General features: G+C 39.1%; 2 protein-coding genes across 2 annotated transcripts; both read right to left on the reverse strand.

Moving 5' to 3' along the window:
- Positions 1-16,890: 16,890 nt before the first annotated feature.
- On the reverse strand, positions 16,891-19,317 carry LOC142302306 (protocadherin gamma-B4-like). Its single transcript, XM_075343370.1, has one exon. It carries the CDS (start codon positions 19,315-19,317, stop codon positions 16,891-16,893), a length of 2,427 nt encoding a protein of 808 aa, XP_075199485.1.
- Positions 19,318-30,364: 11,047 nt separating this feature from the next.
- On the reverse strand, positions 30,365-32,791 carry LOC142302307 (protocadherin gamma-B4-like). Its single transcript, XM_075343371.1, has one exon. The coding sequence runs from the start codon at positions 32,789-32,791 to the stop codon at positions 30,365-30,367; it is 2,427 nt and encodes an 808-aa protein (XP_075199486.1).
- Between the last annotated feature and the right edge of the window lie 39,298 nt (positions 32,792-72,089).

Here is a 72,089-nt window from a genome sequence, read left to right on the forward strand (position 1 = left end):
GAAAGGGGAAAAAGTAAACCAAGAAACTTCCACACCACACAATAAACACTCCACAGGTCCCCAAAATATGATCATCACTATAAGACTGGAATCACTGCACAACCTGGAGCTATTATTGAATCCTGAATCAGCCAGCACCTAACAGTGGCTAAACAACTCTGAAGCATCAGGTTACTTACCAGACTCTGTAGTGTGAAGAGTCTAATGCCACCGTGCACCAAGTGTGTGCAGAGCCGAACATTGCATGACACGAGCAATCTGTTTTTATCTGAATTTATTGGCCGTTTTGCTCATTCTTAGGTTTCTAGCTGAATGGTAAAGGTGTTATCAATCAAAGAAAGTACATTTTAATTAAAAGATCTAGTAATAATCCCATAATGGGATGTATAAAAAAAATGTTCCTGTGCCGAGATAACCTTATAAATGGGTCTCTGCTATGTGCTATGCAATGATTGCATCTTACGATCCAGTGTTGCTTCAGTTCATGACCTACACATACCACAGCTCCTTGCCAAGGAGAAAAACCTAAGTCAATTATAATAATTGAGTATACAGATATGACACAGAAGGGGCTCACAGCTGCTGCTTTCTAAATTAATATATTTCCTTACCTGAGGAAACATATTTCCCTGTCTGTTTTATCACAGGAGTGAGTGCTTCTAACATGTCATCAGTCCTGCTATCTCAAAAAAGAATTCGGTGACATACAAACTCAAAGGCTGCTGGTGCTCCAACAATACTAACGTTATTTATGATGAGTTCAGGAAACTGTATATATTGCAGAAACAGTAAACCTGTGATAAGATAGATAGGGGAGTATGTTTTCTCAGAAACCAACAACTGTGAATCCCTGCAGTATTGTCTGTACACTCACATATCATAAGTGACTTATGCTTCCCATCTGGCCAGGGTCTGTGGTATTTGCAGACCATGACCTGTAGTATCTCTATTTATTAGACACAGTAGATACTAGTACACACTAAAGACATATTTATAAGATTATCTCAGTACAGGAATAATTTGTTAGCGCATCCAACTATGGAACTTATTATTTCATAATCTATTGATTAAAATGTCTTTTGTTCGTGGAGCAATTTATTTTAATATTAATACATAACTCTGACAGAACTCACAAGCCTCAAAAAGCCTAATTGCGAATTAACACAAATATTAATTTACGTACTGATTTAAAATTGCCTTTGACACTAAACTTCTAGACGACAACACGATTAATCTGCTACCAAGACACAGAAAACAAATCAAATTAGATTGCACTATTCACTTATAGAAGGCCTGTATGGTAGAGAAAAAGTAAATTTGTGATCCATAGCAATGATGAGCTCTCTGATTTAAGGCAAAACAAAGGAGCCAAGAAGTTGCAAAAAACAGAGTGACCTAAGCAAAATATCACAGAAGAACTAATCATAGAATGGTAGAGTTGGAAGGGACCTGAAGGGCCATTGGGTCCTTTCCTAAATCATCCCAGCTATATGTTTAACCAGATTCCACTTGAAGATTTCCATTGAGGAAGAGCTCACCACCTCCCGTGGTAGCCTGTTCCACTCCCTGACTGCCCAAACTGTGAGAAAGTTTTTCCTAATGTCTAATCTGAATATCCTTCCTTTAAGATTCATCCCATTGCTTCTTGTAATAATTAACAAGATCACTGAAGATAGAAGGTAACCATCCTGCTAGGCTACAGATGAATTAGCAATAAAGATTTGTGAGTCAATTTAGGTCAAAATGTGTGGAAAGGGTTTATCTGCTACAGCAAAATGTAAGGTGGAAAAACGGAGACCACTTGGAAAGGCCATTGGGGTGAAAAAAAATTTATTGTTGGCCTAGTGCTGTAGGATCCTAGGTGACAGTCACTACTCTGTCTTTGTTTTAGGAAAATGAGCATAGTTACTTTAAATATTATATGTATAGTTAAATATGTGAATAGTGATGCCTTAACTATAGATAAGCCCAAAAAAATTAGTGGAATTGAATTCTGTTTGAATTTTATAAACAATTGCATTTGTTAAAATGCAGATTTTATGTAATTAGATTCAAAATCAGATTCAACAAACTGGTACGACTAGCCACCAGTTTTCTAAGTTGCACATGAGCATTAAAAGGTTATAAAAAAACACTCCTAATCTTTAGAGATAAGTAAACCTGATGTTTGATGTTCATGGTTCGGAAATCGGCTTCCAAAAAAAACAAAGTTCAGATTTGAAGTTCAAGTGAGTTAAGAGTGCAAACCACTCAAGTGAGCAGCGCTCTGTGCCTGGGTATGAGTGGTGCTCAGCTCTGTGCAACCTGCTTGCTGTGTTGAATAGCTCGCATTTGGGGTAAAATCAGCGTGATAAGATGCAGTGTGCACACACAAAAAAATGGAAAAACCTCACCCACTTTCCCCCGGAAGTGTTCTGCTTATGACTGGCAGCATGTGGGTGGAGCCACGAACTGCCCAATTACAGACTCCCATTGAGGTTCGGATCAAGTCGGGGTCACAAACCAAACATTTTTAAGGTTCGAATGTACCTGGCGAACCAAACTTCCAAAGGGTCACTCATCTCTACTCATCTTAAAGGACAACTCTATGTCTGCATTACACCATCACTCATCTGTGCACAGTTGTATTTTGATTACTGCCTCAAGCATTGAATATTGTACCTCTCATGCTGTTCCCAGAACGGTTCTACGCATGCACAAGCACTGCGCATGTCATGACATTCTGACCTTGCACTGAACCCTCCAGGGCCCCTTAAGTGAATGAATTTTTGACCTAGCTCAATAAATCCAAGTGAAACAACTTGAGTGGCAGTGAAAAAAGCATACAGCGAGATACGGAGATTTGAGGGTGAGGAGCGGAGGGGCTGGAGAGGTGTGTGGTAAGGTTAGTAGAAAGATTTTTTAATTTTTTTTCCTTATTAAATTTACTATTTGGTGTCTTGAGCAAACCTAGGGCATAAAAAGGGAAATCAAATTTGCGGAGATTATATTCTCAGTTAATTTAATAGACTGAGAAAATCCACGCAAACAGACAAATTTAAATTTTGCCTCATCCGCTTAACTCTACTAGTAATGACTAGAGTTGAGCACGGTTCGTGGTTCGTGGTTCTCCAGTTCGCGGCTCGAGTGATTTTTGGGCTGTTCGAGATCGAACTAGAACTCGAGCTTTTTGCTAAAAGCTCGATAGTTCTAGATACGTTCGAGAACGGTTCTAGCAGCAAAAAGCACGGCTTTTTACAGCTACAGTGAGCAGGAGCCATCGCTGGCAGCCTGCCACAAGCTGGTAACCAAGATAAACATCGGGTATCCAAGCAAAGCGCTTTGGTTAGTAACCCGATGTTTATCTTAGTTACGTGCAGGAAGCCCACACTTTCCCGCTCAGCTCGCTCCACCCCCTCCTGCCCGCGGCATGTACACATACATACATACACATACACAAACACACACACACACACACATCCACTCCCCGTCCCCCCCCCCCCCCCCCCGCCAGCCCGCCCGCCCGCCCGCTCGCTCGCTCGGCTTACCTGCGGTGATGAAGTCCCGCCATCCCGACCTCAGCGCTGTCACTGTCCTCCATGGCCGCCGCTTGTCACATCACCTATCGCTTCCGACCCGAGACTGACTAGCGGTGACGTCACGGACCTCTCGCGATACTTGATGTGAAGGCGCCGGTCATTGACCTCAGTGACAGGGGCTGTCAGTGTGCTGGAGATCAGCGCAGGTAATGTACCTCACTGACAGCAGCACTTGTCACCCCCCTGCAGTGACCTGGGCTGACCCATTGATGTTAGCTCAGGTCACTGCATTGCTCTCCCAGCCAATGGGGAACATCCTGCTCTTCATTGACTGGGACAGTGTGCATCGTCATGGCAACCCCTTGGATTACACCAGACCTGGATTTGTTTTTCAATCTAATAAATTGGTTAAAGAGGGAATGTTTTGGGGAGTGTTTTTTCAAATAAAAATGTGTTTGTCGTGTATTTTTTTTTTATTACTGACTGGGTTGGTGATGTCGGGTATCTGATAGACGCCTGACCTCACCAACCCCAGGGCTTGATGCCAGGTGACATTACACATCTGGTATTAACCCCAAATATTACCCCGTTTGCCACCGCACCAGGGCGCGGGATGAGCTGGGGCGAAGCACCAGGATTGGCGCAACTAATGGATGCGCCACTTCTGGGGCGGTTGCGGCCTGCTATTTTTAGGCTGGGGAGATTCCAATAACCATGGACCTCCCTAGTCTGAGAATATCAGGCCCCAGCTGTCTGCTTTACCTTGGCTGGTGATCCAATTTTGGGGGACCCCTACGTGTTTTTTTTTTTAATTATTTATTTAATTTAAAATAACAGCGTGGGGTGCCCTCAGTTTTGGATTACCAGCCAAGGTGAGGTTGCCAGCTGTGGTCTGCAGGCTGCAGCCGTCTGCTTTACCCTAGCTGGCTACAAAACTAGGGGGAACCCTATGTCATTTTTTTTTCATTTTTTTGGCTAAATACAAAGCTAAGCACCCCTTAGTGCCACATGAAAGGTACCAAAGGGTGTTCCACTTTTTCTCCATTTTTTTCTCCACTTTCTCTCCACTTTTTCTCCACTTTTTCTCAATTTTTTTCTCCACTTATTCTCCACTTTTTCTCCTCTTATTCTCCACTTTTTCTCCACTTTTTCTCCACTTTTTCTCCTCTTATTCTCCACTTTTTCTCCACTTTTTCTCCACTTTTTCTCCATTTTTTTCTCCATTTTCTCCACTTTTTCTCCACTTTTTTCTCCACTTTTTCTCCTCTTATGCTCCACTTTTTCTCCTCTTAATCTCCACTTTTTCTCCACTTTTTCTCCACTTTTTCTCCACTTTTTTCTCCACTTTTTCTCCTCTTATGCTCCACTTTTTCTCCACTTTTTCTCCACTTTTTCTCCACTTTTTCTCCACTTTTTCTCCTCTTAATCTCCACTTTTTCTCCTCTTATGCTCCACTTTTTCTCCACTTTTTCTCCACTTTTTCTCCACGTTTTCTCCACTTTTTTCTCCACTTTTTCTCCACTTTTTCTCCACTTTTTCTCCACTTTTTCTCCACGTTTTCTCCACGTTTTCTCCACTTTTTTCTCCACTTTTTCTCCTCTTATGCTCCACTTTTTCTCCACTTTTTCTCCTCTTAATCTCCACTTTTTCTCCACTTTTTCTCCACTTTTTCTCCACTTTTTCTCCACTTTTTTCTCCACTTTTTCTCCACTTTTTCTCCTCTTATGCTCCACTTTTTCTCCACTTTTTCTCCACTTTTTCTCCACTTTTTCTCCTCTTATGCTCCACTTTTTCTCCACTTTTTCTCCACTTTTTCTCCTCTTATGCTCCACTTTTTCTCCACTTTTTCTCCACTTTTTTCTCCACTTTTTCTCCTCTTATGCTCCACTTTTTCTCCACTTTTTCTCCACTTTTTCTCCACTTTTTCTCCTCTTATGCTCCACTTTTTCTCCACTTTTTCTCCACTTTTTCTCCATTTTTTTCTCCACTTATTCTCCACCTTTTCTCCTCTTATTCTCCACTTTTTCTCCACTTTTTCTCCACTTTTTCTCCTCTTATTCTCCACTTTTTCTCCACTTTTTCTCCACTTTTTCTCCATTTTTTTCTCCACTTTCTCCACTTTTTCTCCACTTTTTTCTCCACTTTTTCTCCTCTTATGCTCCACTTTTTCTCCTCTTAATCTCCACTTTTTCTCCACTTTTTCTCCACTTTTTCTCCACTTTTTTCTCCACTTTTTCTCCTCTTATGCTCCACTTTTTCTCCACTTTTTCTCCACTTTTTCTCCACTTTTTCTCCACTTTTTCTCCTCTTAATCTCCACTTTTTCTCCTCTTATGCTCCACTTTTTCTCCACTTTTTCTCCACTTTTTCTCCACGTTTTCTCCACTTTTTTCTCCACTTTTTCTCCTCTTATGCTCCACTTTTTCTCCACTTTTTCTCCACTTTTTCTCCACTTTTTCTCCACGTTTTCTCCACGTTTTCTCCACTTTTTTCTCCACTTTTTCTCCTCTTATGCTCCACTTTTTCTCCACTTTTTCTCCACTTTTTCTCCTCTTAATCTCCACTTTTTCTCCACTTTTTCTCCACTTTTTCTCCACTTTTTCTCCACTTTTTCTCCACTTTTTTCTCCACTTTTTCTCCTCTTATGCTCCACTTTTTCTCCACTTTTTCTCCACTTTTTCTCCACTTTTTCTCCTCTTATGCTCCACTTTTTCTCCACTTTTTCTCCACTTTTTCTCCTCTTATGCTCCACTTTTTCTCCACTTTTTCTCCACTTTTTTCTCCACTTTTTCTCCTCTTATGCTCCACTTTTTCTCCACTTTTTCTCCAATTTTTCTCCACTTTTTCTCCTCTTATGCTCCACTTTTTCTCCACTTTTTCTCCACTTTTTCTCCATTTTTTTCTCCACTTATTCTCCACTTTTTCTCCTCTTATTCTCCACTTTTTCTCCACTTTTTCTCCTCTTATTCTCCACTTTTTCTCCACTTTTTCTCCACTTTTTCTCCATTTTTTTCTCCACTTTCTCCACTTTTTCTCCACTTTTTTCTCTACTTTTTCTCCTCTTATGCTCCACTTTTTCTCCTCCTAATCTCCACTTTTTCTCCACTTTTTCTCCACTTTTTCTCCACTTTTTCTCCTCTTATGCTCCACTTTTTCTCCACTTTTTCTCCACGTTTTCTCCACGTTTTCTCCACTTTTTTCTCCACTTTTTCTCCTCTTATGCTCCACTTTTTCTCCACTTTTTCTCCACTTTTTCTCCTCTTAATCTCCACTTTTTCTCCACTTTTTCTCCACTTTTTCTCCACTTTTTCTCTACTTTTTTCTCCACTTTTTCTCCACTTTTTCTCCTCTTATGCTCCACTTTTTCTCCACTTTTTCTCCACTTTTTCTCCACTTTTTCTCCTCTTATGCTCCACTTTTTCTCCACTTTTTCTCCACTTTTTCTCCTCTTATGCTCCACTTTTTCTCCACTTTTTCTCCACTTTTTTCTCCACTTTTTCTCCTCTTATGCTCCACTTTTTCTCCTCTTAATCTCCACTTTTTCTCCACTTTTTCTCCACTTTTTCTCCACTTTTTTCTCCACTTTTTCTCCTCTTATGCTCCACTTTTTCGCCACTTTTTCTCCACTTTTTCTCCACTTTTTCTCCTCTTAATCTCCACTTTTTCTCCTCTTATGCTCCACTTTTTCTCCACTTTTTCTCCACTTTTTCTCCACGTTTTCTCCACTTTTTTCTCCACTTTTTCTCCTCTTATGCTCCACTTTTTCTCCACTTTTTCTCCACTTTTTCTCCACTTTTTCTCCACGTTTTCTCCACTTTTTTCTCCACTTTTTCTCCTCTTATGCTCCACTTTTTCTCCACTTTTTCTCCACTTTTTCTCCTCTTAATCTCCACTTTTTCTCCACTTTTTCTCCACTTTTTCTCCACTTTTTCTCCACTTTTTCTCCACTTTTTCTCCTCTTATGCTCCACTTTTTCTCCACTTTTTCTCCACGTTTTCTCCACGTTTTCTCCACTTTTTTCTCCACTTTTTCTCCTCTTATGCTCCACTTTTTCTCCACTTTTTCTCCACTTTTTCTCCTCTTAATCTCCACTTTTTCTCCACTTTTTCTCCACTTTTTCTCCACTTTTTTCTCCACTTTTTCTCCACTTTTTCTCCTCTTATGCTCCACTTTTTCTCCACTTTTTCTCCACTTTTTCTCCACTTTTTCTCCTCTTATGCTCCACTTTTTCTCCACTTTTTCTCCACTTTTTCTCCTCTTATGCTCCACTTTTTCTCCACTTTTTCTCCACGTTTTCTCCACGTTTTCTCCACTTTTTTCTCCACTTTTTCTCCTCTTATGCTCCACTTTTTCTCCACTTTTTCTCCACTTTTTCTCCTCTTAATCTCCACTTTTTCTCCACTTTTTCTCCACTTTTTCTCCACTTTTTCTCCACTTTTTCTCCACTTTTTTCTCCACTTTTTCTCCACTTTTTCTCCTCTTATGCTCCACTTTTTCTCCACTTTTTCTCCACTTTTTCTCCACTTTTTTCTCCACTTTTTCTCCACTTTTTCTCCTCTTATGTTCCACTTATTCTCCACTTTTTCTCCACTTTTTCTCTACTTTTTCTATGGTCGGTCTACCCATTAGCTCTGCCATGCATAGTGTAGCTCTACAGCTACTGCACATGTTACTTTATGATTGACATCTCTTTCGTACCAGAGCTGTCTAAGTCTACTCTGACCCCATATTTGTCATTACTATATTGTCCTTGTACTGTATTATGACATTTGTATCATGTGTTTCATTTCTTGCTGTGTTGCAATTTTTTTGCTGCATCCCAATTGTACCTCTACATTGTTCGAGTTTATGTTATTGTTCTCTCACTCTTATGTGATACTGATTATTGTCATTTTTCATGATTACATGCAGATAAGTCCAATCTGACGAAGGCTCAGGCCGAAACGTCATTTGTAACTTGTTTTGGACAAAAACATATATGCTTATGAAAAAAAAAATTTCTTAATACGGACCAATAAAGAGTGATTTTGCATTACTATCCGTTGTGACTTACTGACTTAGTCTGGGAGATTTAGAGTGCCGAGGTTACTCACTAATTTTATCTATTATTACCTCTGAGCACCTATATACCAGTGAGCAGAGCTTCCTCTACAGTAGTTCTCCTGATTAGGCATGCCCTTACCTCATGAGCAGGGCATTGCAGCTTTGGTAGCAACCATTACGACATGGACTCTGCTGCTGTGGACCCGCGGAGAGTGAGTGCAGATTCATTGCACCCACACTCCTCACATGAAGGGTCCGCACTCCTAGAAAATGGGGGATACGTTCCCTGAGTGTCTCCCCCCCATATTCTAGACGGTCCAGAGTCGTCGTGGGACCCCTTTATTTTTTTTCTTACAATAAATTGGTGAAAGAGGAAATGTTTTGGGGACTGTTTTTTCAAATAAATTTCTTTTGTCGATTTTTTGTTTTTGTTAGTACTGACAGTTTATGATGTTGGGTATCTAATAGACGCCATGACATCACAAACTGCTGGGCTTGATCTCAGGTGACTTTACAGCTAGTATCAACCCGATTTATTACCCCGTTTGCCACTGCACCAGGGCACGGGATGAGCTGGGGTGAAGCGCCAGGATTGGCGCATCTAGTGGATGCGCCACGTCTGGGGTGCCTGCGGCCTGCTATTTTTAGGCTGTGAAGGCCCAATAACTATGGACCTTCCCACCCTGAGAATACCAGACCACAGCTGTCCGCTTTACCTTGGCTGGTGATCCAATTTGGGGGGTCCCCTACTTTTATTGTGTAATTATTAATATTTATAAAATAATTATAAAAAAGAGCCTGAGGGGACCTCCACATTGGATCCCCAACCACGGTAAAGCTGCCAGCTGTGGTTTTCAGGCTACAGCCGTCTGCTTTACCCTAGCTGGCTATCAAAAATGGGGGGACCCAACGTAATTTTTTTTTTTAACTATTTTTTAAATAGAAAAAATTAATGGGCTTCCCTGTATTTTGATTGCCAACCAAGGTAACGGCAGGCAGATGGGGGTGGCAACCCATAGCTGTCTGCTTTATCTGCGCTGAGAATCAAAAATACCGCGGAGCGCTACGTCATTTTTTTAAAGATTTATTTTTACAGCACTGTGATGTCCAGCAATCAAAATACAGGGAAGCCCATTTTATTTTTAGCTATTTAAATAAATAATTAAAAAAAATATATGTTAGCTCCCACTGCATTTTTTGTATTGCTAGCTAAAGCTGGTGTCACACTAAACGACAGCGACAACGACGTCGCTGTTACGTCACCATTTTCGGTGACGTAACAGCGACCTTGTAAGTCGCTGTTATGATCGCTGCTTAGCTGTCAAACACAGCAGAAGCAGCGATCATAAGGTCGCTGTGCTACATGTTCAGAGAGCAGGGAGCCGCGCTTAGCGCTGGCTCCTTGCTCTCCTGCAGCACACATCGGGTTAATTAACCCGATGTGTGCTGCAGCTACATGTCACAGTTCAGAGAGCAGGGAGCCGCGCTTAGCGCTGGCTCCTTGCTCTCCTGCAGCACACATCGGGTTAATTAACCCGATGTGTGCTGCAGCTACATGTCACAGTTCAGAGAGCAGGGAGCCGCGCTTAGCGCTGGCTCCTTGCTCTCCTGCAGCACACATCGGGTTAATTAACCCAATGTGTGCTGCAGCTACATGTCAGTGCAGAGAGCAGGGAGCCGCGCGCACTGCTTAGCGCTGGCTCCTTGTTCTCCTTGCTACAGTATACATCGGGTTAATTACCCGATGCATACTGCAGCCACATGTCACAGTGCAGGAGCCGGCACTGGCAGCAAGAGCGGAGGCTGGTAACCAGCGTAAACATCGGGTAACCAGGGAAAGGTCTTCCCTTGGTTACCCGATGTTTACGCTGGTTACAGCTTACCGCAGCTGCCAGTGCCGGCTCCTGATCGCTTCATTTCGTCGCTCTCTCGCTGTCACACACAGCGATGTGTTTGTCACAGCGGGAGAGTGACGACCAAAAAATGAAGCTGGACATTCAGCAACGACCGGCGACCTCACAGCAGGGGCCAGGTCGTTGCTGGATGTCACACACAGCGACAGCGACGGGACGTCGCTGCAACGTCACAGAAAATGGTGACGTAGCAGCGACGTCGTTGTCGTCGTCGTTATGTGTGACACCAGCTTAAGGGTAATCCAAGCAGCTACTGGCTGCTAACCCCCACTGCTTGGTGTTACCTTCACTGGCAATGGAAAATCCAGGGAAGCATTTTTTTTTTTTTTTGCCAAAAAGCTACAAAAAAAGGACGTGAGCTTCGCCATATTTTTGTATGCTAGCCAGGTATAGCAGGCAGGTGCTGGAAGAGTTGGATACAGCGTCAGAAGATGGCGCTTCTATGAAAATGCCATTTTCTGAGGTGGCTGCAGACTGCAATTCGCAGCAGTGGGGCCCAGAAAGCTCAGGCCAACCGGTGGTGCGGATTCCAATCCCAGCTGCCTAGTTGTACCTGGCTGGACACAAAAATGGGGCAAAGCCTACGTCATTTGTTTTCTAATTATTTCATGAAATTCATGAAATAATAAAAAAAGGGCTTCCCTTTAATTTTGGTTCCCAGCCGGGTACAAATAGGCAACTGGGGGTTGGGGGCAGCCGTACCTGCCTGCTGTACCTGGCTAGCATACAAAAATATGGCGAAGCCACATAATTTTTTCAGGGGGCAAAAAACTTCTGCATACAGTCCTGGATGGAGTATGCTGAGCCTTGTAGTTCTGCAGCTGCTGTCTGTCTGTATGGAGAAGAGCAGACAGCAGCTGCAGAACTACAAGGCTCAGCATACTCCATCCAGGACTGTATGCAGAAGTTTTTTGCCCACCAAAAAAATGACGTGGGCTTCGCCATATTTTTGTATGCTAGCCAGGTACAGCTGGCAGCCACGGGCTGCCTCCAACCCCCAGTTGCCTATTTGTACCCGGCTGGGAACCAAAAATATAGGGAAGCCCGTTTTTTTTAATTATTTCACTTATTTCATGAAATAATTAAAAAACAAATGACGTGGGCTTCGCCCTATTTTTGTGTCCAGCCGGGTACAACTAGGCAGCTGGGGATTGGAATCCGCAGCACAGGTTAGCCCGAGGTTTGTGGGCGCCTCTGCTGCGGATTTCAGTCCGCAGCCGTCCCAGAAAATGGCGCTCTCATAGAAGCGCCATCATCTGGCGCTGTATCCAACTCTTCCAACAGCCCTGGAGCCGGGTGGCTTGTTGGGTAATCATGAGTTAATACTGGCTTTGTTTTACCAGCCAGTATTAAGCCAGAGATTCTTAATGTCAGGCACGTTTGACCCGGCCATTAAGAATCTCCAATAAAGGGTTAAAAAAAGACACCACACAGAGAAAAAATACTTTAATAGAAATAAATACACAGACACATTAGAGACTCCATCTTTATTACCCCTGTCAGCCCTCCACGATCCTGCTCTTCTGTCTTCTTTCTTTCTAGTGTAGTAGTAGTGACGATTGTAGTGAGGGGCATCACTTGGGGCTGGGGAACCTCCATCCTAACTACAATGCTCACTACAATCGGGAAGCAGCGTGCAGCCTTCACTCTGTGAGTGATCAGTGCTGGCTGCTAGCGGTAACGCTGACAGACGCGTTACCATAGCAACGGTGCTCCCGGAGCCGCGGTTAGCGGTGACGTCACCGCTAACTGCGTTGCTATGGCAACGGTGATCTCCGTTAATGACCGGCTGTGTCAGCCGGTCCCTAACGGAACGGGGAGTCGACCGTGTGCTAGAGCATGTCGCCGGTACACGGCGATACACATATGTGCACCGTGTACCGGAGAGATGCACTCGCAGGTCCTACATGACGTGTCCTAGTCATGTGACCAGTCTGTAGCCAATGAGATAATAGCCACGTGACTGGTCACATGGCTATTTTGACGTCACGATAGGTCCTGCTTCTCTGCTGGCAGTGCAGGTCACCGGGAGGATTCAGCGATCATCGGATGGAATAGCGGCAGGAGACAGAGTGCAGAAGGGATCGCGAGGACCGGTAAGTGTTATGGCAATGTTTATTAACTGTTTGTGTACATTTATAATGCATTTTTATGTGTTTGTGATTGCCTCCCATTATAGCCTATACGTTCGAGTTCGGTTCGTCGAACGTTCGACGAACCGAACTCGAACGGGACCCCCGTTCGGCGAACCGGCCTCGAGCCGAACCGGGACCGGTTCGCTCATCTCTAGTAATGACACAATTTGCTCACAAATGACACTGGGTTGACAGACCCCTTGTATATATATTAGGTTCATGAAATAAACTTCTAATAAAAAAAACAAAAAAAAAATCAAGTAAACAAATCCAAACCACCATTCACTTTTCTTGTTATAAAAAAAAATCATTACGATAATGGGCTAATTGAAGTTAATGATATTATATTCTTAAATCCTGAGTATTTTTGGAGCTCTTGTATAAAAATGTTAACACAGTTTTTTTTAAATCTTAAAGCGTATTCATGGTTTTCATTTTTATTCCATAAATCAATAGTATATATGAAATGAGCAGCTTTGTAATATATCTTATCAGATAAATTTGCATCTTTCTCTTCCAAAATTGATCAGTCATTATCAAAATTCTCAATTCTGAAGTAAAGTCTGTATTCAGTGAAGACTTTCCCACTACTGAGAGAGGAGATGAGAGCTGCGAATGATAAGATTCTATGTACATAGAACTGATGAGATTCTATGTACATAGAAGAGGGGTGGAGTGCTGCCTCTACCTCCTCCCTCTGCATCTAGTTCCTCCCTTTGCCTTTAGCTCCTCCTCTGCCTCTAGCTCCTCCGTTTTCATCTCGCTCCTCCCTCCTCCTGTCATCATAGCATCTCCTCAGTAACAGCCACCATCTCCTATCTGAGTAGTGGAAAAGTCTTCACTGAACACAGATTTTACCTCCAAATTGAGACTTGATAATGACTGATCAGTTCTGGCAGAGAAAGAAGCAGATTTGTCTGATAAGATATATTACAAAGTTGCTTCTTTTGATGTGTGCTATTGATTTATTAAATAAAACTTAAAATGATAGTTATGCTTTAAGTATATGTCAGGTTTAGAAACTTAGAGTTAATTAGTTAATTAGCTTAAAAATAAGACAAACGGTGTAGCCCAGGTTTTTACTGATAAACCTTTCTGTCAATGTTGTTGTACAAGGGCTTATTTTGTTTCGTTCTGTTTGCAAGACTCGTATTTTTCAATAACATCAGCTTGGTTCACAAATAACATAAAGTCTAATAATGGTAAAAGCTTTTAAGGGTACATTATTTACAATTATCATTTGGTTTATTAACTCATTTTTCTACAGACATTGTCCACTTGTCTTTGAATCACATGATTTTTTATATGTTTAGTGCCCTAGAAAAAAGTCTCCTTAGTCTGGAATGCCGGATTCTCATTCTCCTTCCTGTATTACTCAAATGATTAGCTGGGGTGTGATCTTTATGCCAAGGTGAAACTTTAAAAAGAGGGGAGCTGATTTATCTGCATACATTTTTTATAAGATCATAAAATAAATAAATAAATTATGTATAAGATGGCATGACTTAAGCTTTTCCTAAACTAATATGAAAAATTATAGAATCAAATGCTATTCTTAGCTCCATAATAGTAGCAATACTTTGTTTGGCAACTCAAAGAACTTAAGCTGATTTTACATATTTTCATCATAAAAAACTTAAAGGGGTGGTTCACCCATATTCATTATTCGCCACAACGATATTATGTTTAGAAACAAGGCTTCTCTCAAATACCGTGTGTTGCTAATAGTGCCTGTGAGCAGCGCTATTGTAGTCTGCTCTTCCCCATCGCCTGACCCCGGCACTCGGTGACCTCGGGAATCTGGTGACGTCACGTCAACTTCCTGCTCACCTCACATCATCATTGCCGGCCCCAGTCTCCGTGACTGATTGGCTGTGGGTGGAGTTTCACTGCTCGTCACACCCCAGCGTGTCTCCTGCTTGAGCACTCTGCAGTGAAGGAGGCGGGAGCAGGGAGATGATGGGCTGTCATGCTGGGCTGTGCTGAGCGGTGAAACTCTGCCCACAGCCCTGGCATTCACATGATCATTCTCCCAGACGAAGCGGTTTACTTTAACATCGCGAAACGCGCGTCGGAGGCTCTCAGGCAGTAAGAGACACGTCGGTGGGGCTACTATCTTATGGGTGAGACTATATTACTAACTTTGCCTTACTCGGCAATAGTATTTTCACATGCTGCTTAATGTATGGCTGGGACTTAGGGCAATATAATGGATTTAATAAGCCAACCTGTGCAATAGCCCTGTTCCCTTTTATTGATTGCCCTCTATTTATATCTAATAATTGGATTGCTATATATGGTACTCCCCATATACCCCCTAAATTCACACTGATGTGTCTGCCGCTTGTGGGATTAAGATAGGGTTGGTTTTCCATTCCCTATCCCCCCTTTTTTTTCCCCTCATTGTCTTTGAACATCCACAGCACCTTGTTTTTTAATTGTGTGTTTTTTCTATATACATTTACTTATATTTAATATAATAACTAATAAAACAATCATTTTTACTCTAGCCATTTAATCTCCAGTTCTTTCTTGTTGTTTCTGATTTTCCTCTAAGGAGAGGCTTTATGACTAATGAGTTAATTTTCTGAGATGTTGTGCATTTTGGTAATTTTGCTGTATTATTGTCCACTTGTCTTTGAATCACATGATTTTTTACATGTTTAGTGCCCTAGAAAAAAGTCTCCTTAGTCTGGAATGCCGGATTCTCATTCTCCTTCCTGTATTACTCAAATGATTAGCTGGGGTGTGATCTTTATGCCAAGGTGAAACTTTAAAAAGAGGGGAGCTGATTTATCTGCATACATTTTTTATAAGATCATAAAATAAATAAATAAATTATGTATAAGATTGCATGACTTAAGCTTTTCCTAAACTAATATGAAAAATTATAGAATCAAATGCTATTCTTAGCTCCATAATAGTAGCAATACTTTGTTTGGCAACTCAAAGAACTTAAGCTGATTTTACATATTTTCATCATAAAAAACTTAAAGGGGTGGTTCACCCATATTCATTATTCGCCACAATGATATTATGTTTAGAAACAAGGCTTCTCTCAAATACCGTGTGTTGCTAATAGTGCCTGTGAGCAGTGCTATTGTAGTCTGCTCTTCCCCATCGCCTGACCCCGGCACTCGGTGACCTCGGGAATCTGGTGACGTCACGTCAACTTCCTGCTCACCTCACATCATCATTGCCGGCCCCAGTCTCCGTGACTGATTGGCTGTGGGTGGAGTTTCACTGCTCGTCACACCCCAGCGTGTCTCCTGCTTGAGCACTCTGCAGTGAAGGAGGCGGGAGCAGGGAGATGATGGGCTGTCATGCTGGGCTGTGCTGAGCGGTGAAACTCTGCCCACAGCCCTGGCATTCACAGAGACTGGGGCCAACCGTGGTGATGTTAGGTGAACAGGAAGTTGACATGACATCATCAGATCCTCATGGTCACAAAGCCCAGGGGTCAGGTGATGGGAAAGAGCAGACCACAATAGCGCCACTCACAGGCACTATTAGCAACACAAGGTATTTGAGAGAAACCTTGTTTCTCAACATAATATGGTTGTGGTCAATAATAAATGTGGGTGAACCACTTCTTTAACAAAATAACAATCAAAGGTTAAATTTCATAGAGATGGACAATAAAGCTAAAACACAAAGGTAGATAAAGAAAAGACAACAGAGATTGGGGGTGCTACAATCATTGGCATAACCGCTGAGACCAGTGATTGGATGCAGCAATCATGTGCCTTGTAATTGTGAAAAAACTACTGCAACAAGTGAATAAAGACCGGAGCAGAGAGGCAACCCAAACCTGTGGAAGGTGTTTAATGTTATTTTTATTATATACTGCTCAAAAAATAAAAGGAACTTAAACAGCAAAATGGTATTTTAGTGTTCCTTTTATTTTTTTGAGCAGTATATTTTCCTAGCAAATATCACTAAGAAGAATAAAGTTTATAATAAAAAAAAATCTTAATAATGAGACAGTGGATGAACCCTTTTGTTCACAGGCCTAAACCTGAGAGTACTGCCTAATTTTTTCCCAAATATAAAAGTATCAAGGACAGATGGACCATAATATAGAAGTGGTTACCTAAACTTTACTTCTAAAATATCAATCAAAATAAGTTCTGTAGATAAATTTAAAATAATAGAATCATTTGCCAACTATGTATCTATCATGACTTAGAAGTCCTTAAAAGTTAAAAGTAATTTAAAAAAAAGTGTATTTTCTACATTATGAACAGATAAAACTAGGGAATACATATGAAATATTTACGCTTCATACCTGTACAATGATTCCAGGATTCAGATCATTACTGGAAGGATCATTCACAGCAGTAGTCTCCTCAGTGTCTATGAGATTGTCTGTGGGGACGTTCTGCGCTGGTTTCAGATAAGCGATTTCATTCTGCTTGGAGTCCAGAGTCACACACACATCATATGAGAATGGGAAAGGTAAACTAGTATCACTGATCTCAGAAGGACATCCCAGGGTGAACTGAGGATACACATTTCTACTGTATGATCCATAGCTTGTAGGAACACTTGATTTTCTGCATTTTAAGACTACAGTGATCAATACAGTCACAATGAATATGATTGATATAAAAGCGATGGAAACTACCAAGTAGAAAGTTACATTAGAAGAAGTATTAGAAATATTTGGTTGTTTCTTAATCTCTGGAACAATTTGTTGAAAGTTTTCAGCCACAACTAATTGAATTGAAACTGTACAAGACAAAGATGGGACCCCATTATCCTTCACCAGAACCACAATTTTTTGTCTTAAAGTATCTGAATCCGAAATATCACGTCCAATTTTAATTTCTCCAGTATATTGGCCAATGGTGAATAATGAAGGATCAGGAACTTGTAGTAAGTGATAGGAGAGCCATGCATTGTGTCCAGAGTCAGCGTCCACCGCAATCACTTTGGTGACTAGATAACCTTTCTCAGAAGAGTGAGGAATAAACTCAAATAATGCCGATCCCTCAGTGTCTGGTGATGGGTAGAGGATCTTCGGAGCATTATCATTCTTATCAACAATACATATCCTCACTGTGACATTACTGCTTAGAGGAGGAGATCCACTGTCTTTAGCCATCACTTGGAACTGAAATTCCCGCAACTGTTCATAGTCAAATGATCTCTGGGCGTAAAGAACTCCAGTCACTGAGTTTATGGAAATATAAGATGACACCGGAATATCTTCTACGTTGCTGTTTAGAATGCTATAACTAATTTTTCCATTTTCCTCACCATCAGGATCTGCAGCTCGGACATTGTGTATTGATGTACCTGGTTGATTATTTTCTCCAATATACAGAATATAGTTCATCTTCTCAAAAACTGGAGAATTGTCATTCACATCTGAGACATTAAGCTGAATGGTTTTGTTGGTGGACAGTGGAGGAGATCCGCCATCTATACATTGTATTGTAACATTGTAGGAAGGATTTCTTTCTCGGTCCATGCTCGCTGCAGTTACCAGTTTGTAGTAAGTACTAGAAGATGGTATTAGCTGAAAAGCCAAAGTATCTGAGATGTGACAAATCACTTCACTATTCATCCCAGAATCCAAGTCACGAACATTCAGTAATGCTACGACAGTTCCTGGTGGGGAGTCCTCTGGAATTGATGACGAGTAAGATTTCATCATTATTTCTGGGGCATTATCATTGACATCTATCACTTGTACTGACACCTTAGAATGAGTTACATGACCTCCGCCATCTTTTGCCACTACAGTCATTTCATAGGTATCTGATGTTTCATAGTCCAAATGTTCTATTACTTTGATGGCCCCATTTGTTGAATCTATAGTAAATAATTGACGAGCATTATCAGAAATGTGACTAAAGGAATAAGTTATCTCAGCATTGGATCCTTCATCTTCATCAGTTGCATTTAGTTGAATTACAAGGGATCCAATATCTGCATCTTCATGTAATCTTACCCAATATGTGTCCTGATTAAACATCGGCAGGTTGTCATTGACATCTTGGACAATAATCCTAACTATAGCAGTGCTTGATTTCTGTGGGTTTCCTCCATCCAGAGCTGTTAATATTAACTCATAGTAACTTTGTTTCTCTCTGTCCAGTGATTCTTCTAGTATAATTTCTGGATATTTAATTCCATCTGTTGTAGTTTTTTCACCAAGGCCAAAGTTTTCATTCCCACTCAATGTATAACTCTGTATGGAGTTGGTGCCTATGTCTGGATCTTGTGCATTTCCTAATGGAAAGCGTGCGCCTGGTGAGGTGAGTTCACTGATTTCCACTTCAAAATATTTTTCTGCAAATATCGGAGAATTATCATTCACATCTTGGACTTCTATGGTGATTGTGTAAAAAGTCAGAGGATTTTCAATTACGGCCTCCAGGTTTATAAAGCAGTTTGGTTTATTCCCACATAATGTTTCTCTATCAATTCTGTCGGACACAACCAAGTCTCCTTTTTCCAAATTAACAGTAAAATATTGTTTTTTTGTTTTTGAAATAAGTTGAAATTTTCTATTTGCAAATTCATCCACATTTAATCCCAGATCTTTTGCCACATTCCCAATTACAGATCCTTTCTTCATTTCTTCAAGTACTGAATATTGTAGCTGGCCATAGGTATCAGTGATAAAGAAGAAAATAAAGGACAATACCTGATATATCAGATCCCAGTGTTTTCTTCTGTTCCTTGCTGTAAAATTCATTGTCAGAAAGCTGTGATGTAAAAGTCTCCTGTGCCAAAATCCACACTAAGGGAATATTATTCCTTAAAAAGGGAAATCATCAATGAGGATATTTCTTATATTCCAGACTGCAGTGTGTCCTCTGGAAAAATAGCTGTTTTTATATATCCTGTACTGAGACTGTAGTAAAATTAGATAATGTTCTTTCTAGTATTGGTGGAAAGATTTTATACACAGTCTAATGGCGCCACTTTGTGTTCAAAAATACTAACTGCGACTGTTCTGCAATAAGATTTTGCAAGTAGTTTTTTAAGTTTCAGCTTTCAATTTATAATTTGCTTAACATGCTTCAGTGATCAAATATATCAATCTTATAAATAGGATATAAATATATAATATTTGAAAAAGTGGATCATGAGTAATAGATAAAATAATTATAATTTTAATTTAAAATAACAATATTATAATACATAATGGCAGAATGTAATAACCAGTTCTTTACTTCATTATTTACCTTTTGTAACAAAACATTTGAATTTGTATTTTGAATATATTAGATTTAAAAAAGTTAAAAACTGTCATTTCTAACTATAATGTTCTCTTCTTGAACAGTAAACTGATATTTTTAAGCTTGCATTTTTGCAGTTTTATAATACCCAATTTGCATGACTTTGCTAAATGAAGCCAATAACTTTTAAGTAAGTAAAATTTGTTTGTTATTTTTATATGAATATACTTAATTAGAGAGGAAAAAACTATTACAAATATTTGTAAATTATTGTCTGTAATAAGCATAGAATTATTGGATATAATAGTTGTTGGTGATTAAATAGGTAACAAAGTTAAAAACATTTAAAATTACCATAGTGTAGGGTTTGTGCAAGTAGCCCAATATGTTTTAACTACAATCCACAGGAACTAAATTATTAGTGCTAAACCAGAATTACTGGATGTAAGGTCCTGCATCTACATGGACAATAAAACAGCTTTGTGTTTTTTATCCTTCTTTACTCTTGGTAGCTGTCATGCTGTAGAGCAATAGAGTGGGGACACCTAGGCTTACCTTCAGACTGGGCACCCTGCGCTGTCCCTTAGCTCAGAGGTATGCTTGATCGTAGTGAGGTCTGAGTCACCAGCGTGACCCTAACTCCTGTCCAAGCTCTGGTATAACTCCCACCTTCTCCACCAAAGGGGTGAGATGGGACCATAGTCACAAACCCCACAATAAAACATGGACAGGGGAAAAACCAAAACTCCTACACACAACAATCAAACACAAAGGAGCGACAATGTACAGTGAAAAATAACAAAAAGGGGAGTAAGTAAACTGGCAACTGGGAAACTTCCACACCACAATTAACACACCACAGATCCCCAAAATATGATCACCATTATAAGACCGGAATCACTGCACAACCTGGAGCAATTATTGGCCCAGACTGAAAGAAACTGATATCTTAAATAGAAAGGAGACAGCTGCATGTGTCAATTGGCAACCTGAGCTCCTAGTTCCTGCTCGCCAGTCTGCAGGAAATAATTCCTCCAAGGCTGAAGACCAGGGAACCTGAATCAGCCACCACCCAACTCTGACTAAACAACTCTGAAGCATCATGTTACTTGCCAGACTCTGTAGTGTGAAGAGTCTAACGCCACTGTGCACCAAGTGTGTGCAGAGCCGAACATTGCACGACAGGAGCATTCTGTTTTCATCTGAATTTATGGCCCATTTTGCCCATTCTTAGGTTTGTAGCTGAATGTAAAGATTTTATCAATCAAAGAAAGTACATTTTAATTAAAATAAATAGTATAATTAATAAGTTCCATAATGGGATGTATAAAAAAAATGTTCCTGTGCAGAGATAATCTTATAAATGGGTCCCTGCTCTGTACTATGCAATGAATACCTGGAGCTATTATTGAATCCTGAATCAGCCAGCACCTAACAGTGGCTAAACAACTCTGAAGCATCAGGTTACTTACCAGACTCTGTAGTGTGAAGAGTCTAATGCCACCGTGCACCAAGTGTGTGCAGAGCCGAACGTTGCATGACACGAGCAATCTGTTTTTATCTGAATTTATTGGCCGTTTTGCCCATTCTTAGGTTTCTAGCTGAATGGTAAAGGTGTTATCAATCAAAGAAAGTACATTTTAATTAAAAGATCTAGTAAAATTAATAAATTCCATAAAGGGATGTATAAAAAAATGTTCCTGTGCCGAGATAACCTTATAAATGGGTCTCTGCTATGTGCTATGCAATGATTGCATCTTACCATCCAGTGTTGCTTCAGTTCATGACCTGGACATACCACAGCTCCTCACCAAGGAGAAAAGTTTAAGTCAATTATGATAATTGAGTATACAGATATGACACAGCAGGGGCACACAGCTGCTGACATTTCCTTACCTGAGGAAACATATTTTACTGCCTGTTTTATCACAGGAGTGAGTACTTCTAACATGTCACCAGTCCTGTTATCTCAAAAAAGAATTTGGTGACATACAAACTCAGAGGCTGCTGGAGCTCCAATATCACTGACTTTATTTATGATGAGCTCGGGAAACTGTATATATTGCAGAAACAGTGAACCTGTGATAAGATAGACAGGGGAATGTGTTTTCTCAGAAACCAACAGCTGCGAATTCATGCAGAGTCGTCTGTATACTCACTTATCATAAGTGACTTATGCTTCCCATCTGGCCAGGATCTGTGGTATTTGTAGACCATGACCTGCAAATACCACAGATCCTCTATTTATTGCACACATTAAATAATAGTACACACTAAAGACATATTTATAAGATTATCTCAATACAGTAATAATTTGTTAGCACATCCAACTATGGAACTTATTATTTCATGATCTATTGATTAAAATGTCGTAGTTCGTAGAGTAAATTCTTTTAATATTCATACATAACTCTGACTGAGCTGACAAGCCTCAAAAACCCTAATTGCGAATGAACACAAATATTGATATATTTAGTTACTGATTTAACAATTGCTTAAGACACCAAGACTTCTCGATGCTAAGACGATTAGTCTGCTTTCAAGACACAGAAAACAAATCAAATTAGATTGCACTATTCACTTAAAGAAGTCCTGTATGGTAGAGAAAAGGTTAATTTGTGGTTCATAGCAATGATGAGCTCTCTGATTTAAGGCAAAACAATGGAGCAAAAGAGTTGCAAAAAACAGAGTGACGTAACCAAAACATCACAGGAGAACTAATCATAGAATCATAGAATGGTAGATTTAGAAGGGACCTGAAGGGCCATCGGGTTCAACCCCCTGCGAGTGCAGGCTTTCCTAAATCATCCCAGCTTAACCCATCTTTAACCAGATTCTGCTTGAAGATTTCCATTGTTAGAGAGCTCGCCACCTCCCGTGGTAGCCTGTTCCACTCCCTGACTGCCCTCACTGTCAGAAAGGTTTTCCTAATGTCTAATCTGAATCTCCTTCCTTTAAGTTTCATCCCATTGCTTCTTGTAATAATTAACAAGATCACTGAACATAGAAGGTAACCATCCTGCTAGGCTACAGATGAATTAGAAATAGAGCTTTGTGAGTCAATTTAGGTCAAAATGTTTGGCAATGGTTTAGCATAGAGGTCTCAAACATGCGGCCCGCGGGCCGCGTGCGGCCCCTGAGGCTGCTTGTTGCGGCCCGCAGACCCCATGACAATTGCGGCTCTATGCATTGCTGAGGGTCGGCACCGGCAGGAACTTTACTGCATTTGAATCCATCTGCGGTGCCGCGCAAGGAGCGGTCAGTTCTATCCCAGTTGTTGCTGCTGTCTGCCAATCAGATGCAAGAAGGTGACATCATACAGCGACATCACTTCCTTGCATCTGATTGGCAGGCAGCAGCCATTGGTCCAGACACAGCTCCTCTGCGTGGCACCGCAAATGGATTCAAATGCATTGAAGTTCCTGCCGGCGCCAACCCTCAGCATTGAGCAGCAATTGTCACGGGCTGCAACAGGCAGGTAAGGTACATGCCCAACATCAGGACTGATCGGCGGGGCTGCAAGTCTCCTCCTTAGGAGACCGCAGCTGCCTGTGCCCGCGATCAGGGTTCGGGCTCCTGAGGTTTCCTCGCTGTGTTCTGCCTAGGGAGGACGCTTCTGACTCAGAAGCATAAATTCACATGTTGCAGCCTCTGGAAGCCGCACCGCAGGTCCGTTTTCACTGCGGGCCGTACACACACAGTGGCCATGGGGTTTTTAGAAATCCCATCCACTCTGCTTGTACTGTACATAGCAGGGTTGTGTACCCAGCTGAAGCATGCTGCATCCAAAACTCTGCAAGTACTGATCATGGGCACGCAGGGAACGGAGGAAAGGTGAGAACTTTTTTTTTCTTTGCGTATTACTAAAGGATGGGTAGAATACTATAGGGATGGGCAGAATACTACAGGGATGGGCAAAATACGACAGGGATGGGCAGAATGGCAGAATACTACAGGGATGGGCAGAATGCTACAGGGATGGGCAGAATACGACAGGGATGGGCAGAATGCTATAGGGATGGCCACAATACGACAGGGATGGCCACAATGCTACAGGGAGGGGCAGAATACGACAGGGATGGGCAGAATACGACAGGGATGGGCAGAATGCTACAGGGATGGCCAGAATGCTACAGGGATGGGCAGAATACTACAGGGATGGGTAACAATACTACAGGGATGGGCAGAATATTACAAGGATGGGCAGAATACTACAGGGATGGGCAGAATACTACAGGGATGGGCAACAATACTACAGTAATGGGCTGAATACTACAGGGATGGGCTGAATACTACAGGGATGGCCACAATACTACAGGGATGGGCTGAATGCTACAGGGATGGCCACAATACTACAGGGATGGGCTGAATACTACAGGGATGGCCACAATACTACAGGGATGGCCACAATACTACAGAGCACAATACTACAAGGATGGGCAGAATACTACAGGGATGGCCATAATACTACAGGGAAGGGCAGAATACTATGGGGATGGCCACAATACTACAGGGATGGCCACAATACTACGGGGATGGCCACAATACTACGGGGATGGCCACAATACTACAGGGATGGGCAGAATACTACAGAGCACAATACTACAAGAATGAGCACAATACTACAAGGATGGGCACAATATTATTGGGCACAATACTACAAGGATGTACATTAAAAATGCTTTTCTGTATATAAACGTAACAAAAAAAGTGCACGTTTGCTGCTGTCTGCCAATCAGATGCAAGAAGGTGACATCATACAGCGACATCACTTCCTTGCATCTGATTGGCAGGCAGCAGCCATTTGTCCAGACACAGCTCCTCTGCGCAGCACCGCAAATGGATTCAAACGCAGTGAAGTTCTTGCCGGCGCCGACCCTCAGCATAGAGCAGCAATTGTCACGGGCCGCAACAGGCAGGTAAGGTACATGCTCAACATCAGGACTGATCGGCGGGGCCGCAAGTCTCCTCCTTAGGAGACTGCAGCTGCCTGTGCCCACGATCAGGGTTCAGGCCGCTGCGGTCTCCTCGCTGTGTTCTGCCTAGGAAGGACGCTTCTGGCTCCGCAGCATAAATTCACATGCTGCGGCCTCTGGAAGCCGCACCGCAGGTCCGTTTTCACTGCGGGCCGTACACACACAGTGGCCATGGGGTTTTTAGAAATCCCATCCACTCTGCTTTTACTGTACATAGCAGGGTTGTGTACCCAGCTGAAGCATGCTGCATCCAAAACTCTGCAAGTACTGATCGTGGGCACGCAGGGAATGGAGGAAATGTGAGAACTTTATTTTCTTTGCATATTACTAAAGGATGGGTAGAATACTACAGGGATGGGCAGAATACTACAGGGATGGGCAGAATACTAGAGGGATGGGCACAATGCTACAGGGATGGGCAAAAAGCTACAGGGATGGCCAGAATACTAGAGGGATGGGCAGAATGCTACAGGGATGGCCACAATATGACAGGGATGGGCAGAATACGACAGGGATGGGCAGAATACGACAGGGATGGGCAGAATACAACAGGGATGGGCAGAATACGACAGGGATGGGCAGAATGCAACGGGATGGGCAGAATGCTACAGGGATGGGCAGAATACGACAGGGATGGGCAGAATATGACAGGGATGGGCAGAATGCTACAGAAATGGCCAGAATGCTACAGAAATGGCCAGAATGCTACAGGGATGGGCAGAATGCTACAGGGATGGGCAGAATGCTACAGGGATGGCCACAATGCTACAGGGAGGGGCAGAATACGACAGGGATGGCCAGAATATGACAGGGATGGGCAGAATGCTACAGAAATGGCCAGAATGCTACAGGGATGGGCAGAATACTACAGGGATGGGTAACAATACTACAGGGATGGGCAGAATATTACAAGGATGGGCAGAATACTACAGGGATGGGCAGAATACTACAGGGATGGGCAACAATACTACAGTAATGGGCTGAATACTACAGGGATGGCCTGAATACTACAGGGATGGCCACAATACTACAGGGATGGGCTCAATGCTACAGGGATGGCCACAATACTACAGGGATGGCCTGAATACTACAGGGATGGCCACAATACTACAAGGGTGGGAAGAGTATTACAGGGATTGGCAGAATACTACAGAGCACAATACTACAAGGATGGCCACAATACTACAAGGATGGCCACAATACTACAGGGATGGCCACAATACTACAGGGATGGCCACAATACTACAGAGTACAATACTACAAGGATGGGCAGAATACTACAGGGATGGCCACAATACTACAGGGATGGGCAGAATACTACAGGGATGGCCACAATACTACGGGGATGGCCACAATACTACAGGGATGGCCACAATACTACGGGGATGGACACAATACTACGGGGATGGCCACAATACTACGGCGATGGGCAGAATACTACAGAGCACAATACTACAAGGATGAGCACAATACTACAAGGATGGGCACAATACTACAAGGATGGGCACAATATTATTGGGCACAATACTTCAAGGATGTACATTAAAAATGCTTTTCTGTATATAAACGTAACAAAAAAAGTGCACGTTTGTTATAATAAACAAGCGAAAAATGTTTAAAAAAGTGATCCAAGATGTATAGAAAAAAAAAAAGGATTCAATAAAAACGTTCACTTTGTCCTGCAAATAATGCGGCCCCCCTCAATTTTTTTTTTCTATATGCGGCCCATGCACCCAGCTGAGTTTGAGACCCCTGGTTTAGCAGCTACAGCAAAATGTAAGTTGGAAAAAAGGAGACCACTTGGAAGGGGAATTGGGGTCAAAGGTTTTTAATTGTTGGCCTGGCGCTATAGGATTGTGGGTGACAGTCACTACTCTTTCTTTGTTTTAGGAAAATAAGCATTGTAACTTTAAATACTATATATATATATAGTTAAAGATGTGAATAGTGATGCTTTTAACTATACTGTAGATAAGCAAAAACAAAGTTAGTTTTCTGAATTGTACATGAGCATCAAAAGGTTAAAAAAAACTTCTACTCATTTTTAGAGATGAGCAAACCTGGGGTTTGATGTTTGAGGATCGGAAACCAGCTTCCAAAAAAATCAAAGTTCGGGTTTGAAGTTTGAGTGAGTTACGAGTGCAAACCACTCAAGTGAGCAGAGCTGTGCTTGGGTATGAGTGGTGCTCAGTCTTGTGTGAGCCGCTTGCAGTGTTTGAACGGCTCACATTTGGGGTAAAATCAGCGTGATCAGATGCAGTGTGCACACGCACAAAAAAAAACGGAAGTGTTCTATTTATGACTGGCAGCATGTGGGTGGAGCCACGAACTGCCCAATTACAGACTTCCATTGAGGTACGGATCATGTCGGGGTCAAAATCCAAGCTTTTGTAAGGTTTGAATGTACCTAATGCACTAAACTTCCAAAGGTTCACTCATCTCTACTCGTTTTAAAGGTCACCTCTATGGCCGCTTCACACCATCATCCATCTGTGCACAGTTGTATATTGATTACTGCCTCAAGCATTGAATATTGCACCTCTAATGCTATTACATTAACGGCTCTGTGCATGCACAAGCACTGCGCACGTCATGACATTCTGACCTTGTACTAAACCCTCCAGGACCCCTTCAGTGAACACATTTTTGACCTACCTTAATGAATCCCAGGGAAACAACTTGAGCAGCAGTAATAAAACCATGCAGCGAGATCCGGAGAATTGAGGGTGAGGAGCGGAGGGGCTGGAGAGGTGCATGGTAAAGTTAGTAGAAAGATTTTTCTTTTTTTTTTATTAAATTTATTATTTGGTGTCTTGAGCAAAGCTAAGGCATAAAAAGGGAAATTAAATTTGTGGAGATTACTGTGTATTCTCAGCTAATTGAATAGACTGAGAAAATCCACATAAACAGACAAATTTAAATTTTGCCTCATCCGCTTATCTCTACTAGTAATGACACAATTTGCTTGCAAACAACACTGGGTTGACAATCCCCTTGTACATATATTTAGGTTCATGAATTAAACGTCTACTAAAAAAAAAATCAAACAAGTAAACAATTAAATCCAAACCGCCATTCACTTGTCGTCTTATAATTACAATAATGGGCTAATTGAATTTAATGAAATTATATTCTTAAATCCAGAGTATTTTTCTAATTTAAACTATTAAATAGACATAATGAAGCTCTCGTATAAAAAAGTTAACACAGTATTTTGAAATCTTAAAGCGTAACCGTGGCTTTCATTTTTATTCCATAACTCAATAGTATACATGAAAATGAGCAACAATGTAATATATCTTATCAGAAAAATTTGTATCTTTTTTAGAAGTGCTGCCTCTAGCTCCTCTCTTTGCCTTTAGCTCATCCCTCTGCCTCTAGCTCCTCCTTTTGCCTTTTGCTCATCCCTCTGCCTCTAGCTCCTCCCTTTGCCTTTAGCTCCTCCCTCCTCCTGTCACCATAGAATCTCCTCAGTAACAGCCACCATCTTTTATCACAGTAATGGGAAAGTCTTTACTGAATAAAGAATTGAGAATTTTGATAACGACTGATGAATTCTGGCAGAGAAAGAAGCAGATTTGTCTGATAAGATATATTACAAAGTTGCTTTTTTTGATGTTTGCTATTGATTTATGAAATAAACCTTAAAACGATAGTTATGCTTTAAGTATATGTCAGGTTTAGAAACTTAGAAAGTTAATTAGCTTAAAAATAAGACAAAGGGTGTAGCCCAGGTTTTTACTTATAAATCTTTCCGTCAATGTTGTTGTACGAGGGCTTATATTGTTTCATTCTGTTTGCATGACTGGTTCTATTTTTCAATTACATCAGCTTGGTTCACATATAACATAAAGTTTAATAATGATAAAAGCTTTTAAGGGTACATTATTTACAATTGTCATTTGTTTTCTTAACTCATTTTTCTACATACATTGTCCACTTGTCTTTGAATCAAGATTCAGAAAATCACATGATTTTTTACATGTTTAGTGCCCTAGAAAAAAGTCTTCCTTAGTCTGGAATGCCGGATTCTCATTCTTTTTCCTGTATTACCCAAATGCTTAGCTAGGGTGTGATCTTTATGCCAAGGTAAAGCTTTAAACAGAGGGAAGTTGATTTATCTCCATACATTTTTTACAAGATCATTGCAATAAAATATTAGGTATAAGATGGCATGGCTTAAGCTTTTCCTAAACTAATATGCAAAATTACAGAATCAAATGCTATTTTTAGCTCCATAATAGTACCACTACTTTGTTTGGCAACTTAAAGAATTGAAGCTGATTTCACATATTTTTCATCATAAACAACTTAAAGGCGTTGCTCACCCATATTCATTATTGGCCAAAACGTTATTATGTTGAGAAACAAGGTTTCTCTCAAATACCTTGCCAATAGTGCTTGTGAATGGTGCTATTGCAGTCCACTCTTTCCCATCACCTGACCCCCAGGGCTTCGTGACCTTGGGGATCCGGTGATATCACGTCAACTTCCTGCTCACCTCACATCACCGAGGCCGGCTGCAAACTCCATGAATGACTGGGCTGTGGGCAGAGTTTCACCACTCGTCACAGCCAAGCATTCCTCCTGCTTGAGCGCTCTGCAGTGAAGGAGGTGTAAGCAGGGAGATGATGGGCTGTCACGTTGGGCTGTGCTGAGCGGTGAAACTCCGCCCACAGCCCAGTCACTCACGGAGACTGGGGCCGGCCGCGGTGATGTTAGGTGAACAGGAAGTTGACCTGACATCACCGGATCCCCGAAGTTACGGAGCCCAGTTGTCAGGTGATGGGGAAGAGTGGAGCACAATAGCGCCGCTCACAGGCACTATTGACAACACAGGTATTTGAGAGAAACATTGTTTCTCAACATAATAAATATGGGTGAACCACTTCTTTAACAAAATACCAATCAAAGGTTAAATTTCATAGAGATGGACAATAAAGCTAAAACACAAAGGTAGATAAAGAAAAGACAACAGAGATTGGGGGTGCTACAATCATTAGCATAACCGCTGAGACCAGTGATTGGATGCAGCAATCATGTGCCTTGTAATTGTGAAAAAACTACTGCAACAAGTGAATAAAGACTGGAGCAGAGAGGCAACCCAAACCTGTGGAAGGTGTTTAATGTTGTTTTTATTATATACTGCTCAAAAAAATAAAAGGAACACTTAAACAGCAAAATGGTATTTTTGTGTTCCTTTTATTTTTTTGAGCAGTATATTTTCCTAGCAAATATCACTGAGTAGAATAGAGTTTCTAATAAAAAAAAATCTTAATAATGAGACAATGGGTGAACCCTTTTGTTCACAGGCCTAAACCTGAGAGTACTGCCTATTTTTTTCCCAAATATAACAGTATCAAGGACAGATGGACCATAATATAGAAGTGGTTACCTAAACTTTACTTCTAAAATATAAATCAAAATAAGTTCTGTAGATAAATTTAAAATAATAGAATCATTTCCCAACTATGTATCTATCATGACTTAGAAGTCCTTAAACGTTAAAAGTATTTTAAAAAAAAGTGTATTTTCTACATTATGAACAGATAAAACTAGGGAACACATATGAAATATTTCCGCTTCATACCTGTACAATGATTCCCGGATTAAGGTCATTACTGGAAGGAACATTCCCAGCAGTAGTCTCCTCGGTGTCTATGAGATTGTCTGTGGGGACGTTGTGCACTGGTTTCAGATAAGCGATTTCATTCTGCTTGGAGTCCAGAGTCACACACACATCATATGAGAATGGGAAAGGTAAACTGGTATCACTGATCTCAGAAGGACATCCCAGGGTGAACTGAGGATACACATTTCTACTATACGCCCCATAGCTTGTAGGAACACTTGATTTTCTGCATTTTAAGACTACGGTGATCAATACAGTCACAATGAATATGATTGATATAAAAGCGATGGAAACCACCAAGTAGAAAGTTACATTAGAAGAAGTATTAGAAATATTAGGTTGTCTCTTAATCTCTGGAACAATTTGTTGAAAGTTTTCAGCCACAACTAATTGAATTGAAACTGTACAAGACAAAGATGGTACCCCATTATCCTTCACCAGAACCACAATTTTTTGTCTTAAAGTATCTGTATCCGAAATATCACGTCCAATTTTAATTTCTCCAGTATATTGGCCAATGGTGAATAATGAAGGATCAGGAACTTGCAGTAAGTGATAGGAGAGCCAGGCATTGTGTCCAGAGTCAGCGTCCACTGCAATCACTTTGGTGACGAGATAACCTTTCTCAGAAGAGTGAGGAATAAACTCAAATAATGCCGATCCCTCAGTGTCTGGTGATGGGTAGAGGATCTTCGGAGCATTATCATTCTTATCAATGATACATATCCTCACTGTAACATTACTGCTTAGAGGAGGAGATCCACTGTCTTTGGCCATCACCTGGAACTGAAATTCCCGCAACTGTTCATAGTCAAATGATCTCTGGGCGTAGAGAACTCCAGTCACCGAGTTTATGGAAATATAAGATGACACCGGAATATCTTCTACGTTGCTGTTTAGAATGCTGTAACTAATTTTTCCATTTTCCTCACCATCAGGATCTGCAGCTCGGACATTGTGTATTGATGTACCTGGTTGGTTATTTTCTCCAATATACAGAATATAGTTCATCTTCTCAAAAACTGGAGAATTGTCATTCACATCTGAGACATTGAGCTGAATGGTTTTGTTGGTGGACAGTGGAGGAGATCCTCCATCTATACATTGTATTGTAACATCGTAGGAAGGATTACTTTCTCGGTCCATGCTTGCTGCAGTTACCAGTTTGTAGTAAGTACTAGAAGATGGAATTAGCTGAAAAGCCAAAGTATCTGAGATGTGACAAATCACTTCACTATTCATCCCAGAGTCCAAGTCACGAACATTCAGTAATGCTACAACAGTTCCTGGTGGGGAGTCCTCTGGAATTGATGACGAGTAAGATTTCATCATAATTTCTGGGGCGTTATCATTGACATCTATCACTTGTACTGACACCTTACAATGAGTTACATGACCTCCGCCATCTTTTGCCACTACAGTCATTTCATAGGTATCTGATGTTTCATAGTCCAAATGTTCTATTACTTTGATGTTCCCATTTGTTGAATCTATAGTAAATAACTGACGAGCATTATCAGAAATGTGACTAAAGGAATAAGCTATCACAGCATTAGATCCTTCATCTTCATCAGTTGCATTTAGTTGAATTACAAGGGATCCAATATCTGCATCTTCCTGTAATCTTACCCGATATGTATCCTGATTAAACATCGGCAGGTTGTCATTGAAATCTTGGACAATAATTCTAACTGTAGCAGTGCTTGATTTCTGTGGGTTTCCTCCATCCAGAGCTGTTAATATTAACTCATAGTAACTCTGTTTCTCTCTGTCCAGTGATTTTTCTAGGATAATTTCTGGATATTTAATTCCATCTGTTGTAGTTTTTTCACCAAGGCCAAAGTTTTCATTCCCACTCAGTGTATAACTCTGTATGGAGTTGGTGCCTATGTCTGGATCTTGTGCATTTCCTAAAGCAAAACGTGCGCCTGGAGAGGTGAGTTCACTGATTTCCACTTCAAAATATTTCTCTGCAAATATCGGAGAGTTATCATTCACATCCTGGACTTCTATGGTGATTGTGTAAAAAGTCAGAGGATTTTCAATTACGGCCTCCAGGTTTATAAAGCAGTTTGGTTTATTCCCACATAATGTTTCTCTATCAATTCTGTCGGACACAACCAAGTCTCCTTTTTCCAAATTAACAGTAAAATATTGTTTTTTTGTTTTTGAAATAAGTTGAAATTTTCTATTTGCAAATTCATCCACATTTAATCCCAGATCATTTGCCACATTCCCAATTACAGATCCTTTCTTCATTTCTTCAAGTACTGAATATTGTAGCTGGCCATAGGTATCAGTGATGAAGAAGAAAAGAAAGGACAATACCTGATATATCAGATCCCAGTGTTTTCTTCTGTTCCTTGCTGCATCAATCATTTTTAATAAGCTGTGATATTATCCTTTAATGTAATCCACAAGAAGGAAAATTTAGATCTTTGAAATCCAATATCATTTGCAAAGATAATTCCTTTAGAGCACGGTGACAGCACTGTGTTCTCTGGAAATAGTGCAAGGTTTTCTTATCTTCTGCTATGTTAAACTACAATGAAATTCGTGGGTTGTTATTTTCTTGTTTCAGTTGAAATAAAAATTCAAACACAGTCTTGTAGCACCACCTAGTGTTACAAAATAGGAACTGCTACCTTTATGATGTGCAGATTCTTCAGATAGAAAAGTTATATTTTACATTTATTTGTATGAATAATTTTAAACATTAGGAAAAAAATGTAATAATTGCAAATACAGCTGTGCTCAAAAGTTTACATACTCGGAAGATGTTTCGCTTTCTTGGCCTTTTTTCAGAGAATATGACTGACAGCACAAAATCCTTTTTTTCACTTAAAAGTTCACATATCCTTGTGATTTGGGCCTGATAACATGCACAGAAGTTGACACAAATGGGTTTTAATGGCTAGTAAAGGTAACATCCTCACCTGTGACCTATTTACTTGTAATCAGTGTGTGCATAAAAGCTGAGTAAGGGCCGCTTTACACGCTGCGACATCGCTAGCATTTGCTGGCAATGTCGAGCGCAATAGCACCGACCCCCGTCGTACGGCCATATGTGGTGATCGCTGCCGTAGCAAACACTATCGCTACTGCAGTGTCACACGCACATACCTGTTCAGAGACGTTGCTGTAACTGCCAAACAATCCCTCCTTCAAGGGTGCACCGCGACGTCACTAAGCAGCCGGCCAATAGAAGCGGAGGGGCGGAGATGAGCGGGACGTAACATTCCGCCCACCTCCTTCCTTCCTCATTGCCGGCGGACGCAGGTAAGGGGAGGTTCCTCATTCCTGCGGTGTCACACATAGCGATGTGTGCTGTCGCAGGAAAGACGAACAACATCGTATCTGCAGCTGCAACGATAATTGGGAATGGACCCCATGTCACCGATTAGCGATTTTTAACGTTTTTGCAATGATTCAAAATCACTCATAGGTGTCACACGCAACGACATCGCTAATGCGTCCGGATGTGCATCACAAATTCCGTGACCCCAACGACAACGCTTTAGCGATGTCGTAGCGTGTAAAGCGGTCCTAAGTTTCTGGGATCCAGACAGACACTTGTATCTTTTATCAAGCCACTGATGTTTCTGGATTATGAGTCATGGAGAAAGGAAAAGAATTGTCAACAGATCTATGGGAAAAGATAGTTGAACTGTATAAAACAGGAAAGGGATACAAAAAGATATACAAGGAATTGATAATGCCAGTCAGCAGTGTTGAAACTGTGATTAACAAATGGAAAATCAGGGGCTCTGTAAAATCCAAACCACGATCAGGTAGACCAACAAACATTTTGTCCACAACTGCCAGGAAAATAGTTTGGGATGCAAAGAAAAGTCCACAAATAACATCAGCTGAAATACAGGACTCACTGAAAACTAGCAGTGTGGCAGTTTCAAGATACACAATAAAGAGGCACTTGAAGAAAACTGGGCTGCATGGTCGAGTCGCCAGAAGAAAGCCATTACTGCACAAATGCCACAAAGTATCTCTCCTACTATACACCAAACAGCACAGAGACAAGCCTCCAAACTTATGGAACAAGGTAATTTAGAGTAATGAGGCTAAAATCAACCTTTTTGGCCACAACCATAAATGTTACATTTGGAGAGGTGTCAACAAGGCCTAGGATGAAATGAATACCATTTCTACAGTAAAGCATAGAGGTGGATCGCTGATGATGTGGGGATGTGTGAGCTACAAAGGCATAGGAAACAGTCAAAGTTGAAGGAAAGATGAATGCAGCACGTTATCAGCAAATACTGGAGGCAAATTTGCACTCATTAGCCCGGAAGCTGCGAATAGGACGTATTTGGACATTCCAACATGACAACAATCCAAAACACAAGGCCAAGTCGACCTGTCATTGGCCTTTATTACCAGTCACAATACCAGTCATTTCCATTACTCACATCTTCCAGATCAATGAATATATTTGAATCCCGTGCTGTTATGATAAGATACTATGCCATATTCTAAATAATTCTCAAGTTTGCCATGTTACTAAAACAATATAAAAATACAAAAAAGAAAACTGATTTGCTTATGGAACAATTTAGGTTTAACTTTTTTTAGTATAGATTTGCTGCTTGTATTCCAGATATTATGACTAGTAATATCCTTTATTTATATCTTCTATTTCACAGTGGAAGTTTTATGTTATCTGTTTTCAGCAATACTTAGAATTTCTCAGACTTTTATGCACTTTTTAACAATATTTTATAGTCACAAAGCTGTTAAAGATGTGTATAGAATATATATGTGGTAAAAAAATATAAAATTATCATGTTTCCTACAATCAGCAAATAATGTAATCAACTTATTAAAATATAATAATTATCTAGTTTCAAATCTAATTACATTTATAATGTAAATACTGAATAATCTTTTAAAATTATAACATATTTTTCCTAGTATTACGAAAGAAAATGCATTCATAGGTAGCAATCGGTATACTGTAGCCATGGCTTTTAAGGAATAACCAACTAAATCTCAGAGATTTAATGTTCTTTGCCTGACTGTCCTGAGGAAGGGAGCAGAGTCTCCCGAAATGCGTTGACCAGTGCACAAATAAAGCTACATTAATCTTCAAATCTTCATGATCTGGTAGTCATTGGCGCGGCTTGGAAATACCCTGCACTACCACTCTCCGTTATCTGCCGATTTGGGGACCGCTGCCGTGACTCGGAGTTACTTAAATGCTGTCATAGGAGTTGTGACTTTCACAACCCCTATAGGTGAGTTTAATAACCCCTCTTCATACCCCCCTACTTCCTACCGGGGTAAGACCCTATTGCGCCCTTTTTTCCACAGTTTTTTCTTCTGAAATGTAATTAAGAAATATCAGTTAACAGGAACAGTGGAGGTCAAGATAAGGTCTGGAAGAGCAAGCATAATTTCTGTGAGAGCTTCTCATAGGATTGCTAGAGAGGCAAATCAGAACTCCCGCTTGACTGCAAAATACATTCAGGAAGATTTAGCAGTCTCTAAAGTTGTGGTAATTTGTTCTACTGTTCAAAGACATCTGCACAAATATGGCCGTCTTGGAAAAGAAGAAGAAAACCTCTTTTGTGTTCTTACCATAAAATTCAGCATCAGAAGTATACAAAAAAAACAGCCGAATAACCCTGACAAATTTTGGAAACAAGGTTTGTGGACCTATGAGGTTAAAGTAAAACTCTTTGGCCACAATGATCAAAGGTTTGTGTGGAGAAAGTGGGGACAAAATTTCAGAAAAAGAATATCTCACCAACCATTAAGCATGGGGGTGGATCAATCATGCATTGAGGTTGTGTTGTAGCCAATGGCATGGGGAACCTTTCAAGGGCAGAGGGAAGAAAGGATTTAATTATATTTCTACAAGTACTTGATGCAAACCTAACACCATCTGTTAAAAAAAACCTGAAGCCGAAAGGATCATGGCTTCTGCAAATGGATAATGATCCTAAACACATGTAAAAAAAAACACAATAGACTACCTCAAAAGCTGCAAACTGAAGGTCATTTTTAATGGACATCACAGTTTACTGATGTAGACATCATTGCAAACCTTTGGCTTGACCTCAAAAGAGCAGTACATGCAAGACAACCCAAGAGCCTCACAGAACTGGAAGACTTTTTCAAGGAAGAATGGATAAAAATCCCTCAAATAAGAATTGAAAGACACTTGGCTGACTATAAAAATCGTTTACAAGCTGTAATACTTGCCAAAGGAGGTGCGACTAGGTACTAACCATGCACGGTGCCCTAACTTTTGCATCGGCCCATTTTCCTTTTTTTGTTAATAAAAAAATGTAAAGGATGAAAACAATTTTCTTTTGCAAAGGAAATGTGTCAGTTTTAACTTTATGCTTTTTAGAGATCATTTTACCTTCAACTTGCTCAACTGTAATTTTGACCAAGAGTATATAAATTTTTCACTTTTTCTTATTTACTTTGAAACAATGACGACTCTTTCTTGTGTGAAGCTTGCCCGTACTTTGTTGTAGTTGTAGTTTTCTTTGGTTTAAGTTACGTATCCTATTAGGTTTACACAATTCTGTTCCCACTCCCATTTCATAAAACATCTCTTCCTTTCGAAAGTTCCGAAAATTGCTCGTTTATTTATCTAGTAAGACTCTTTCAGCGCTTCTGTTTTCTAGCTTTATCACTCGAACAGTACACTTAGTGAGAGACCTGTCAGTCAGCAGGATCGGCTCTCGAAAATCCAGTCCAGGGCAGTGCAATAGTTTGGTTTCCACTTGTGATCCATGACACTTCAAACTATACTTTCAATGACACAAATAAATTTTTTTGCGTGAAATATACCTAGTTGCAATCATGCTGCCATAATTCTGATTCATGGTAGCCGATCTTTAGATGGCACGAATCAAGTGACAGGCTCCCTTTAACTTCACCATGATGCAGAAAAATATATTAATGCAGAAAATTGTAACTAAACACAACACAGCAAAAGTTGAGTGTCGAGATAGTTTATTTGCATCTAGATATCTTGCTAAATTATAACCTGTGTGCAAAAGGAGGAAAATGGATCCCTATATAAGTTAAAAATCAAAAAGCTTTATTCCATATATTTAAAGAATGTCCATGGCCATTCCATTAAAACTATTCATTACCTGATGTGTTTTGGCATCCAAGCCCTTAGTTATAGAATATGGATGCCAGAAATATATCAGATTATGAATAGGTTTTAATGGAATTGCCATAGACATTCTTTTAAAATGATGGAAGAAAGCATTTTGATTTTTATTCATATTGCAGAACCATTTTCCTCCTTTACATACATAATCGCTAGTCTATGGTTTGCATCAATGAATATTAAGATGTGAACAACTATCTCTACTAAATACATGGTGAAGCATCTTATAAAACCAAACTTTTTTCATTGTGGCCTGTGCGTCAAGTTAGACAATGTAACATCTGTATGGGTCTCATAAATAGGAAACCTAGTAGATATTTTGCAGATAGCAAAAGTACTTATTCCTGTATATGGGGCAGGGATCTATGGGAAAATAACCATTTTGAATTTCAAATTGAAAGCAGTATATGCATCACATACCAGCAAAGAATGGTGCAGTACAATTTAATGCTATATCAATATATCCAACTAGGAGGCACCCTACACAGAAATGACAGAAGTACCACCAAGAGCATAGAACTAAGTACTAGAATACTTCTCTATTAATCAATATAAAACTTTGCGACTAAATTTTGCTACACTGCGGGATGTGTAGTGCATGTCGCCAAAGAACAAAGTATTACGATGTCATAATATGGAAAGATTACCACTGAGAGTGCTAAAATATCACAGCAATGGGTAATTAAATAGACAATAACACTTTTTTTTAACTAATATTTGAGTGCTGTGTTTCTTTTGTTTTTTTTACAGTGATACTATTGTATTTTAAAGTTTTTGTACCGTTTGCACACTCAAAATCACAAAGCTCTTATTCACCAAGATCAGTGTTTTTCACGATTAGTGGGCAACGTAGAATGTGGGGCACATGAATCATTAATGGACCAGGCTATGTGAGAAGTGGCAAACACCTCCGAGTGAATCTCATCACACATAATACTCCAATAATATACTGGAGTAAGATTTGTGGTGTAATATATGCCACTTTTCAAAATTACTGACCCACACCTCTAACAAGTGTGAATAGGTGCCAGCTGAAAACACATTATTCCTACAAAAATACATACAGGGTCCCGGTATATATATGAGATCACCTTGTTGCTGGTTACTGGACTCACATGCATTGGCCAATACATAAGCTAAGTATCTCTTTTTTCAAATGTTTCTATAACAGTAATGCAATACCAGAGTTCCCTTATTCATTGTTAATATTTTAGAGTCCACCTGTACGTATTTTGTAGTTATAACATGCAACTTTTCACCATGAATTTGATGAGCAAGGTTCAACATGCCCCATTAAACCCTGTCCCAGCCCATCTTTGCCCACTTTGTTAATGCTGTTGAAAAATTGTTTAAAAAAGGCAACTGTTTGGTGCATAAAAGCTTTGATGAATAGGGTCATTGTGCTTAGATAGATAATGAATAGTGTTGTGGACTGGAAAGATCCGGATCCGCGCGGTTTCAGCGATAGATCCGGGTCCGACCCGGACGCGGGATTCCGGGTGCATGATCCGGATTCTGCATTTTTGTTTGTTTTTTTTTGTTTTTTTCTCTCTCTCTCTCTCTCTCTCTCTCTCGTCCCAGATTCCGCTCCTCATTGACATATATTGGGCCAGATTCCGGATCGGATCTTGGACTTCCTTGTCAACCCGCCACTGATCCGCCGGACCCGGATTATTAGCAATCCGCTCAACTCTAATAATGAACTGTTAACAAAAGGAAAAAGCTCTGATCTTTCCATGTAAATTGCTTGATTTATCTATTTATTTCCTCCCACCCCGGTTTACCCCATGTAAACACCACCCCTAATTTTTCCTTCTGTATCCTCATACTTTTTAGTTCATACCCTACCCTACATCTGAAAATCAATAAAAACTATTTCAATGAGATATAGAATTATACACACATTTTCAAACTTTAAAAAAATATTGTTTTTTCCATACCTGTGTAATATTGGGGGACATCAAATTATTGTTGGATGAATCATTCACAACTGTAGTTTCCTCAGTATCTATGAGATTGTCTGTGGGGACGTTCTGCACTGGTTTCAGATAAGCAATTTCATTCTGCTTGGAGTCCATAGTCACACACACATCATATGAGAATGGGAAAGGTAAACTGGTATCACTGATCTCCGAAGGACATCCCAGGGTGAACTGAGGATACACATTTCTACTGTATGGTCCATACATTGGTGGAGGATGACTGTGTTTGCATTTTAAAATGATTGCTATCACTACAATCATGATGAAAAATAGGGAAATTAGTGCTATAGCTATAACCAGGTAAAATGTAATCTTAGGTGAAGATTCCAAATTACTAGGTTGTCTTTTTATCTCTGGTACAACTTGCTGAAAATCTTCTGCAACAACTAAGTTTATACTGACTGTAGATGACAGAGATGGGACTCCATTGTCCTTCACCAGAATTATAATTTTTTGTCTCAAAGCCTCCATGTCTAAAAGATCTCGTCCAATCCTGATTTCTCCAGATTGCTGTCCGATAATAACTAATGAAGGATCAGGAACTTGTAGTAAGTGATAGGAGAGCCAGGCATTGTGTCCAGAGTCAGCGTCCACTGCAATCACTTTGGTGACTAGATAACCTTTCTCAGCAGATTGAGGAATAAACTCAAATAATGCCGATCCCTCAGTGTCTGGTGATGGGTAGAGGATCTTCGGAGCATTATCATTCTTATCAATGATACATATCCTCACTGTGACATTACTGCTTAGAGGAGGAGTTCCACTGTCTTTAGCCATCACTTGGAACTGAAATTCCCGCAACTGTTCATAGTCAAAAGATCTCTGGGCGTAGAGAACTCCGGTCATTGAGTTTATCGAGACATATGATGTTACAGGTATATCCTCTATATTGTTATTTAGTATGCTGTATGTGACTTTACCATTTTCATTAGAGTCAAGATCTGAAGCATGGATTCGCTGAGTTGAAGTCCCGGGTTGATTATTTTCCACTATGTAGACAATGTAGTTTGTTTTCTCAAAATTTGGATCATTGTCATTCACATCTGAAATAGTCAACTGAATACTTTTATTGGTAGATAGTGCAGGAGATCCTTGGTCCAAGCATTGAATGGTAACATTATATAATGAATCTCTCTCTCGGTCCATGCTACCTCCAGTAACAAGTTTATAGTAACTACTTGAAGAAGGAATTAGTTGGAACGCAAATGTGTCTGAAATATGACAAATAACATCCCCGTTTATACCAGAATCCAAATCACGAATATTAAAAATTGCAATGACAGTGCCAGGTGGAGAATCTTCTGGAACTGACGCTGATAAAGAGGTGACTGATATTTCAGGAGAATTATCATTCACGTCAATAACTTGTATGGACACTTTGCAATGTGTTACTTGTCCTCCACCATCTTTAGCCTCTACAGATATTTCAAATGCTTCTGTTGTTTCATAGTCTAAGTTCCCTATTACCCTTATATCTCCGGTCAATAAATCAATAGTAAATAATTCCTGAGCAGTTTCAGGTATGTGGCTAAAAGAATAGGAAATTAGCCCATTAGGGCCCTCATCTTTATCAGTTGCGTTTAAGTGGATCACTAGAAATCCAATAGGTGCGTTCTCCAGTAATCTTATCTCATAAATATCTTGCATAAATACTGGAAAGTTGTCATTCACATCTTGGACAGTGATTTTTACTGTGGCAGTGCCAGTTTTGGGAGGTTTACCCCCATCAGAAGCCGTTAAGATGAACTCATAGAAACTCTGCTTTTCTCTATCTAATGACTTTTCTAAAATAAGTTCTGGATATTTAATTCCATCCTTAGTGATTCTTTCTCCAAGTTTAAAGAATTCATTACCAGGCAGAATATAACTTTGTATTGAATTGGTGCCTCGATCTGGATCTTGTGCATTTCCTAATGGAAAATGGACTCCAGGAACCGAAGACTCACTGATTCCTATTTCAAAATACTTTTTGGAAAATGTAGGGGTGTTATCATTCACATCCTGGATTTCTATTGTGATTGTGTAAAAGTTCAAAGGATTTTCAATCACAGCCTCCAAATTTATAAAACAGACTAGTTTAGTCCCACACAATGCCTCTCTGTCAATCCTCTCAGATACAATTAAATCCCCATTTTCTAAGTTTACAGCAAAATATTGTTTCTTTGTTTGAGAAACAGTTTGCATTTTTCTTAATTGCAGTTCCTTAACATTTATTCCTAGATCTTTAGCCACATTCCCAACTACAGATCCCTTCTTTAATTCTTCAGATATTGAGTATTGTAACTGCCCAGAGATCTGCCTCAAGAAAAAAAGCTGAAAGATTAATACTTGCCAAGCAATGAACCTTCCATTGCTTCTTTGTTTTGTGGAATTCTTCATTGTCAGCCAAAGTGTCTCTATTCCTTGTTTTCTTGAAAAAATTCTCAGAAAAAGGAATTTAAAATATCCAAGGTTTTTCTCTGGAGATGATCAGGGTATTCCAGCCTGGAGAATGAAGGCTTCTAATATTGCAGTGTTTCCTTTTATTCTACACTTAGACCACATTCAGACAGAAAAACATTTTACAGTCTCTTAGTGACACTCAGAGCTCAAAATAAGGTACTGCAGTCATTTTATTTTCAATACTACAATGCCATGTATCTTAAGAACTCCATTATATCATTATTATTATTATTATTATTATTATTATTATTATTATTATCTAATTTTATATGATTATTCTGATTGTCATGTTCAACCATTTGCAAACTAGACTATTGACCAAATGGGAGCATTATTAAAAAGATTAGTACCAGTACAGAAAAGATTTCTTGCAATACACATTTATTTCAAATACCAAATCATAAAACAATACTAACTTTATTATTGCAACTTATTTTTTCATATCCCACAAATATAACAATTACTGTATATAAACAATTAGTGATGGGTGAATCCAAACTGTAAATTTCGGGACCCTTATCGGACACCTAATGTCCATGCACAGACCCCGAACATGGACTTCTCAGGGAAGTTTATGTTACTTTTCAGGGTTGGCCACCTAGATAAAAAAAATGCAAATTTAGGAAAAAGGAAGCAAAATGGGGATAAAAGCAGGACAATTATACTTAATGAGTTTCCGCATGCCTGTCACACTGCTTTTGGGTCTGCTCATTAAATCTCATGAATATTCACTGCGTCCCCCACCCTTTGTGACAGTTTCTATGATTGGCTCTAGTCAGACTGCCAGTGTACTGGCGACTGTGATTGGTTGCTGTCTGAGTCCCCAAAGTGGAGTGTAAAAATAAACAATTGGAAAATATAGTATAAGATCCCCTGTATTTTGATACCCAGTGTAGATAAAGCAGAAAGCTGGAGGCTGTAGCACTCCCAGCTGTGTGCGTTATCTTGGCTGTGTATAAAAATAAGAGGGACCCCATGCAGATCTTCATTATTTAAATAAATCATTTTAAAAATTGGCATGCAGTCCCCCCAATTGGGATACCAGTCAAGATAAAGCAGACAGCTGGGGGCTGGTATTCTAAGGCTGAGGAGGCCCATGGTTATTGGGCCCTCCCCAGCCTAAAAATAGAATTTCGGTAATCTGAGATTGAGTTCACTGAGTTTATCTGAGGAAACTTCACCAGAGGTCACAGCTGATATATAGCCAGATGTTGTCCAAACCTGGGTGTTTCAAGTGAATTTGTAGGCTCAGCATTGAGCAGTGAAGCAGTTCTTGTTCCTTCAGCTGGAACCATAGCTCCTTGACTGAAATTCTGTAGAATATCCTAAATGAAAAAGTTCTGTGATCCACCACAGCTGAAACTGTAGCACCTTGGCTGAGGTTATGTGAAATATCCGAAGTGAAGCAGTTCTGCGATTCCCCCAACTGAAACCATAGCTCCTAAGCGGAGGTAATATAGAATATCCAAAGTGAAGCAGTTCTGGGATTCCCCCAACTGCAACCAAAGCTCCTTGGCTGGGGACATGTAGAATCTATTTCTGGTGACAGAAACAAGGCCCTTTTATAAAACTTACTTCTCTTACAGGATTGTTGGAGATGGCTTCTCTATCATTCGTTGCAAGCTCAATCCAAATGAATAATTTGCCTCTGAATTATGTAGTCAGAAGGCCTGAGGGATACACATTTACAGTCAATAGGGTCCAACCAGTCTGGCAAGAGACAATGACTAACTTCTCTTGATTTAACATATAGAAGACCGGTATGTCAGGCGCCTAATTAAGAACAGTTCACCTTCAAATAAATGGCCAAATGCTGAATCATCATACCTAGGCTACTGCAATGACCTGCATATGAAGTAAGCAACATTGGTAATCAGGAGAACTATACTACATTTCTAATTAGAGATAATTGGGATTATTATTACACGTGGGATAGAATATTGGAGACTGGAATACCCTTTACATATTTGGATGTGATAGCAATGATGAAATGATTATAATCCTAAGTAACTAAGCCACCAATAAGTAAAAAAAAGTCTAAATATCAACCTCATATATTACACTAAATGGCCTCATTACAAATAATTTGGGAATTCTTTTCTTTCATTTTTTTTATAAAAGATTTATTTTGTGTTCAGTCTTTGAATCCTTACATCAACAATATAATTTATGATGGAACTGCAACAAGAGCAAAATGAGAAAACATCAAAAACAAAACATAACCAAATGCAAAGCAAAATTAAAACTTCACATGGTTACAGCAAGACTGACTGTGAGGAAGGCCATCCAGAATACCTGCTCAGATTATCCTATGCCACCGCCTTGCTACTACAGCTGTGACAATATTTGTGTGTAACGAAGGTCAACATCCAGGTTAGATTACGAGATGAAATGTTTCATTCTCGAAAGAGTTGTCCACCACTATAGACAAATTCCTCCAAATCTGAGTGTTTGGCCCCATGAATCCTTTTCAAACCATAAAACCAGCCATAACATGCCATATTTAGCCAACAGATATCTATCCTCTGCTCGGCCAAGTGTTTTCAACCGGGAGAAAGGTGAAAGCTTTGGTCAGTAGCTATTGCTCCCATCAAAACCAAAGGATCAGCTGCATCCAATAGCTGCATCCTTCTCTCAGACATCATCTGTATAGTGAGAATTGCTGACCTCCACACATCAGATCATCTGATGCCAAAAAAATCTGCTGATGTAGTTGACTAACACCTAATCTGTGAGGACATTTTAAGTTTTTGCATGTCAGAAAAGTGTACAAAAATAAAATTAACTACACATATGGTTCAAATATAAAAGTGCTTTCTAATTCAAAGGCAATGCATAAAGGAATCGTTAACCGGGTCTTACTACCCCATCTCAGAGCAGCATGATGTCGTGGAAGGCATCCTGATTCCAGTAATGTATCACTTACTGGGCTGCCTGCTGCAGTTTTAATAAAATCACTGTTTTCTGGAAAAAGCTAGAAAACATTAGTAAATCCAATATCCCATATTCTACATTTTTGCTTTATAAATTTACTTTTAGAGCTCATTACATATAAAAGTCTTGTTATCTTTGAAAACTAAATACATTATTTTTTATTTAATTTAAAAAATCAACTACTACAGTGCAAATAAAAATTATTTCAATAATCAACTGAGATTCACAATGCTAGTATCAACATTAACCAAGTACGGCTTTCCTACCTGTACATTACCACTTGTGGAAAGGTTGACATTTGTTGAATGTGTTCCAACGGCAGAATCCTCGGTGTCTATGAGATTGTCTGTGGGGACGCTCTGTGCTGGTTTCAGATAAGCAATTTCATTTTGCTTGGAGTCCAGAGTCACACACACATCATATGAGAATGGGAAAGGTAAACTAGTATCACTGATCTCAGAAGGACATCCCAGGGTGAACTGAGGATACACATTTCTACTAAACGCTTCAAAGGATGTTGGACTGTGAGTTTTTCTGCATTTATATAACATCGCAATGAACACTGTGACAATGAATAGCAGAGAGATCAGACCTATAGCTATTACAAGGTAGAACGTCGTATTGGAGGCAGTTGCTGAGTAATTCGGTTGGCGTCTAATTTCTGGTACAACTTGCTGAAAATTTTCTGCTACAACCAAGTTCAAAATGACTGTAGATGAAAGAGACGGGACTCCATTGTCCTTTACCAGGACCACAATCTTTTGTCTTAACGTTTCTATATCTGGAAGATCACGACCAATCCTGATTTCACCATTATATTGACCAATGGTTAAAATAGAAGGATCAGGAACTTGTAGTAAGTGATAGGAGAGCCAGGCATTGTGTCCAGAGTCAGCATCCACTGCAATCACTTTGGCGACTAAATAACCTTTCTCAGCAGAGTGAGGAATAAACTCAAATAATGCTGATCCCTCAGTGTCTGGTGATGGGTAGAGGATCTTTGGAGCATTATCATTCTTATCAATGATACATATCCTCACTGTGACATTACTGCTTAGAGGAGGAGATCCACTGTCTTTAGCCATCACCTGGAACTGAAATTCCCGCAACTGTTCATAGTCAAATGATCTCTGGGCATAGAGAATTCCAGTCTGTGAGTTTATAGAGACATATGATGTTAGCGGGATGTCATCAATATTTTGGTTAATGATAGAATATGTGACCCTAGCATTCTCCTTATCATCCCTGTCAGATGCATGGATATTCTGCATTGATGTCCCTGCTGGAGTGTGCTCCGGAATGTAGGAAATATAAAGGATTTTATCAAAGACTGGCACATTGTCATTCACATCTGAGACTGTGATGTGAACTGTTTTCTTAGTGACCATTGGAGGAGATCCTTCATCTTCTGCAGTAATTGTGATGTTATATGCTGAGGTTGTCTCTCTGTCAAGTGGACCTGCGGTTACAAGCTTGTAATAATTATTGGATGATGGAACAAGTTTAAGTGCCGTTGTATCTGTTATTTGACAGTTCACTTCTCCATATTTCCCTGAGTCCAAATCCTTTACATTAATCAAGGCTACAAGGGTCCCAGGAGCAGAATCCTCTGAAACTGGGGTGGACAATGATGTAATAGTAATCTCCGGAGCATTGTCATTGAGATCCAAAATTTGTATTGAGACAGTACATTTAGTAACTAAACCTCCACCATCAGCAGCTTTCACACTCATCTCATAGGTCTGAGCTGTTTCATAGTCTAGATTTCGTATTGTCTTAATGACTCCAGTTTGAGAATCAATAGTAAATACTTGTTTTGCACTTTCTGGAATATGACTAAATGAATATGAAATTTCTGAGTTGGATCCTTCATCTTTATCGCTGGCATTCAAATGTAAAGCTACATATCCAATTGGAAAATCTTCATTTAAACTTATTTTATAATTTTTCTGACTAAATACTGGATAATTGTCATTTATATCCTGAACATCAATCATCACAATGGTAGTTCCAGTTTTAATAGGTTTTCCTCCATCAGAAGCTGTTAAAGTTAATTCAAATTTTTGCTGCTTTTCACGATCTAAAGACTGCACTAAAGTAAGTTCTGGACTTTCCATATCAGGTTTTTCCACCAATGAGAAGTACAAGTTAGGACTTAGACTATAATTCTGTAGACCATTGCTGCCTAAATCTGGATCTCGTGCAGTCTCCAGAACAAATCGTGCTCCAGGCAATGCAGATTCACTTATTATTAAGTTAAATATCTTATTTGGAAAATTTGGTGGGTTATCATTTATATCTTGGATTTCAATTTTTACAGAATAAACATTTACGGGATTTTCAGCTAAAATCTCAAGGTCCAGAAAGCAGCTCTGCTCCGACCCACAGATCTCCTCCCGATCTATCCTGTCACTGACATATAAATTACCATTTTCTGTGCTGATATTGAAATAATTTCTGCTGTGATGAGAAACAATCCTTAATTTTCTCATTTTGAGGTTGCTTCTCTCCAATCCTAAATCTTCTGCAACATTCCCAATGATAGAATTTAGCTTCAGCTCCTCTAGAATGGAGTAGTAGAACTGGTTAGAAGCTGCCATAGAAAAGATATAAAAGTAGAAGAATAGTACTTGCCAAGACATGTCCTGTGTGTAGGAAAATGCTGAATTCTTCCAGCTATCCTCTGATAATCCAAATAAAGCTAAAAAATGGAAATTATTGTCCAAACACAATATAGGAGAGATAAACAGAAATACAGCCTTGCTTCTTTTTTCCAATCTGCAATGTCTGTATATTGTAGAAAAATCTCTAGTTCCACTCGCTGTTCAGATAGAATTTTCAATAGTTAGCCAACAGCACCATCATGAGGATGAAGCTAAGTATTACAAATAAGCATTCTCTAAAAAAAAGTTACTTTTAGAAATGTTTTTACATTTTATTCATCTTTTCGTTTTATATGAAAGGCAACTGTTCATTATCAAGATACTATGAAATTGTTAAATCTTTTAATTCAAGTTTACCATTATTAACATTTAAATATATTTAGTTAGTAAATCATACAATGGAAAGAAACCAAAAGAAACAATATATACTGTATTTCTTTTGGTTTCTTTCCACTGTATGACTTGCTAACTAAATATATTTAAATATTAATAATGGTAAACTTGAAGACATAAAATAAAAAAAATCTATATATATATTTATATATTTTTTAGAATTTTTTATTTTATTTTACATACATACTGTGTTTGATTCCTGCCTCTTTCTTTTGATCTTGAGTTTTCCCACTTTTAGATGCATTTCCTTTAACTTTTTATGAAGATAAATTTAATGAAATACTATTTTATTATAATCTACAGCACAATATATTCTCGTAATTGTCCCATTTTTCTTTTTTGTACATTTTTTTATATTCCAACTTTTAAGAATCTGAGAATAGACTATTGATTTAGCTTAATCTCAGTTGTTCGTTATGTTTTTCTATCCTAGTCCTATGTCTTAATTTATTTTCTATGTTCTCGAATGAATACACTTTTAATTTCAAAATTCTAAAATAAAAATACTTAAAAGGAAACAATGAGAGGGAAATCTAATGTTTGATTATTTATGTATTAGAACCTAATTACATTTAGTATAACAGAAATCATAGTCAGGCAATAAAAAAGAAGCGTAAAAGAATAATCCATGAAGTTAGAATACATATACCATGTAGTTGAAATCTACCTGTACTTGTACCATACTACAAATTTCTCTAAGGCTGTTTTCTGACAACATTAATTTCATGTAAAATATATTTTAATATTGAGGGTTTTTTTTCCATGTCATGATTTACATTTACAAATTGATTCTGAAATATACAGTCTATAGATTGGCCACAGTAATATTTCCCATTTTGAAGGTATTGCATATCTCAGTTTCTCTTTTCTATACAGGAGTGTAGGGTCAGTAGTAACTTAATTATCATAAGTGAGGATTACAATAAATAATAGCGATATTCTAATTAAACTAGAGGAAGATAACTAAGGATCACACCATCACTTATAGGTACTAGAAGCACCCTACATCCTCCTCCCTCCTGTGCTATGACCACTGCACATCTCCTTATTACATAGAATGTCATAAGAAAATAATCAAGAATTTAAATTAAGCTTTAAAACAAAACATTTTTTAAAATGATTTTTTTTACATTGCTACAAAAAGTAATAAAACATATTAACCCCTTCAGCCCCCGGGCACTTTCCGTTTTTGCGTTTTTTTTTTGCTCCCCTTCTTCCGAGAGGCGTAACTTTTTATTTTTCCATCAATCTTGCCATATGAGGGCTTGTTTTTTGTGAAACGAGTTGTACTTTTAAATGAAACCATAAGTTTTACCATATAGTGTACTGGAAAACGGCAAAAAAATTCCAAGTGCAGAAAAATTGCAAAAAAAGTGGGATCATACAATAGTTTTTGGGATATTTTATTCACCATGTTCACTATATGGTAAAACTGAGGTATCTATGTGATGCCTCAGGTCGGTGCGAGTTTGTAGACACCAAACATGTATAGGTTTACTTGTATCTAAGGGGTTAAAAAAATCACAAGCTTGTCCAAAAAACGTGGCGCACGTTTTGCGCCATTTTCCAAAACCCGTAGTGTTCTCATTTTTCAGGATCTGAGGCTCAGTGATGGCTTATTTTTTGAGTCTCGACCTGACGTTCTTAACGGTACCATTTTTGCGCAGATGCTACGTTTTGATCGCCTGTTATTGCATTTTGCGCAAAATTTGCGGCGACCAAAAAACGCAATTTTGGCGTTTGAAATTTTTTTGCCGCTACGCCGTTTACTTATCAGATTCATTGATTTCATATTGTGATAGATCGGGTATTTCTGAATGTGGCGATACCAAATATGTGTGTATTTTTTATTTTTTTAACCCTTTAATTTTCAATTTTTTTTTTCATTTTTTAAAACTTTTTTTTACTTTTTTTTTTATTTTACTAGTCCCCCTAGGGGGCTATAGCGATCAGCAATCCGATCGCTCTGCACTATCTGCAGATCTCAGCTACAGAGCTGAGAACTGCAGATTTGCTGCTTCACTTTCAATGTCGGCTGTATTCCGGCATTGAGAGGAAGTGAATCATGTTAGCTACAGGCGTCATCACATGACCCTGTGCTACCATGGCACCCGCCGAAAGTCACGTGATCATGTCACGTCACTTCCGGTGGGGGCGAGGTAAGTGACTGTCATGGAGGCGCCCATATTCATATCGCTGCCAAGATTTTGGCAGCGAAATGTAAGGGGTTAATGGCCGCGGGTGGAAGCGATTCCACCTGCGGCTAGCAGGCACACATGCCAGCTGTTGATAACAGCTGATATGTGCGCGAATCGCCGCCGCCTGCCGGCGGCAGGTGGCGGGGCTTACCGGCACACGATCCATGACGTACCCAGTACGTCATGGGTCGTTAAGGGGTTAAAATGTTCATACTGGTGACTAGGGATATGCAAACCCGAACAATAAAGTTGTCATGTTAGTAATGTGGGTGTCTGATAGATGCCTCTCCATTACTAACCCCTGGGCTTGATGCCAGATATCCCATCTCAGCTGACATCAACCCCAAAATTATTACCCCAATTACCACCGCACGAGGACTATAGGGATGAACTGGCCAAAGTGCCAGAAATGTCACATCTAATGGATGCACCACTTCTGAGGTGGCTACTTTTAGGCAGGGAAGGGCCAAATAACCATGGCCCTTTCCAGTCTAATAAAACCAGCCCCCAGCTGTCTGCTTTACCTTGGCCGGTTATCAAAAATAGAGAGGACCCTCACGTCAATTTTTTTAATTTATTTATTCCCTATCCACATTTGTTTGCAGGGCAATTGTCTTGCTCTTATCCCCATTTTGCTTCCTTTCGCTGCCCTTAAGCAATTACTCCAGCCATTTCACAGCCATTTAACAGCACAGAAGTTCAGATTCCCATTAACTTATCTGTGATTCAGGATCCAAGGTCAAATTCGGATCAAGTTTGAGTCCAAACTTTTAACTAAATTTTGTCAAAAGCTGCCGAACTCGAACTTCCATGAGCCCACTCATCCCTACTGATGACTATGCCTAATATTAGGCTAATATTTCCTACTCTGTATAGTTGTCTTTCCATTAATCATGAAATGATCATTACAGGCAGAAATTAATACCTATGTATAGATAACACAGTATCACACCACTCGCAAAATGGTCTCAACTAGTTCATGAGCAATAACCCACAAGTCACAGAGCATGCCTAGAAAATTCTTCAATTAACATTAGTGATTCAGATCAGTTTTCCTGGTTATGGTCCACAAGGCTGCATAAAGCATATGTCTGATTTACCAGCACCTGTGGCAAAAAGACCAATCTTGTAATTATATTAATCTATAATGAGAAAATCTAAACAGATTCTAAAAAGATTATGCTTCACTACTAGGTTTTAGTTATTAGAAATATCATTATGGGATATTTGCAAATGGGTTTCTAAACTACCTGAACCCGTAAAGTCATTTTCTATTTTCGAACATTGTGCATTGCATAGCCACTAATGACTGAAAATACTGTCAGTAAACTAATGTTTAATTCTAAGTATTTATTGCTTTAGGCCTTTCAACAGCTGCTAATTTTAGAGCCAGGTTAAGCCTTGTACAAATCCTATTGTTAGCCTACACTATAGATATATCTAAATTAGTGTTTCCAAATCACCAGTCCTCATGGCCCCACAACAGATCATGTCAGAATTGTAAGGTTGATCTATTTATTATCAATACATCAGAAATTGCCACAGGTTCTCTCACCTGCACAATAGTAGGAAATTAATGAAAATTTTATTTGTTGGGGGGCCATGAGAACTGGAATTTGGAAAATACTGATTTAGATATATATCTCCAATAGAAAACTTACTGACATATACCCCAACGTAGAGGGATACAGTGAAATATATCACCTATCAAGTCTCCCCTCACATCAAGCACATTTATAAGGCTTGTCAGATGTTATTAATCAGGACCAAACCATTCATCACTAAAGATAGCAAATCCACCAATTAGCCAACTTCAGACCAGCACTTTCAAGCTCTTTTAAAAGAGCTTGTAAGTGTTGTGCTCTTTCCCTACGGGACCAGCCAATGCTGAAATCTTGCATTAAGTTACAAGTCACTCCATTCTTGAGAACAGAGAGAATTTTCAATATGAAGTATTATAGTTGTTTGTTTTTACAAGGACTTTACAATTTTAGTAATTTTTGATGATGAGATAAACCCATTAACCCTTCCCTCTTGCTGTATAGTGCACCATACACTATTACTTTGTATGTACACCATAACAGACTGTCAGGCTAGCAGCCAATTGACACAAATGATGTTTTAAAGAGGACACAAAATGTGAACACATTGTGCATTCCAGCCATTGCAAAAACATGGCCCTGACTACCACAGGCTGTTTAGATGGTATAAATAAACCCTTCAGCACTTCCTTATATCACTCTTCTCTATACAAGCTGCTGTGCTAAGACTCTGCTCACAACTTTGTTGTATATACTCACAAAGCCAACTCAGGGAAGCTACACACAAGCTTCTACACAAGTCTGTTGTTATATTGCTGATTTATTTTATGTCACAGTCCCCAAGACAGAGCCTTAGAATAAAATCCTTGAGGCTAATCTCTGCACTCCCTACCATCCCTAGACAGGTCCTTCCCCCCAATGAGCCATCATGTGCCTAGGTCCTCATTGGCCTTAAATTTACCCTAACTAGTGAAGGCCAGCAAGACCCTAGTCTTGTCACTGCAATAAGACAACACAAGGAAGTTAAGACAAACAGGTGGGGAAAGAAACAAAAAATAACATTCCACAGCTTTTCCAGCAGGAACTTCTCAGTTGTAACAGAAGCGACACCTCAGCTTCTCAAGAGATTGGCTCCTTCAAAGTGGACAGCATAGATATGAGATATAGCTGGCATAGTAAAGAGTGAGGACCGGATATTTATAGCAGAAGTGAATGGCTGCAGCTGAGGTGGTTACAACCACGTGTTGGATCCCCGCAGTATAGTAATGAACCTTAACCCCTTAGTACATTGTTACCATTTTGCTCATCAATGTATCTCCACAATATTTTACAAAAAAATAGGTTTATTCTACTAAGCAGTCACTACCACTATTGCATCAGGTGCCAGGTCAACATGAATAATTTGCTCAAAGGTCCTCTTTCAGGAGGCCTATGAAGCACAACACAAGGTGGCATCTGTTACCCATAGACTCCTCTTATTAAAAATAAATGTATACTGAGTGTTATGTAATACACTTTTTACTGGATTCTATGTTATTGAACACTGTAGATTACTCATCAGACAGACAGAGGGCATATACAAACTCATTTGACTACCACATGTCTATTAGACATGCTAGAATTTAAGGTGTATCTCCTAAACATAAAGAAAAAAAAATGTGAATAGACACTAAAGCGAGCTTTACACGCTGCGATCTCGCTAGCAAGATCACAAGCGATCGTACTCGCCCCCGTCAGTTGTGCGACACGGGCATATCGCTGCCCGTCGCGCACAACCTTGCTTACCCCCGTCACACGGACTTACCTGCCCTGCGACGTCACTCTGGCTGGCGAACCGCCTCCTTCCTAAGGGGGCGGGTTGTGCGGCATCACAGCGATGTCACACGGCAGGCGGCCAATAGAAGCGGAGGGGTGGAGATGAGCGGGACGTAAACATCCCGCCCACCTCCTTCCTTCTGCATAGCCGGTGGACGCAGGTAAGGTGATGTTCCTCGCTCCTGCAGTGTCACACACAGCGAGGTTTGCTGCTGCAGGAACGAGGAACAACATCGCTAACATCCTAAAAACGATTTTTTGTTTCAGGACGACCTCTCCACGGCAAACGATTTTGCCCTCTTTTGCGATCGTTTAAGATCGCTCTTAAGAGTTACACGCTGCAATCTTGTTAATGACGCCAGATGTGCGTCACAAACAATGTGACCCCGACAATAATTCATTAACAATATCGTAGCATGTAAAGCCCGCTTAAGATATCGATCTGCAATATCACTTTCTGTCATATTAAATAATCATAAAATCACTATCAATCTAAAGCTTTACAAAATAAAATGTATATTGGATTTTTCTTTGTAAAGATTTCTGAGAAGCAAATCACAAATTGATAAAATTTAGTTAATTGAGCAAATTTTAACACAAATTCAATTTCCATTGAAGCGATTTGATCATCTCTATTAGTGAGAAAAGCAGTTTATTCATAGACATAAAATGTTAAAATGAATTATTGCACATGCAAATATTAAAATTGCTATTGTTTAAAGTATATTATAACTTTAAAGAAATGTGTGGTTTAACCTTTGATGCTATAATTACAAGACCATGGAAGTGAAATAGGAAAAAATGTTTCATATTAAAAATATAAATTCATCTAAGGCCTCTGCCACACTCACGTGAAATTCACGCACGTGCCGAGAGACACGTATTTTCCCTGCGTGTTGTGTGCAGGTAAGTACGTGTCTCTGGTACGTGCGTGACACGTGTGTTCTACGTGTGCTATCCGCGATAGCACACGTAGAACCGGTAATTAACATACTCACCTGGTCCTTCCTGATGTCCGCGCTGCTGTCCGTGGTGCTGATCCTCGGTCTCCAGCCCTCCCGTCTCCCCGCTGCTGCTGCTGCCAGGCAGTGAAGTGAATATTCAATGAGAATAATGAGCGGCGGTCGGCAGCAAGAGGCAGCAGCGGCAGAGACAGGAGGGCTGGAGAAGGTGAGTTAATGTTTTGTTTTTTTTTCACTGACATGTGTGTTTTCTCCGGCGCGTGTCACACGGGACCGCATCCGCACTACACCCGTGTGGTACGGGTGCGGGCCGTGTGACACCCGTGCTGCGGGAGAAATCACTGACATGTCAGCGCTTTGAAAAACGCACACACGTACAAACGCACACGGACACACGTTCCGTGTGGTTTTACGTGTGTGTGCCTGCTACAATAGGGTAGCATTGGTTAACGTGTCTCCGTGCCGCCGGTACGTGTAAAAAATGACAAACACGTGCCGGCAGCACGGATGTGTGTTGCAAGCCTGAGAGTTAATTTTCATTAGCAATTCTCCATAAAACATCCAAAATATCCTGCAAAAAAGTAGATCAATATAATACCTAATTTATCTAAGCAGTTTCAAAAAGATAATTAAAAACCATACCTTACCTGTGTAGTTTGTTCAGTGGAACCATTTTTATTTATAACTGTAAAATCCTCGGTGTCTATGAGATTGTCTGTGGGGACGTTCTGCGCTGGTTTCAGATAAGCGATTTCATTCTGCTTGGAGTCCAGAGTCACACACACATCATATGAGAATGGGAAAGGTAAACTGGTATCACTGATCTCAGAAGGACATCCCAGGGTGAACTGAGGATACACATTTCTATTGAAAGCATCAAAGGATGTTGGACTGTGCGTTTTTCTACATTTAGCGATGACTGTGATTAACACTGTGACAATGAATAGCAGAGAGATCAGGCCTATAGCTATTACAAGGTAGAACGTCGTATTGGAGGCAGTTACTGAATTATTGGGTTGACGTCTTATTTCTGGTACAACTTGCTGAAAATTTTCTGCTACAACCAAATTCAAGGTGACTGTAGATGACAAAGATGGGACTCCATTGTCCTTTACCAAGACCACAATCTTTTGTCTTAATGTTTCTATATCTGGAAGATCTCGTCCAATCCTGATTTCGCCATTATATTGACCAATGGTTAAAATAGAAGGATCCGGAACTTGCAGTAAGTAATATGAGAGCCAGGCATTGTGTCCAGAGTCAGCATCCACTGCAATCACTTTGGTGACTAGATAACCTTTCTCAGCAGAGTGAGGAATAAACTCAAATAATGCCGATCCCTCAGTGTCTGGTGATGGGTAGAGAATCTTTGGAGCATTATCATTCTTATCAATGATACATATCCTCACTGTGACATTACTGCTTAGAGGAGGAGATCCACTGTCTTTAGCCATCGCCTGGAACTGAAATTCTCGCAACTGTTCATAATCAAATGATCTCTGGGCGTAGATAACTCCAGTCAGTGAATTTATGGAAATGTATGATGTGACAGGCATGTCATCAATATTTCTGTTGATAATAGAATAGGTGACCCCAGCATTCTCATTATTATCCCGGTCAGATGCATGAATATTCTGTATTGATGTCCCTGCTGGAGTGTGCTCCGGAATGTAGGAAACATAAAGAATTTTATCAAAGACTGGTGCATTGTCATTCACATCTGAAACTGTAATGTGAACTGTTTTCTTAGTGATCATTGGAGGAGATCCTTCATCTTCTGCAGTAATTGTGATGTTATATGCTGAGGTTGTCTCTCTGTCAAGTGGGCCTGCAGTTATAAGCTTGTAATAATTATTGGATGATGGAACTAATTTAAGAGTCTTTAATTCTGCTACATGGCAGGACACTTCTCCATATTTCTCAGAATCCAAATCTTTTACATTAATCAAGGCTACAAGGGTCCCAGGAGCAGAATCCTCTGGAATTGGTGTAGACAGTGATGTAATCGTTATCTCTGGAGCATTGTCATTGACGTCCAAAATTTGTATAAGCACAGAGCATTTTGCCACTAGTCCTCCACCATCAGCAGCTTCTATTGTCATCTCATAGGTCTGTGCTGTTTCATAATCTAAATGTCCTATTGTCTTAATGATTCCAGTTTGAGAATCAATAGTAAATACTTGTTTTGCACTTTCCGGAATATGACTAAATGAAAATGAAATTTCAGCGTTGGATCCTTCATCTTTATCGCTGGCATTCAAATGTAAAGCTACATATCCAATTGGAAAATCTTCATTTAAACATATTTTATAATTTTTTTGACTAAATACTGGATAATTGTCATTGGCATCTTGAACATCAATCTTGATAATGGCAGTTCCAGTTTTAATAGGTTTTCCTCCATCAGAAGCTTTTAAAATCAATTCATATTTTTGTTGCTTTTCACGATCTAAAGACTGCACTAAAGTAAGTTCAAGATATTCTATTCCGATCTCAGGTTTTTCCACTAATGAGAAATATGAATTTGTACTTAGACTATAACTCTGTAAAGAATTGGAGCCTAAATCTGGATCTCGTGCATGTTCCAAAACAAATCTTGCTCCAGGCAATGCAGATTCACTTATTCTTATATTAAATATTTCATTTGGGAAACTTGGTGGGTTATCATTTATATCTTGGATTTCAATTTTTACAGAATAAACATTTACGGGATTTTCAGCTAAAATCTCAAGATCCAGAAAGCAGCTCTGCTCCGACCCACAGATCTCCTCCCGGTCTATCCTGTCGCTGACATATAAATTACCATTTTCTGTGCTGATATTGAAATAATTTCTGCTGTGATGAGAAACAATCCTTAGTTTTCTCATTTTTAGGTTGCTGCTGTCTAATCCTAAATCATCGGCAACATTCCCAATGATAGAATTTAGCTTCAGCTCCTCTAGAATTGAGTAGTAGAACTGGTTAGAAGCCACCATAGAAAAGATACAAAAGTAGAAGAATAGTACTTGCCAAGCCATGTCTTGTGTGTAGGAAAATGCTGAATTCTTCCAGCTCTTCTCTTAAAATCCAAATAAAGCTAAAAACTGGAAATTATGGTCCAAAACACAATATAAGAGAGACAAACAGAAATACAGCCTTGCTTCTTGTCCTGATCTGCAATGTGGTTTTTTTTTTTTACAAAGAATCACAAGCGCCACACACCGTTTAAATAGATTCTGTGTAATGTTAGGCAACAGCACCATCATGAGGAAAAATGCAGGTACTACCAATACATATTCCTTAAGAAATATTCATATTTATTCTTAGACTTTATATACAATTTTGCAAGTCTAGTTGTCATTAAAATTAAACTGAAATATAAAATTAGAAACTAAATTACATGTTTTAAATAAGCAGTAAACATTAAGTCTACAAATGTCTTAAAGACATTTTAAATGATTTTTTTATTAATTATGTATTTCAAAAGATTTTGACGAATTTCTATTTTATCCACTAACTATTCCAAACGTAAATTTATTAAAACAATTTTGGTGTAAAGCAATTGTTTTTGATTTGATAGTAATGCTTTTACTTCAACATTTTTGTAGGTTTTATTTTGAGAATTAAAGTTCTCTCCACAGATAAATAATAATATGAAATATTGAAAATAAGAGAAAGTGAAAAGGCTAAAGAGAGAAATTAAACAGCTCGGGGAGGAGATGTTAAAAAATAAACAATAGTGTAACTCATATCCCTGACATCATAAAAGTAGTGATAATAAAGATAGTTAATTTTAATTTTTAAGTTACTAGATCATTCGATGGGGAGAAAACTGTGTTTGCTTTATAAAAATCTATATGTTAAATGCCTCAGTATTACACTTTCACTCTTTTAATTTTTAAGTCTTCTTGATTTTATTATAGATGAAATAACAATTTTTGTCAATTAAATTACCTTATTTATTTTTTTTTAAAAAGCACAAGATTTTAAATCGCAAATTTATAAAATATAAAAGTATTTTTTAAATACATATAATTAGATGGTAATATTAAAACTCTTGTTTCATCATGGTAAAACACAAGAAACCTTGTGAAATCTTGTGGACATATTGCCTTCAATTTGTTCTTCAATACATAGTAATATACATGTTGTTGGTAAGAAAAAATATACTAGAAGTCTTATCAGCACAGAATACACAAAACAACCAAAAATTTTGCATGAAAAGTATTAAAAAAAAGTTGATTCAAGCACAAGAAGACCAGTTCTGTAGCTTTATTGTCCACAATAAGTCAATTTTTCTAATCAAATGCAAATCACATCTGACAAAAGAAAAATATTTGTAAATCATATATTATAGGATATTCTAGGATTTCACCCCTCAATTCACATGAAGCTTTTTCAAAGAGAAGCCCAGGATTACCTTCACATGGCCAATCCTTTCCTCTGATACTGAAAAATCAGTGCTTGAATAGGTAACTAACTGAGGCTAAAGATCTAAAGCCTCTGTCACACCAGCTCTATTCACTGCTAAGACTTGCCGCCTCCTGCATGAGTGACAGTCTTTATGGTGTTGACTTTACGTAAAGGAGCCATCAATGAAGCAGAGGGAGATGGCACTGGATAGGGAATCGAGCTGGAGTGACAGAGGCTTCAAATCTTAAGTCTTATTTGAATATGAGTGGTCTTTAAAACTGCTATGTGCGCATATTGGGGTGTGAAATCCTGCTGATGAAAGATTCCCTTTAAGATAAAGTCAGTGACAGAAATTAACTGCTGGAATATAGGCCTATGTGTCCTATAAAATGTATATATTTATAGTATAAATACAATCTAACATCAGTTCATCAATACTTGTTGCTTTGTGCATAAAACAGAGCAGCTTGTTCACTAAATATGTTTTCATTGTTATCAGTTTTATTTAAGTTTTAGTTTGAGGGGTTATTTCAATATAGAAATTTAGTATTTTAACAAACATGTACCTTCAGTTTAAGAAGATAACGTTAAAAAAATCTAGCTTTTATTAAAATCATATTTAAATAATTTTTTTTAATTTCATTATCCTAATCCACATGAATTCCTAAAATATTTCAGTTTTCCTATATCAACTTGAATATATATGTATATATACTAAAACTTGCAATTTGTTGGCGCTAGCTTAGCAGTTTTGGTCTACAGACCGGAAGAGCGTAAATGAATGAGTCAATTCACTAGATGATTAGGAGTACAATTAAAAATGACAACTCAGTTGTAAGGCAGAAGGCCTTCATTTCGATTAGCAACATTAGGGCAGTGGCAGATGGCTGTATTTTTGGACCGATTGCGATTTGACAAAACATCAAATCACACTCGGACCAAAGTTAGTCTATGGGGCCCAGCATATGTCAGATTTTTACTCAGACAGTGTAACAAAGGAGAAAACACTGCTTTTCCGAGTTTGTTTTTATTGGATTGAAGTCAGCCATGCAAGCCAAGAAGTGCAAGGAAATCATTAGACTGCATTCGGATGACACAATAGAGACGGTGTGGACTCATACAATGGAGAAATTTTGTTTTCCGTTTTATCCTCACAGTGTTCTCTGTTACACCTTGTGGCTCTCCAGTTGCAAGGAATGAGGTAGTCTCCCATGAGCCCTTCTGTTCAGCAGTGCCGAAGGTCTAGGAGACTGCGCGGTCTGCAGGAGATGCCTGCTCACAGACACAGCAGAAGGGTGACACCTAGTGGTTCTTCCTTTGCAAGGAATGAAGCGGTCTCCCATCCCTTGCCTGCCACGTGCCCTCCTGCTCAGCATCACAAAGGGTCTGAGAGGTTGTGCAGTGTGCAAAGGATGGATGCTCAGGGAAGCAGCAGGACTTCCCTTATCTCTGCACATTGTGAAACCGAGGATCCCGCCTTTATGACCCAGAGGCAGGAAGATGAGCATGTGCCCCACGTGACGTCTTCTGATTCGCTCACTGATATCACACGGCCCGATGACGAGGCTGGTGATGTGCTGAATCCTGACTGGCCGGGCCAGGATGTCACGAATCCTGATTGCATCACGTCCGTCTTGCGCCCGCCCTTGGGTGGAACTACGCCTCCTTAAAAGCTCCCCCTACCTTCATGGTGGCGCGCGACCGTCCTTCTATGTTTGGATGTCTGGAAGCGTGCTGCCACGCCACTGTATAGACATTGTCTTTTGTAGGCTTTGCCCTTGCTGCTCAGGCAGCCCCTGGTTTGCAGGTCTTGCCCCTGCCTTGCTGCTCCGGCAGTATCTCATTCAACAGGCCGTGTTCCTGTCCCAGGTGAGCTCCTCGAGTCTCCACCGGACTCACCTGGTTCCTGAAAGCACACATGCGTGGGCACCTCTGTGCTACCCTCGTGCCATATTCCTGTGACTCCCGCTGGCACATGTGTGTAGGCACCTCTGTGCGTCCCCGTGCAACAGGTACCCCGATCGAGAAGCCCCGAGCCATACAACCCTCACGGGTTAGGGTGGACCGGTGTACATAGATCGTCTGTGACATTCCAGACGATCACTAGTAGCAACCCGCTCTCTCTTTCCTGACCATAGCAGCGGTCCCTTACACCGCACAGTGGACCTTGACCGGCGGAAGCTTTCCATTTCCCATCTTGGCATGCTTCCCCGGGTCCCCCTCGTAACAGTTCTCCTATTCTCTCATCCAAGAGAATCAGACCAAACTATGTTGACACTGATCAAACTGATTAGAGTTTGATCAGTGTCATTTGCATAATCAGCTTGATGCTCTCAGATGAGACAACCTATGTCCATCTGCACCTGTCCTTATACACACAGATAAAGCCCTCTAAAGATACTTCTCCTATGACACTCCAGAATCTCGCAGTACAGGCAGTACTTACTTTTTTATAGGCACTATATCACTTTATGGGCAATTCTCTGTCTATTAACGCTTATTTATTGCACAGTAAGCAAAAATATCCTGATAAATTGTCTATATATGGAGTACAGGGAAAGTTCATATGCCCCCAATAAGACCATTTCAAGGAAAATTTTTGAAAAAAAATACTTAGCTACTGCTTAAAAAAATAACTTTTTTTCTCTATATTCTAACATTTATTTAAGTACATGAGGAATTCATTTATAATAAGGAAATATTGTATCAATCCACTTATATGGCGCAACATTCATGGAAATCTATTGCTTTTTTAATAGTAAATTTACTTACATTCAGAACCACTCTTGCAGATCTAGCATCAAAGAATTATTATCATGGTTGCATATGTAATCAAGCATTTTTTTAGCTCTAGTGGTTCTGGCATAACTGCTGTTATTAAGTACAAGCTTGACTTCTGCCCCTTTGGTGCTTCTTTTCTCTATAAAGTCTTAATACACTATGTACAAGTGCTCAGAGTTCAATGCTTGACAGTAGATAGAAAGCACAGAGGAAAGGAATAAGTACTCTGTCTGTGCCAACTGCTGACTATAGACAGAATAATTTACTGCTTATGAGTGAGTCCCAACAAGTCACAAATAGAAAAGGTGATAAGAACAATGATTGCTAAGGATAATAGACAAAAAGCACCATGGTTAAGCTAAATATCCTAAGTTACGTGACCAGAAGCATTCAATGGTCAAAATTGATAGTGGCTATCCTCAAGAGAGACAGCGTTGTAGTATTTAAACACAACTCCAGTTTGAATTATTAACTGGTTATGAGTAAGGCTCAACAAGTCACAAAAACAAAAGGTGATAAGAACAATGATTGCTAAAGATAATGGAGAAAAAGCACTATGGTAAGCTAAATATCCTAAGTTATGTGACCAGAAGCATTACATGGTCAAAATTGATAGTGGCTATCCTCAATAGAGAGACAGCTTTTTACTTTTTAAACTCAATTCTAGTTTGGCTAAACATCATAAGTCTTGTGAGAAGACTTGATAGAAGGACACCAATGACTTATAAGATGACTACTAAAACGTCTGTGCTCATTTCTTTAGAAGAGGTTACATTTGCAGGAAGCACCATACTATGCAAATGGTCTGGTGTAAATGCTGTTGTCAGATATTCCTCTTCCTCTTACAGTTTTCACAAACAGTCATAAGTTTAAAATCCATAGATTTCACACATGTAAGTTCAGATATATTCTTGCAAGCTTACATTGCATCTACTACACAGGGTCTATTCTATGTAGTGGATTCAATAGAAGTATAATTATGTGATCAGGTTTTGCATAGCTTCTAAAGGTTTAGAGAAGTTTTAATTTTTTAAATGGCATATAAGATATTTTTAAACTCTTTTTCTAGATACATGAAATAAAGTAAAGTAAAACCATTTCCACTGTAACTCAAAAAAAATACACCTTACCTGTGTAACTTGTTCACTAGATGTATTTCCACCAACAGTAACAGAATCCTCAGTGTCTATGAGATTGTCTGTGGGGACGCTCTGCGCTGGTTTCAGATAAGCGATTTCATTCTGCTTGGAGTCCAGAGTCACACACACATCATATGAGAATGGGAAAGGTAAACTGGTATCACTGATCTCAGAAGGACATCCCAGGGTGAACTGAGGATACACATTTCTACTATATGGTCCAAAAGTTGGTGGTATACTTGACTTCCGACATTTAAAAATAACTGCAATCAATACAGTTATAATGAACAATAAGGAAATCAGAGCTATGGCGATTACAAGGTAGAAGGTGGCATTAGAAGGAATATCTGATTTACTGGGATGACGTTTTATCTCTGGTAAAATCTGCTGAAAAGTTTCTGCCACAACCATAGTTATAGAGACTGTGGAGGACAGACATGGTACACCATTATCTTTCACCAGAACTATAAGTTTTTGCCTCAAAGACTCTGTATCTGGAAGATCACATCCAATCCTGATTTCCCCAGTATATTGGCCGATGGTGAATAATGAAGGATCAGGAACTTGTAGAAAGTGATAGGAGAGCCAGGCATTGTGTCCAGAGTCAGCGTCCACCGCAATCACTTTAGTGACTAGATAACCTTTCTCAGCAGAGTGAGGAATAAACTCAAATAATGCTGATCCCTCAGTGTCTGGTGATGGGTAGAGGATCTTCGGAGCATTATCATTCTTATCAATGATACATATCCTCACTGTGACATTACTGCTTAGAGGAGGAGATCCACTGTCTTTAGCCATCACCTGGAACTGAAATTCCCGCAACTGTTCATAGTCAAATGATCTCTGGGCATAGAGAACTCCGGTCATTGAGTTTATGGAGACGTATGATGTGACAGGAATATTATCTACATCTTGATTTATAATGGAGTATACTATCCGAGCATTTTCATTATCATCTGGGTCCGATGCATGGACACAAAGCACTGACGATCCAGCTGAGGTATGCTCCAAAATATAAGCATTATAAACTGCTTTTTCAAAATGTGGTGAATTATCATTGGTATCAGAAACAGTTATATGAATTGTTTTCTTTGTGATCACGGGAATTGATCCTTCATCCTCAGCAATGATCATTATGTCATAGGTAGAAGTTTTCTCTCTATCCAAGTAAGTTGCAGTCACAAGTTTGTAGTAATTATTAGATGATGGAATCAATGAAAATGTAACAGTTTCTGATATATGACATGTAACTTCACCATTACTCCCTGAGTCTAGATCCTTAACATGAATTAATGCCACAAGTGTCCCGGGTGCCGAATCCTCTGGAATCGGTGTGGATAGTGAAGCGAGTGTAATTTCTGGGGCATTGTCATTGACATCCTCAATCTGTATTATCAGAGTACATTTGGCTCCAAGGCCTCCACCATCTGTGGCTTCCACAGTCATCTGGTAAGTTTTCGTTATCTCGTAATCCAGTTCTCCTTTTGTTTTAATGGTCCCAGATTGAGATTCCATAATAAAGACTTCAAGTGCTTTTTCAGGAATATGACTGAATGTATATGTAACTTCTCCATTGGATCCTTCATCTTTGTCGGTGGCATTAAGTTGTAAAATGAGTGAACCAAGTGGTGAATTTTCACTTAAATGGATTCTATAAGTGTCCTGACTAAATACAGGATAATTGTCATTTGCATCTTGTACATCAATTGTAATACGTGCGGTTCCAGTTTTCAGTGGTTTTCCTCCATCAGATGCCGTCAGAATTAACGTATATTGTTTTTGGTTTTCACGATCCAGACTTTGCTCCAGAATAAGCTCTGGATGTTTTGTTCCTTCACTGTCAGTTTTTCCCCCTAAAGAAAAATGTGGATTTTAGCTTAAAGTATAATTCTGGAGGGAATTAGTGCCGATATCTGGATCCAGAGCATTTCCAAGAATAAAGCGTGAACCCGGTGAAGCAGACTCGCTTATTCTTAGCTCAAATATATCATGAGAAAATGTTGGTGAATTGTCATTTATATCTTGGATTTCGACCTTGACTGGATAAACATTCACAGGATTTTCAGCCAGAATCTCCAGGTCCATGAAGCAGTTCTGCTCTGATCCGCACAGCTCCTCCCTATCTATCCGGTCACTGACATATAAGTTTCCATTTTCCAAACTCACGTTGAAATAATTCCTGTTGTTATGAGAAACAATTCTTAATTTCCTTATTCCCAATTCGTTAGTATTTAATCCCAAATCCTTCACTAAATTCCCAACTATAGCATTGATCTTCATCTCTTCTAGAATTGAATAGTGAAGAGGATTAGAAGCACCCACAGAACATAAAGTAAAATACAGAAATAATACTTGCCAAGCCATGCTGTCTACAGAAGAAAAGTCTTCAGCTGTTCATTAAAATCCAAGGAAAACTGTAATTTTTAATCCTGAATCATAGGAGGAAAATGATCCAAATACAAAGAGCAGGAGCAGAAATGTCCCTGTCCTTCTGTAGGATCTGCTGTGTGTGAATATTGTAAGTATCAGCTCTACACGGAATATTCCGCGTCTCCATCATCTTATCCAACAGTGACATCATGAGGTGAAAAGTGGAACTGCAACATTATTTTTTAGAATACTAAGAAGACTCTTTTAACTTACTATATGATAACTTAAAAACACATAACAAAGAAAATCAAAACTATATGATTGTTTAATTTTTTTATATAGGTAATTGCAATAATTCTGTTATTCTTAAGTAGTGTCTATACAAAAACTACTCATTTTATATAACGAGAAATGTGTCAATACCAGGATAAAAACAACTAGCACAGCCATACAAATGGCAAGAAGAGCACAATATCCAAAAGCTTTAAAGTTCTCCTATTAGGATTTTCCCATCTAATTTAATTTTTTACACACATTAAATTAATTACATTATGTTCATTATATTATATACCTTATAATAATGATATTATATTAACACATCCTGCATGCACCCAATAACACATGGTCACTGCATTTAGATAGACACTGACTGATGACCGGATCATGCAGCTTTATAAGAAAACCACTATTTTTTACAATAATAGCCTTAACAGTCATAACGAGGACTTTTTAACCCATTGAGCTCTTCTATTTCTTCATAGATTCTAAGCTTCCAAAGAGGAACCTTACTCCTCCTGTAACAGTGGAACTATGGGTTACTTTTTATTGTATTTATTTTCTGTACATGTCCTTGAATAATTGTAAAGTGCTGTAGAATATGTTGGCACTATAGAAATTAAATACTAATAGTAATAATAATAATAATAATAATAATAATAATAATAATAATAATAATTATTATTATTATTATTATTATTATTATTATCAAAAATTACAAGCTTATATTGATGACAACTCTTTTGTTGAGCTCAGTTAGTGATGAAAAAACAATATTTCATGCTTTGTAAACAGGGCTCATAGAGGACTTTGGAGATCCTTTTTGAAAGAAGGAAGATTTATAAAACACAAAAATATTCCCTCTGTAACCAATTTATCTAAAGTGCACAAATAATAGTCCAATCTAAGATCCTGAAAGAATTCTACTCAAATTATCAAATTATTTGAAGATTTACCAATTTGAAGATTTATTAATATGATAAATAAAATGGACCTATACTACCAAAAAATAGTGTTAAAGTTCATATTTATTTTTGTAAATATATTTTATATTGTGCAATAAAACCTGAAATCAAAAAGTAACATAATGTTGCACCAGGTATTAATTAAATACAAATTTCAAAGATTTTTTTTTTTAATATAGTCTTTATGTAGACATATGCATCTTATGGTATCACATAAACTATATACATTCTCATCTTGCACTCATTCAGTGCTTTTTCCATTAGTACCTTACTTTTTTAGTAGCTATCAAATATATCATAGAATAAAAATTAAAGAAAGTTTAACTGCAGAATCAGATTATACTCTTTCATATTACATACAGTATTCATTTTTTCTATCAAACATAGCAGTATATATTGTGGGTGTACTTCAAATATGATGCAGTGTCTTTTATATATTCTTGGAGATGAGCCAAGAAATTCTATGTGAACGAAGTTTGAGTTGTGTTTTTAGAATTTTTCTGTACCCAACAAATTTCTACAAAGTTATTGTCATTTGATTTATACAAATTGCCTGACACAATTTTACACATTTCGGTAGATTTTATCATCCTAGAAGACTCATATAACCTTAAACATGGCCAAAAAGTTCACCTATAATTGCTTGCAACTATAACCTCACATAGAATGTACAGTCAATCAGGACGAACTATCATAGCCGGTATAAAAGCAGAGGAAGGGAATGCAGAAGCCATATTGTGGTGAATTTGGATGTCATAGCTTATCCATAGAAATAAGGAGAGAAAGCTATATACTGGATAAATATGACAGATTGTGTGTGAAAGTACAGCAATGAAGAACGGTTACAATCAATTTACCTTTTATCACAGCATACTAGGATATTACTAAGGCTGTGTTTGTGTTTAAGCGCTTAAAATGAGTAGGATGCAAGTCTAGGAGACCTCGAGTTTTTATAAATGTTTTTTCAAGATAATTGAACTACTTGACAACTGCTATAAATCGATTAGTCACAAATTTGCAGAAAAAAAAGGAAGAACTTGGCATATCCTTCCAGGAAATAGGATAAACAAAACTGTGTTCTTATTGAAATCCATTAAAAAAGTTAAAATATCATTACAAAATCCATGATAATTTGACGTATTTTTGGCAAAGAGCTCTTAATGACACCATGGAAAAACGTTGGGAAATTAAATAGGAAGAAGTATCTGTACAACCAAATAAACCAATAAAGAGGAAAGATTGGAATTTTTATAAATTTTATCATTTAAAAAATTGTGATTGTTTTTTTTTTAAGCTTTTACCTTATGTTGTAATCCCCTCAAATAATTTAAACCTATGATTGTTTATCCCTTATATTATACAACAGTACAGGCTTAGCTTCACAAAAGAACAAATAAGGCAGCTGTGGCAGCCTTCAGCAGAGTCTTAGCTGCCATAAAAGCCCATCAATCCCTTTTCACGGCGTCAAAAGGGGGTGTTGGGGTTATAATTAGGTATTACTGTGTATCAGTGATTGAGAAGGGCACTTAAAAGATAATTAGCAGCAATCAGAGATAGCTCTGGTCTCTACTGTTATAAGTAGAATCTGGCTGTGTATTACAGCTGACATCTCCTGGTGAGGTGCAGGTTCAGACCCTGAGCCTGCCTCATACATGGAGACCAAGTATTTGAAATATCAGTTCATCACATGTCAAGAAGAGTTTCAAGATGGCTACAAATGTTTTAATGTCATTTATAGCACATGATGCAGCTTTAAGGCTGCTTTACACGCAGCGACTTCGCTAGCGATGTCGCTCGTGAAAGCACCCGCCCCCGTCATTTGTGCATCACGGGCAAATTGCTGCCTGTGGCACACAATATCGCTAACACCCGTCACACGTACTTACCTTCCTAAGACGTCGCTGTGGGCAGTGAACAACCTCTTTGTTAAGGGGGAGGTTCGTGCGCCGTCACAGCGATGTCACACATCAGCCGACCAATAGAAGCGAAGGGGTGGAGACCAGCCGCATTAATGACACGCCCACCTCGTTGCCGGAGGATGCAGGTAAGTTGTTGTTCATCGTTCCCGGGGTGTCAGACGTAGCGATGTGTGCAGCCTCAGGAACGACGAACAACCTAAGTCCACAACGACCAACGAGATTTTGAAAATGAACGACGTGTCAATGATCAACGATTAGGTAAGTATTTTTGATCATTAACACTCGCTCGTAGCTGTTACACGCAACGACGTTGCTAACGACGTCGGATCTGCGTCACGAATTTTGATATGTCATTGCGTGTAAAGCCCCCTTTAGAGTTGGTATCTCCTCCAATGTACAGTAAAAAGTTACTTGACAAAAAGTTTAGCATTCCTTACAGAAGAGAGTATTTTATCACATTATCAAAAATAATTATCATTGCAGAACTAAGTGAAACAATAAATAAATAAAAAATAAATATGGAAAAATACAGTAAGTGGATAATTGAGATGACATTGAAAATAATATACAAAGTTAATTGACAGCAAAGGAAATATGAATGTTACAGATAAAATTATCAAAAACAATTTTGTCGAAAAATGATACTTATCATTCTTTATATAAGTTTTGGGTTAATTGAAAATAATTTGCAGCAAAGCCTTTGACATTACAGTTCTAGAAACAGGAACACATGGTAAAAGCTAATCTAGAAGCTTGGATGACACTTTCGTCTCAATAAGAGGAAAAGAGAATCGCCAAAAACACCCCAACAGTTAAAACTGAACATCATACTCATACTCACACGCACATACAATTGCATAACTTCAAACACTATTTTAAGAAAGTCAAAAGTCTTAAAACGAATAAATAACAAGATAATCTGTCATCAGGATTTTATACCCTCTAGATCTCTTTTACTATTTTAGAGAAAACCGTGATTGAAATAGTATCTAATGAGTAACAAGTGCAGTAGGCGAGCGCTGCACTTACAGCTCTCCTGATTCTCTCCCTATTCCCCACCCCCTGGCTGCCTTCTGTCTCTTACTGACAGGTCACTCATGTTTCAGTGAAAGAAACGTAAGCTTTTAACCCCTTAATGACCGCGGGCAGTAATATTACGTCCTAGTGGTCATAGTGTTACTGCCCGTGGTCTGCCGCCAGCAGCCTGCCGTGATCAGCGCACATCTAAGCTGATTTTCACAGCTGAGATGTGTGCCTGATAGGCACGAGCATAATCGTTTAACCCCTTAAATGGCGCTGTAAATATGTGACAGCGCCATTAAAACGGCATCTGCGGTAAACATTTGCTTACCGCCTGTTACCGGAAGTCACATGACGTGATCACGTGAGTTCCGGTGGTTGTCATGGTAGCACTGGGTCATGTGATGACTCCTGTACTGCACATGAATTACTTTCGGTTTCACTCGGCCCAGAGCCAAAAGAAGCAGAAAGTGAGCATATCTGCTGTTTACAGCTGTATAGCTGTGATAAGCAGATATGGCAGCGCGATCGAATTGTTGATCCATATAGCCCCCTAGGGGGACTAGTAAAGTTAAAAGAAAAGTAAAAAAAAACGTTTTAAAAAATTAAAAAAAAAACCAAAAAACTAAAAGTTCAAATCACCCCCCTTTCTCCCCATTGAAAATTAAAGGGTTAAAAAAATAAAAAAATATACACACATTTGGTATCGCTGCGTTCAGAAATGCCCGATCTATAAAAATATAAAATCAATTAATATGATCAGTAAACGGCGCAGCGGCAAAAAAATTCCAAACGCCAAAATTACATTTTTTTGTCACCACAAATTTTGCGCAAAATGCAATAACAGACGATCAAGACGTAGCATCTGCGCAAAAGTGGTAACGTTGAAAACGTCAGCTCGAGACACAAAAAATAAGCCATCACTGAGCCATAAATCCCGAAAAATGAGAACGCTACGGGTCACAAAATATGGCGTAAAACGTGTGCCATGTTTTTCGGACAAACTTCCGATTTTTTTTTAACGCCTTATATAAACCTATACATGTTTGGTTTCTACGAACTCGCACTGACATGAGGCATCACACTCACATATCAGTTTTACCATATAGTGAACACAGTGAATAAAATATCTCAAAAACAATAGTGCTATCACACTTTTTTTGCAAATTTTTCTGCATTTGGATTTTTTTTTGCTGTTTTCCAGTACACTATATGGTAAAAAATTATGGTTTCATTTAAAAGTACAGCTCATTCTGAAAAAAATGAGCCCACACATGACCATATTGACTGAAAAACAAAAAAAGTTACGTCTCTCGGAAGAATGGCGAAAAAAAAACGTAAAGCGAAAAATCAGCCAGTCATGAAGGGGTTAATCAGCGACAAAGACCCTTTACACACATGCTATTATTTGAGGTTTAAAATTCTGATGACAAGTTCTTTATGAGAAACGGAGAACTAAATAAAATAAAAATATGTATCATTTTAGCACATACTGGATTCTCAAAAAAACATTGTTTCAAAATAGGGCAGAATATGAAAGTGATATAGAATTCTTAGGCCACAATGGCTACAACAATTTTTTTACCTTCATTATGTAAAGTAATAGGAAATTATGCTATTCGACATATGGAGTTATAGATATAGATAAAAAAAATTGTTTAAAAGAACTGAAGTCCTCAGTGGTTGATACCTTTTAGTGGCTGACTGAAAAGATGGTAATAATAGCAAGCTTTCGAGACTACTCGGGTCTCTTCTTCAGGTTCAATACAACAGAAAATGTGAAGATATTACAGAAACACTATGAGTACAATAGTGTTTACATCACATAACAAATACCGTAATAAGTCACAATTATGATGACTACTATGCTCAGGTGCTTGGTACTTGTAATGAGTAGTGGGACACTCAAATGGACTCAATTCATGTACCAAGTATATTGAGAGACCTGATGGCCCTTGAGGTCCTTTCTAACTCTGCCATTCTATGGAGTCAATGGGGAACTTGAGCATTTTTCTAGAAGATTTTCTGGAAAAATGCTTGAGTTTTCTGTTGACTTCCATTTTACTCAGTACATGGGTCAAGCCCATGCAAACATCCAAATGCTCATTACATGTGCCAAGCACCCGAATATATATATATATATATATATATATATATATATATATATATATTGCAGAGCTTGACATTTAAAAGCCAGCCCTAACCAGCTATGCCGATATGGCCAAAACATGGACATGTTGAGGTATAGCTACATCCACCTGTTAAATTCATGATAAGTTAAAACTGACTTCAGAAATGTTCTCCAGGAGTACATTGGAGTACATTTCTGGTGGCAGCGCACAAGGAGTAATAGATGCACCTAATTCAAAAAAGTGGTGTGCGCCACTTAATAAATTAAGTGCCATGTACACCAGTGATCTCCTTTAATAAGACATACATGTCCTGGGCGAGTATTCATTAATTAACCCCCAGGAGTTATGAATATAATTTGTATATATAATTTTCTGCTTCATACCTGGACACTGTTGCTTGCAGACAAGTTTGTATTTATGGGATCACCTCCAGGAGCAGCAACTTCAGTGTCTATGAGATTGTCTGTGGGGACGTTCTGCACTGGTTTCAGATAAGCGATTTCATTCTGCTTGGAGTCCAGAGTCACACACACATCATATGAGAATGGGAAAGGTAAACTGGTATCACTGATCTCAGAAGGACATCCCAGGGTGAACTGA

Source organism: Anomaloglossus baeobatrachus, chromosome 4, assembly GCF_048569485.1.
Source record: "Anomaloglossus baeobatrachus isolate aAnoBae1 chromosome 4, aAnoBae1.hap1, whole genome shotgun sequence".
NCBI classification, from domain to species: domain Eukaryota; kingdom Metazoa; phylum Chordata; class Amphibia; order Anura; family Aromobatidae; genus Anomaloglossus; species Anomaloglossus baeobatrachus.

Bases quoted from the DNA above. Each gene is read 5' to 3' on its own strand.
- LOC142302307 (XM_075343371.1), bottom strand. From the start codon at position 32,791: ATGATTGATGCAGCAAGGAACAGAAGAAAACACTGGGATCTGATATAT.
- LOC142302306 (XM_075343370.1), bottom strand. From the start codon at position 19,317: ATGAATTTTACAGCAAGGAACAGAAGAAAACACTGGGATCTGATATAT.